Source organism: Saccostrea echinata, unplaced genomic scaffold (genome assembly GCF_033153115.1).
Source record: "Saccostrea echinata isolate AGI-Se365-2 ecotype Australia unplaced genomic scaffold, CSIRO_AGI_Sech_v1 ptg000117l, whole genome shotgun sequence".
In the NCBI taxonomy this organism is placed as follows: Eukaryota; Metazoa; Mollusca; class Bivalvia; order Ostreida; family Ostreidae; genus Saccostrea; species Saccostrea echinata.
The window spans coordinates 349,735-421,823 of NW_026889866.1; the positions used below are offsets into that span (position 1 = coordinate 349,735).

Below are 72,089 nucleotides of genomic sequence, written 5' to 3' on the forward strand. Positions count from 1 at the left end.
CCATTAGTATATAACTCCATTAGTATTTAAAAGAAAAAAAATAGAATATGTCGGTATTTTTGTGTATATTTCATTTATTTTCTCCATTTGTTGATTTATTTTTTTTTTTTTTGGGGGGGGGGGGGGGGAGTTAGATTACTTTTTTAAAATAAATTCTACATTATTCTCTGCACCCGGTTATCTGATGGCAATTTTTTCGGAATGTTCCAGTTTGTCCCGGGCAAACGCGTCCGGTTTTGGACTGTCCCGGGTATCAAAACTCGGCGATTATTTTAATTATCGACATTAATTTTTGCAATTGTCGTAATATTTAAGTTCTTAAAGTTAATAAACAATGATAAAACACAAAGACATCCCATTTTTGAGTGTAATTAGCTTTAAAGCACCAAAATGAATAAACCGGGCTTACTACCCATTTTAGTCACCGAGAAAATGACAATCGTTAATAATAATTGAACAATATAATATTTGGTGTTAAAACTCTCAGCGAAGACACATTTTGTTGTATTAAATTACATCTGTAAGTTTCGTGCTGAAGAATTCAGTATTTTTTCAGTAATTAGCGAAAACCCGGTTTTCAGTTTCAAAATTCCCGGCCCGGCCCGGATTTTACTACCCATTTTAGTCACACTCCAATTTTTCTTAAATTAAAAAAAAAAAAACTTACACAGGTAGTTCCAGTATTTATGCCATAGGAGTAAACATCACTTTGTACCGTGGCTGCAACGTTATTGTTGACAACTTACACGAACGATCACGTTACACGAACGATTCCGCACGATTAACGCACGATAAAATCTGTTACACGAACGATCCTTCACGCACACGATTCTACACGTTACACGATCTTACACGATTGCTAACGCAAACGCACGATTCTTCACGCAAAATAGTTCAAATCCTTTAGGAATGGATATTTTCAAAACGAAATAAGGCTTAATACTTATTTTAGATTTCAAATAATTATTGATATTATGTCATCGTCTTTGAAAAATTAAAAAAAAAAACAAACAGAAATGGATATTTCTGGAACTAAATACATGTAAGACTTATTAATTATTTTAAATTACAAATAATTATTTACGTAATTTTCCGACTTAAGAAAACTGAATTTTTTTTCCGTTCTATCAGAAGATGTACAGGTAGATGGACCGTGAGTTTTGATTGAATTGGATTTCATAATATGCAGAAAGGGATAAGTCTGAAAAAAATGGCATGAAAATGATCAGAATTAGATTATAAGTTATATCCATGTTTCCATTTGTGAATCTCTAAAATCAGCAATTATTTTACAAATCATTTATTTGCAGAAATTATAAAACTAATTAAAAGTAAGCTCCAGCGATAAACACTGATAAACGAAACCCCGACAATCGTGTCGTGTACATGTACATTCGCCGACTAATATTTATGTAAGCATCGAGAATTGTTTATTTATTTATTTGTAAAAATATCTATTTTTGATCTATTGATTTTAAAAATATTTTGACCATAATTAGCAGTAAACATAATTAACATCAGAGAAAAAATCCTTAAACATCTAAGTACGTTTATCGCAAAAAATCACGCTATTTGACGAGAACACAATAGTGTACGACTTACTATATTGCTTATTTCCAAGCGATAATTAGTTCGTTCTGCTTTCAATTATGTAAATCGCGCTTCATTTATTTTATTTGGATTGAAAAAAAGAAAAAAAAAACAGACAAGCGAAATGCTTGTATAACAAATAACATTCCGATAAAAACTTACAAAACGAAATTTATGCGTTTCTTAACGCACGATCACGCACGACAAAAACCGCAAACGATTGAGTCTGATACACGCACGATCTCGCACGTTACACGAACGATTCTACACGATTGGTTTGTCAACAATAACGTTGCAGCCACTGTACTCAGCATATACAGTTCACTCAAATTAAAATTAGGACCTGTCAAGGCATAACTTGTTTGCCTCAATTCATTGTATCTTCTCATAACCAGACTGCATCTTCTTTATAAGCATAAGTGCTTTGAAAATTATCTTTCTATCTTCACGACTCAGATAATTGTAGGGTTCACTATAGAAAAATAACGGACGTTCATCTTCCTCTACCTTCAGAGAGCCAGGTCTATTTGCTGGTGATTCTTTAATTTTCTTCATGGTTGTTTTTGGAACCTCAAGGTATGTAAATCTTACCTGAAAACACATCATATACATTAAAGTATAATTACATGAAGTCCATTGGACACATCTGCTCACCTGAGCAACAATGCCCAAGTATGACCCTAACATTATTTATAGGTAGTTTTAATACAAAATCATATACTGTAGACCAAGTAATACAACAAATATGTTGATATCACAAACATTAACTTGATGATGCAACCTCTATAAATAAAAAAAAATAAATTGAAAAAAAATTCAATTCTTAGACTAGTTCAATGTTATTGACTTTTTTCTGATTTTTAAATCAAATTTTGTCAGTGACATTTCTTAAGATTGGCTAAATATATATGAAACTCAATGACATGGTAGCTAGGTCATTACATGTAGATGTGCAGTCACAACCTTTTATTGTGTAGTTAATACTTTCAGTCCTCAAAGGAGGTGAATTTTTAAAGTTGAAATTTTCAACTTCTTTTTAATTTAATTTAATATTAGTAGTGTAAATAGAGACTCTTATTAGAATATTAGAATTCTAATTATATAATTTTTTTAATTGATTAATCCAAACTCTAGGACTAGATATTTGTAATTTTTTATATCAATTTGAAGTGATGGTTCCGCTAGCATACTGGTGAGCATGTTGGATTTTAAAGCGGGCAAACCTGGTTATATCCCTAGAATGCCATGGCAACAAGGTTTCTTGTCCTATGTACAACTTTGATCCCCTGTTGTGGCCCCACAGTACTCTTGCGGATCACGATTTGAACAAAGTGGAATCTAAACTATATGGCTTTTCTCTTTTTGAGAGGAAAATTTTTAATTAAAAGATATTTTCTATAGATGTATATGTATAACTTTGACCCCCAGTTGTAACTCCATCCTACAACTGCCTTATTGGGAGTCTTGTTTTGAACAAATTTGAATCTACACTATGTAATGAAGCTTTCACATATTAGTTTCATCTTTTCTGGCCCAGTGGTTCTTGAGAAGAAGGTTTTAAAAGATGCCACTAAATTATTCACTTATTCTTAATAATCTCTCCTTGAAAGAGGATGTGGCCCTTCATGTGAACAAACTTACAACCTCCATCACCCAAAGATGCTTTTTTTCAAGTTTAGTTGAAATTAGCCCCATGGTTCTGGAGAAGTCTAAAATTAGAAAGTTAAGAGACCATACAAGAGACAACACATGGCAGACAGACAACGGACACTTTTTGATCAGTAAACCTCACACGAGTCTTCAGCTGAAGTGAGCTAAAATCAAAGGAAAACAGAACTGGACTATTTAATTATATCAAATTTCTAATCTCTTTCTCCGTTGTATAATGACTGTCACAATGATATCTGACAATCAATGGTATAAAATCTTTTACATACCCATGTTTTATCAATGGTAATGCCAAGTACTCCATCATATCTAAATGACTTATCCAGATACACCAAAAGATCTCCAATGTGTTGTGCCCATAAGTTATGATCACCAATGTTACATCTTGAAGATGCTGTACTTTGTGAGGAGGTAGTGTCACTTTCCCTTGACTATCAAATTTCAAAAATTTATTACTATATAAATATTGCATGTAGGTGAGTGTAACATTGAAAATTTTCACCCCAAGAAAACCATTGTCAACCGAGGCGCAGCTGAGGTTGACAATGGTTTTCGAGGGGTGAAAATTTTCAATGTTACACTCACCTACATGCAATATTTATTATATACTGAATGTTTTATACAAATACATATAACAGTGAACCTTGTGCGCATAAATTTTGCGCAGTCACTATTTTTTGGAATATCACTCATAGTCAAGCAATGTTGACTGTTGCTATGCTGGAGGGCGTGGCTTCATCATTCAGCGGGTAATAGTGTTTTTTAACAAATGTTTCTCGACGAATCAGACTCAACTAATTTACTTGAAAGTATAATATCAATAAATCTTTCATTTTCCCTTTCTTTCAGTGACAAGGGGAAGATGGAGGGGCAGAATTCCTTGTTGTTTTGCACATGTCACAAAATCAATATGTCTTCTCCAATCTTCAACCAAAGAAAATGTGCACTAATATCAAAGTTTAAACATCAAATGACGCACTGTGTAATTATTCATAGCTTGACAATGTATATCTTTAGACACTTTTAACTGTCAGAGGTACATATACATCATACTTTTACCTTCAAACCAGTACAGTTACTGTAATAAAAAAACGGGTGCATAATTATGTTGTTTCTTTAAAGTTAATGAAAATAAAGGGGACAACACATTTTATTTGGAAATACCTAAATCCTGCCTGTAGTTTTACCTCATTGACAATTTTACAAATAACTCAACATTGTGGAAAAAATTAAATCATTTATATAATAAAAATAATATATCTCCATTTTTGTTGTTTTTTTTTCTTTAATTCCATCTTTCACTGTAATTGACATGGATGGAAATGCATTTAATAATTTTGTTTTGATGTATGTCAAAACATCCAAAAGTGAAAATGTAGCAATAATTTGAACCAAGAATGAAATGAAAGATTAAATGCATTAATTTTCCAGACAAAGCTTACAGCCAGACAGACAGATGGAGAGCCATTTAGAGTGTACCACAAGGCAGGTTTTTACAAGAGAATAGTAAATCTAAAATTTTTATTAGAAATAGGTTATTAACTGAATATTAGAAAATAGCCCCAGGTCTTTATGTAATAAAATGGTAAAAGGAATTGTCAAATCCACACTCTGCAAAAGTTATGTCCCTTTGCAGGGTCAACCAAAAGTTTAATTGCGAAAGAAACTATGTTTCCCTTTTTTATGCTACCAATCTTTTGAGCATGCTCTAATAAATCCACTGTAACTTTATTTTTTTTATCTTTAAATATATGGGTAGTCACGTCCTGGTGCAATCATATTACAAGATATAAAGAATTTTACCAGCCAAATGGCAAAGTTAAAACCCCAAAAACACAAATGCTAATGTGAGGATAATATGGGTTTTCCCCCATAGATGGCAGCAAAGGGGCATAACTTTTAAAAAATGGGGATTCAACTATATTACTTGATATTGTCAGTATCTTTGTTTAATAAATATTCTGAAGAACCAAACTTTTCTTTTTAATTTTATACACATAATTGGAATCTCTCTGAATTTTGGGTCATGAACTTACAAGTAATTGCAACATTATAGTAAATTCTGAGGCATGTTTAACAATGCAACTCATGAGTGTGTGGGTTTTATGTAGTGAGTGAGGGCTGATATGGCTTTGTAAGAGTCCCCCTTTTTTTTCTTTACAATTAAGAAATGAATAAAAATATACACCCATGCACGCATTAATAATGATGCCCTTCAACAAAAATGTTAATTATTCTGAAGACAGACATACACGTACCATTGCTGTAACTGCTACATCAGGTTTCATCTTTTTCTTTGGGGGACACGAAGCATTGTCTTTCTCTGATATGGTCTGCGAATGAATGAAGCATAAAATGACTCTGAGATTCTGCAGAACTATGACCTGTAGGGGAACAAAGACATTAACAGGGTGTTCTTGTTTTAATTTATAAGACGTATTCTGTCTTGTTATCTTAGGGTAATGTAGTCTGGTGGTTAAATGAAATTGTTACACAAAATTGTCACCCTTGATCAGTCCAGTCCATTATAAAAAACTGTAATATTACAGTTTTCTATAAAATAAAATGTTACATTACAATTTTTCATAATATATGTATAACTATATAATGGAAAATGTCTATATTATGAAAAAATACACATGATACAGATAATGCTTGACAAAAATTAAATTCAGTCTTACTAATTGCTTTATTACATGTATGAAATGTTTTGGCTCCAAATTTCTGCTTTATATGACTTCAAGGTGCAGGGTCTGAAATTATCCCACGTACAGTATTGCTTATTTTTTCACTTTCATTGACACAATGCATATTATGATTATGAATGTCTATATACATCTCCAATGAGAAATTTTTGTGGGATTGCAGTACTTTTCCTGTATAGTTTAAAGATTACTTATTGGCCTGATACTGGTCTTATGTCTCTGTCATACCTAATATTGCTTTTTAGGTTTGCTCCAACCATCATGTTACCTTCAAAATGTAACTTCTGCACTGTCTAATGATAAACAAGCTGATAATCTTGCATAGTGCTATATCTGAAGGTTTAAAAAGACACATAATGCTCCTTTGGTATCCACTCTACTTTTTCATATACAGTGTAGTAAGATATAGTACTGACCCTGCTGTGAGCTAGGTGCAAATTTGATCAAGCAACCCATCTATTTTTACAGTATGAGGGAGATAACTCTTATTTACACTATGTCATGTATATTATGGAAAATTCTAATATTACATTTTTTTCATGATGGATTGGACTGTTGATGAGCATATAATTTTTCCCTGCGTTGAAAAGTCTCTGACAATATCACTTTACCTATAAAAATATAAATTCAGAAACCACAATACTATATGGTGGGATTTTTAAAGCGGTGATGATTTCAAGTAATTGGTAGTAGCATGTTAAAATTCTAATCAATTTAGCAAAATATATAACTTTGATTAGTCTTTTGTTATCAGGCTCTGGGCCATAAAACTTAGATAAGCTTACTTTTTGATCTTGGTCTCACTTTTACAATAGGAATATACTGTGAGACTGAGATCAAATGTGAGCACATGCAGGGGCGTAGCTTGACTTTAAATTCTAGTGAGGCAAAACCATACATGTAGCAGCAAGATCTAGGTCTGGGGCCGCTTTAAGCCCCCAGCAGGTTCCGGGTGGTGTCATGGGAGGGGGGGGGGGGTTCACTCCGACAGAAGATGGAGTTGGGGGTTTTAAAATGCAATGAAATTTCATTTGCTGTACTGGTTTCTTTATTCAAGACTTCGGCACGATACTACTTATTGTAAAAGAATGTAAAAGAGTTAATAAATATGTTTCCTAAAACTTCTGAAACATGTGAAAGCGCATCTTATTTTATTTTGCTTTTATTTCTTTAAAACTTCAATTCAACATTATAGAACTGCTTAAAATGTTAAAAGAAATGCCATTAATTTTACGTATTATCTGCAATGTATTGTTGATTATGTGAAGGGGTGGTGGTGGTGAAAAATATAGTGAGGCAGTTGCCTCATTGCCACAATGGAAGCTACGCCCATGGAATGTAAGTTTTATGACCATGGCGCTAGATTAAGTATCCTGTTGCTGTTGAAACAGTTTCACTCACACTAAAAAAAAAACAAGAGGCCCAGGGGCCACATCGCTCACCTGAGCACTCTGGCTAGGAAAAACCAGAAATCAGTTCAGTCTTGAAAAGTTTTGATATAAAAGTGGTTCGAGGGGGGGGGGGTGTAATTTGAACTTGAATCTATACTTCAAAGGGATGCTTTTGAATTAATATGACAAATAATGGCTATGTTGTTCTTAGGAAGACAATTTTTATTGATATATCATTTGTACTCCTTTGTATAACTATGATCCCCTGTTATGGCCCCTCTATTCTCTTGGGGGGTCATGATTTGAACAAAATTTGAATCTACATTACCTGAGGATGCTTGCATTTAAATATGACTAATTATTGCTTTGCTGTTCTTCAGAAGAAGATTTAAAAAGGCTTGCTTTTTCCTATGTATTCCTATGTAAAACTTTGATCGCCCATTGTGGCCCCACCCTACCCCTGGGAGGTCATGATTTAAACAAACTTGAATCTACACTACCTGATGATGCACCCATAAAAAAAAAACAATCATGGCTTTGCTGTTCTTGAAAAAGATTTTACAAATTTGTCTATGTATTTTACGTAAAACTTTTATCACCCATTGTGGCCCCAGCTTACCCCCGGGGGTCATGATTGAAACAAACTTGAACCTGCACTACTTGAGGATGCTTCCAAGTAAATATGACCAATCATGGCTTTGTTGTTCTTGTGGAGAAATTTTTACAGATTTTTCCTATGTAATCTTATTTAAAACTTGGATCGCCCATTGTGGCTCCATCCTACCCCCGGGGGTCATGATTTGAACAAAACTGAACCTACACTACCTGAGGATGCTTCCATATAAGTTTCATATTTTCAAGCACAGTGGTTCTTGAGAAGAAGATTTTTAAATGATGCCATTAATTTTTCATGAATTAATGATTATCTCCCCTTGGAAGAAGGTGTGGCCCTTCATTTGAACAAATTGGAATCCCCTTCACCCAAGGATACTCTGTGCCAAGTTTGGTTGAAATTGGTCCAAACAGGGTATTATTTTAACTCGGAATAATTATTTCATTTGGAATATAAAGAATTGAAAAAAATAAGCAACTAAGTCTCCTTACATGTACTTGTAGCTCAGAAGAAAAAAAATGTTGCCTTTATTCTCTGCATTTTGTGTCTAATACAGTATTGGGGTAAAGATTTTGCTTATCTCTCTATAAATAATTTATTTTATTTCTTGTAATATTGTTTTTTTCTTTTTAATTTATTTGTTTGTTTGTTTATTGTTGTGTTTGTTTATTTATTTGTGTAAACAAGGTTGCTTGTATTGGCAGGGGTTAGATGAAAATTTTATGGGGTTAGTTGGCGCATGCCTAAAGGGGTTAGTCGCCGCTCAGCGGCGACTAACCCCTTTGAGCATGCGCCAGTTGAGTTAGTTAAAAATCCTGTAGTAAATCCATATACAATGTGTATTCAGTCTGTACTGTTAATCAGTCCACGCGATGTACAAATTAAACGGTAATTAACACGGTAGAAGTATTTGTACTGTCACACTGCGCTAAAATCTCAAGTATCTTTCATTCTACAAGTATCCATGAATGAAGACTACACATGCCGATATCCTAAAGAAATAACTCGCAGAGAACGAAAATACATACCAATGCATATTCATTACGATAACCGAAAACACTAACAAGTATTTTTACAGTCGTAACAACGATTAAATCCAACAAATAACCAGAGAAATGCGACGATGTCAACACTGCCAATACACTGCAGACAACTCCTGTTCGACGTCACTTTTCGAAGTGCGACGTCACACGTACACTGTTTTCCCGAACTTTCTGTGTCAAAATCACAGGCACTTGTTTCGTATACGGGGCACCCCTACTTATTTTTACCACAAGGTACCTAACTCAATTTCAGGCACCCCCGCTTCAAACTCGTATTTTGTTTATATATTAATCATTAACCTACTTTAAAATGACATCGTTCGCTTCGAAAGACTTTTTTCTTGTCAAATTAATCGTTTCGGACGTCTCTGATCGAGCCTCTTTATTGTAAACCACTTATTTCTTCCTCGAAAATTATCTCGATACAAAATAAGACTACGAATCGGATACATTAACTTCCGGTTGGGTTATAAATGAAGGATAAAACCAGAGACCTCGGAAAGGAATTCTCGTAAGTCTCTGGATTTATCCTACATTTATAACCCAACCGGAAGTTAATGTATCCGATCCGTAGTCTTATTTTGTATCGAGATAATTTTTGAGGAAGAAATAAGTGGTTTACAAAAAAGAGGCTCGACCAGAGACGTCCGAAACGATTAATTTGACAAGAAAAAAGTCTTTCGAAGCGAACGATGTCATTTTAAAGTAGGTTAATGATTAATATATAAACAAAATACGAGTTTGAAGCGGGGGTGCCTGAAATTGAGTTAGGTACCTTGTGGTAAAAATAAGTAGGGGTGCCCCGTATACGAAACAAGTGCCTGTGGTCAAAATGGCGAATAGGCATTGTATGTAATATAAGGTATTCTGTCATCGTAGTACAACACACAAACTTTATTCCTTTAGATTAAAGTTTTCCTTCACTTAGGTAATCAAATATCAGAAGAGGAGACGAAAGTGGGGAGTATTTAGTACAGAAAACAGGTTACAAAAATTTGAAGATCCATGATCCGCCCACTAGTTTCACCCCAGCTAAGAGGTGCATATTTAGTGTGCACATCTTGAGTTTTCAAGTCGATGTGACGTCACAGTCAAGAGCAGCTATATAGTATGACAAGAGCATGATAATGCAGGGAACAGATTCTGTTAAAAAATTAAATTATTTGTATCTTTCGATTGATTTTAAATAAAAAGATCAACATTTAAAAAAAATGATTTATAGTGAAAGCTTAAAGAACGTTAATCGTCAATTATCAATACATTTTGATCCTACGGGGGGGGGGGGGGGGGTTTGGAACCAAATAAGGGGACGACCATTTGATTCTGAGGGGAGGGGGGTAATAAATAATCTGTCCTTTAAAATGTTGGTCTTGGAAATAAATAATCCGTTCTTGACTGGCAAGAAAATAAAGAATTTGTCTTTGACTGATGCTATGAAAATAGTCCTTCACCGACATAAAAAATAAATTGGACTCGGAAAAATTTCCACCCACCCCTTTTCAGAATCAAATGGTCGTCTCCCAATCTGTCTTGCATACACTGGGACAAATAAGGAGGAATGTAACCCAACCCCCAATCCCAATTTTCTCAGATTATTTTTTTTTGTTTGTCAGATTTTTCAAGGAGAAGTAAAAAGTAAATTAAGCTTGATTATCTCTCTCAACTTTGATTTGAATCGACAAAATATTGCCAGCCCCTAAATTATATCCATTATAGCCATATCCTAAATCATTTTGTAATTAAGTAAAACCCGTGAAATAACAGATCGATATATTAAAAAAAAAATCAACCAGATGATTCACGTTGACCATTACTTAGAGAGTCTATATCGATATCCAAATCCGATACCCCCACCCCGATTTTAATAATCACATACAGCACAGTTGAAATATTTAATTTCTTTTAATTTTCTTCTTGAATCTTAAAACTTCAGACAAACCGTGTAGACCAAGGAAACAATTTATAAACGAAATACTAAACAGCTTCACAGAAACCCGATTCTTAAATCAGGGGGCTTCTTAAATCAGGGGGCAATGGTTAGATTTTATTCCCACCCCATTTCCGGCAGGAAAAAAATGGCAGGTTTAATCACAATGTAATAACAAAAAATGGGGTAGAGGTCGGCTTTTCAATAAAAAAAATTCCAGACAAGGCTCTCTGAAAAAAAAGTCACTACATCGAAGGGTTTTAATCTATATGCACTTTCTAAATGTACCTTATATTCAATATCTCTTTCTCCCCTAATGGAGGTTTTTCCTCCGGTGATGATGGTCACAGGATACACGTATTTGGTATTTGGCAGTACTGGAAGTTTCCGAATCACACTCAGCCAATCGCGAAAGAAGTAGACCTTGCAATCATATTTTATGCCAATTATAAATAAAATAAACACACACACACACACACACAATATTTTAGTTTTTCTTTTATTAACAACGATAAATTCCTCCTTCCTGAACAAAGTGTGACATGTAAAACTTTGAATTATGTTTTAAATCCTCTTTTACTTTTTTTTTTTTTTTTTTTTTTTTTGATAAATCCATGCACTAAAATGGAGATGAAGATTATTGCAAGATGTATAGCGATAACCTAATATTATTGTTTGCCGTACACACCTCGTAAAACACAAATGTTGAGATGATGCAAGTTTATGTTTGTGATCAATACATATTCATCTAAACTATACACTTCAAAGTTCATTCAGATACTGTACATGTATTAATTTTTTTCGTAGACAGCAAGAATGAAGGGCAGACAGGACAAAAAACATGCGCCCGATCTTCGATCTTTGAATTTAGACATAAAATTTACTATTAAATTCTGTTTCATTGATAATGTTTTCGCACATTTACGCAAATATCCTTTCTATATTATTGTGCAGTGAAGTATATTTATTTAGATGAGTATTTTTCGTAATTTTATATTTTTCGCATATACGTATGTACATATTTTCTTTCTAAATGTTCTATTGCTTAACTCGAGTTATCTTTACATTTAAATTAAAAAAAAAAATAATGTAACTACAACTCACGCATGCTGTAGAAGACATCAATACATATCTGATTTCATTGTCAAACCCAGAAAGAAGATTATGGTCTCCTTATGTTCATACAACGGAGATCTAGATTGCCATGCTTTTACTTTACAGGGGGAAAAATCACTAAATTAAAAAAATTAAAGTGAACCATTTATGAGGAGCCGACAAAACTATTGCGGGGGGGGGGGGGGGTTATCACTTTCCTTAGTCAATTTCTCCAGATACCTAAATTTCTTTACCAATTCACAACGGATCTGTGTTTCCTGGTGTAATTGATATTGGTTATATTACTGCATGGTGAAATTAATGGAAGAGCCTTATGTGACGACCATTTACACGGATATCTGCTCGACATTTTCTCAAATGAAAAATAATCGATGTTACCCGACGTCTGGACTGTCGACGAAAGTCAGCAGGTACAACGCATTTATCAGGCATGTAGTATCGGGGGGGGGGGGGGGGGGGCTGCCCCCACTTTTTTGCCAGTTATAACCTTTAACTGTTGACAATATTCATTGGTGGTGAATAAAATTTGGCTAGGTAAGTTGTAAAAATCCCCCCACCCTCCAACTTTCAAAAACGATACTAAGTGCCTGTTTATACAAAATGGAGTCGCTGCCACTTGATGTTATTTTTCTTTTAATGAAAAAATATACCCCCTACCTAATTATTAGGTAGGGGGTATATTTTTTTATTGAAAGAAAAATAAATAACGTCAGGTGCCTGTGGTTGCATCCTATTTCTTAAAGATTAGGTAGGGGGTCTATATAATATTTTTTAAATTTTTTATACTAAAAGAAAAATAAGTAACGTCAGGTGCCTGTGGTCGCTTCCTATTTATTAAAGTATTGGATAGACAGAATTGATTGTCCCTTCTGTAGTATGTTTTAGATACATGTACAGGTAAGATCTTAAAATTCAAAGAAGTTAAGCTCCAGACTATAAATAATTATATATGGATAAGTCTCTATATTTTCATGGACGCCTACTCAACACATTCGAGGTAGTACATGTACATGTATTTCCGCTTCTCGGAAAGGCCCGAGAAGTTGCGATTGTTGATCTGAAAGAGACAAACCAAAGCGCATTATGTACAAGCACAATAAAAAAAGGTCCAGAAAACAGAGATTTGTTAGGAATTTTCAAAGTCCCAGGGCTGGGGCATGTATATACTAGTATATACGTCCCTGCTAAGGGCCATAAGCCCATAATTTTCGTAAAGATGAGCCAGTCAACACGAAACTCATACTTGATCTGTAAGACATCAATATCAAAAGAGTTAAGACATACTAAAAATCAGCTCATTATGTACCAGTAGTATCTTCAAGTATAGACATAAAAATCTGGAAAAATGACGGACGGACAGGGGGTAACACTACACTAGACAAAATCGCTAACGCACAAATAAAATTAAAATACTAATTTTCTAAAATTGTTTATGATGTTTTTGAGAAACAAATATGTTATCAAAATAAAAAATGAGACATTTAATGTCCTAACTTATCAATAACTACGATGTTAACTGAAGCGTGACCATTTGTAGAAATAATGAAAATCGTGCTCATACTTTTTGGAGAAAGAAATTTTTATTTTTTTTCTTTGTGTTTGTATTCTTTATGTTTGTACTAACTAAAAACCCAGAAAAAATTACAACTATGCCACGTTTGACTCTGGAAAAGCGTGTCTAAGCAGTTAGCTAGTATGGCGTGTGTAGGGGGTAGCTTTGGAGAAATTTGTATATAAAAAAAATAAAACAATTCATACATCATTCTTTCTTCTAGTGAAGATTAGTTACAATTAGATTAACAAATAAAAAAAATGTTTACTTTAGATAGCCATGGCATTTAATAAGCACCACAAGACAATTTCAAGATTCTTCCACAAAACTGGGGCAACCGGAAGTTAGGTAGACTGGGTATGGACACCAAGGCACTGGATGAATACTAGGCAATATGATAGTCAATCGCTGTATATTATTTGATTTTTCACTCGGAGATTGCTTTTGTTGCAACCTCACGGACCACAATTTGTGATTACCAACTTCATATAGTTGAAAGAAACGATGCGCAGTGCATGTCGGGAAAATGGTTTTCGGGCAAGAAGGTCACAAAAGTTTTTTGTCATGACACTGAGACATTTGTCAATTCCACTGTATTGGGAAATATGGTATATTAGATATACAATACCGATTAAGTAAATGTTCAATTCACAAACAAGAATAACAAGTGGTGCGTTAGCAATTTTGTCTAGTGTATATGTTCCGGACATTGAAAATGCAGAAAATTCAAAGTAAACGTGGAAACAACGGAAAAGTGGCTATCACTACTAGGCATTTTTTGTAGCTTGCCGAAATGCAAAAACAGTGACTCTAGCTTGTCGTTTTTGATCTGCAGATTACACTCGGATGGATCACTGAAAATAAAGACTACTCCCTTGGATGCAAAAAAGTCATGTCATACCGGATTGTTTCAAGTTGAATTGTACTGTATGAAATCTGAAGGAAAAATGATTGAGAAATGATAGAATTGAAATGTTTTAATGATTTTGTTTTCTTACAAAACAAGTGAAGATTAAAGTGAAGTGGATGCGCTCATGTGGAACAGACAGTCATATTGAGACATTACCAACTTTTTATTAAAATACATGTGCGTGATTCTGTAAATGTTAAACTGAAAAAAGATGCACGTGTTTCAAACTTCCTTCATGTCTTTCTTAGCATAAACATTATAGAGCTTCAGTCTTATCATGCAGTCGTTTTGGTTTTCAGTGTACAATGTAGATGGAATTACATGTATTAATATTGAGATCGTCACCTTAGATTTCTGTAAACATGATCTACATTGTACATAATTAAATAATTTATCAGGAAGAAATGCATTTTAAAGTCTAGTTAACTTCTTTTTGCAGATACACAGAGACTGAGACTATATATACGTATCTATGACTTGCATGTTTTTTGTTTTTTTGTTTTTTTGTTTTTTTTTTTTTTGGATTTTATTAAATTAAGAGATTGAGAAGAAATATTTCAACTGATCGTTTGGTTTTGCATACATATATATGTTTCTTCAACTCATCAGGGTCAAATGTTCTTCCTGACAGGTTGTTGAAGTCTTCATCCGGGAAAAAAATTGCTGTCACAATAATTCATTTAGTACATTGTTTTGAAAATAAGAAATGGGTGTCCTTAATATGTTAACTCCATCGGATACAATCGTGTGCTGCTGCTGCTGTCTGCTATAGATAAGAAAAATCCTCATTCAATGCGTGTGTTCTGCAAGGATTAACACCGAGGTCTACAAGTATACGGTTATGAAGGTAATATAAGCGAAGACAATTTTTCTTTATTTTTTGTACTGTTTCACAGGAAGGTTGGAATTTATTCAAAAACTTCTACACGAGAAGAAGAAAACACTTGCTGTGGCCTTCAACTCGACATTTCGATATATCGACAACGTATTATCAATTAACAACAATAACTTTCATTCATATGTTGACTCGATATATCCCAGTGAAGATACCACAGAGTCTGACACATCTGTTTCATATTTAGATATTTTACTAGAAAAAGACGTTAATGGTAACCTAACAACAAAGCTTTATGATAAACGTGATGACTTCAACTTTTCAATCCTCACCTTCCTTACTTATGTAGCAAATATACCCTTATCACCTGCATCTCTCGATACACAAGAGTATGTTCTACCTATGAACAATTTCTAAAACGAGGCAAGCTATTGACAAACAAGTTGATGAAACAAGGATATCAACAGTCTCGTTTGATGTCATCTTTTCGCAAGTTTTACGGTCGACACAATGATCTTGTCAGCACGTACAACTTATCATTGAGTCAAATGCTGACTGATGTTTTTCATACTAATTGTTAGGCCATTATTTATACACTGAACTGTCTATGGGTTTTTCTTTTTTTTTTCCGATCATTCAAGGAGCACACGGCGGGTGTGACCGATTGGCAGGGGATGCTCACTCCTCCACTGGCACCTGATCCCACCTCTAAATTTTGAGGTCCGTGTTTGCTCTGCTCCAAATTTGTATACTTTCATTGGACCTTCCAGATTGAATACTGTTCGTTATCTTCATCTTTTCATACAGATGACAATTAAGAGAAAAACAAATTCCTGAAATACAAGTATACATGTATTCTAATTTTGATAAAACATAACTTTTTGGAATGAATTAAGATAAAGAGCTACAAAATATTTTCCTCGTCTCTATTTATAAACAGGCATGTAGTATTCGGGGGGGGGGGGGGTCTGCCCTCCTTTTCCAAACATACCCCCCCCCCAAAAAAAAAACACCACACACATACGTTCAAAAACGATACTACGTGCCTGATATATATACACAAAGATGTTCACTGCAGGACTTGAACTTATCATGAAAAACAAGAACACTCGCGGCTAGCTTGTTAATCAATAAAAATAATTTTTGGTGATCGAGTTTTAGATGAAATATTTTTCAAGCTACAAAAATAATGTATTCAGATGTCCGCACTTTACAAAATGCAGTGTAAATTTTTGTCAATAGTGCCGCATTTTTTTAAAAGATTATAGTCACAAATGAAGAATCAGTGTATTAAATCCAAGATGCTCTCCTTAATTATTACCACTTCGGATTACATTGTGCATTATACCAAAGGTTTTTTTTTTATTTTATTTTATCCAAAATCTAACATCTAGCGGCTTGACAAGCTTTCCGTTAAATACAGTTACATGTAATATCTATCACCTGGCTGCTAAGTTAGGCTTACAATCAACTCTCTACCATCGACTTACCAGTGATAGAAATAAACAACAGTTCTGCAAAAGGAGACCTGCTACGATCTTGAACACAACCATCAAATAACCCACTTTCACGTAAAAGTAACGGCACATACAGAGAGAGATTTCATATTTACGAAATTTTGATTAATCTACATGTATAAAATAGTATCAAATACAGATATTAAAAATTTTTACTAATCCTTTGTATAGGCATTTTATGTTAAAAATCTTTTGCAACTTGCAAGGGCAGATCCAGGAATTTTTTCCCAAGGGGAAGGGGGGGGGGCTATCACACAAACTAACACCTATCTTACTTGTAAGGGAAGCTCACTCTAACTGCATAAAACCACCCCATTCGGCAAACCTCGGGTGATTCCGTCACCTTCATCACAGAGGTACGAATCGGCCGAGGTGTGCCGAGTGAAAACTACCCAACAAGTAGAACTCTTTAGTATGCAGTGTTTAGAGCTTCTTTAAGAATTCTTGAAATTAAATAGTTGCAATTATAAAGTTAAAAATTAATAAGAGATATGTGTACCAGAACGATCTATAGAAGCCGATACAGAAGATCCCAAGTGGCACCCGCACCCCATCCCCGCAAGTCGGGAAAAGGTGGCTTCTTCTTTAAACTGTTCAAAGTTTTGTGCTTAACCGAGAAAAACACCATGTGTGTAGCATACACTGTAAACTATTATATTTTTTTTCTGCACGTTAATATTTCTTAAGTAGGATAACCCGTAAATGTTATGAAATCTTGAAGATCGTTAGTACTAAATAATAAATACTCAACATAATTTGTGGTTCATTAAACTTCCCATTCAAACAATACATAAGAACTACTGAAAATTTTCAGTTGATAAATAAAAATAAAATCTTTATGTTAAAAATTTTCAATTTCAATGGTTAGTAATAAAATGATAGAACTTTGAATCACGTTGTCGTTTTCCGTAGCATGCTAAAAACGGAAAAGAACATGCATGATCCGAACAATTTGAGTTTAAAGATATACCTTCTTGTATTATCTATCGTGCCTGAAAAAGAAATGTATGGTTAAAGCTGAAAATTAACTGTAGCCCATGTACCGGTATATGCCTATATATTAATATTGCCCACCTGCCACCAAGTTTAAAAAAAAAGTGTTGAACATCTCATAAATCGTTCAATTATAAAATTATTCTATAAGCTAAATGCACAACAACCCAAATCTTCTACTGGATTTGACAATGAAATTATATATAATTGGCTTGAAGACATCTTATGTTTGCAAGAAATGTTATAATTGCTCCAATTTAAACCAAAAAAAAAAAAAAAAAATCAAGCGTAGCAATGGATTGACAGTTAAAACACTTTGAACATGGGGGGGGGGGGGGTTCTTCCATAAGTATTAGCGAATTTTTTTAATTTCATATTTTATACATGTAATTCAATGAGAGTCATTAAATTTTACACAATTACAGGATATAAATTGTGCATGAATGGTGATTAAATGTAAAAAAAAAATTATATTTTTTTAAAATGACCACGAAACACAGAATTTGGTAGAGGATTACAAAAATCGGTCGCATATATACCAAATACAGTATATTTTTTGTTCTGTCTGTGTTTCATTCTATTACATTTAGTTGTCTGTCTGCGAAAACTCTAATATTTCACCTAGGCCTAACTTAAATTTGAACCGTAGTAGGTAAAATTATCAATCACCTTCAATGTATAAATTACTTACGCTTTTTGAAGTGTATTTAGAACAAAGACTCTGTTTTTTTTTCTGCTTAACCGTAATCTAAACATATACAGTAATATACTTGTATGTACATCCATAAATTAATCTGGGCTATCACTAATTTACAGGCCCGTAGGAAGCAATCTTGGGGGGGGGGGGGGGGTACTACCAAAATTCCTTGACAAGCACAATTTTTTTTTTAAATCCATCAGACGCCTTTTTTTTTTTATATAGAGGCACAAGCATCAAATAGCTATTTTTCTATAGTATAAAACATACTGGCAAAATTATTGGGCGTTGGGGTGGCACGGCTCCTGCCATATTTTTTTTATTACACTGAATCGAGCCTTCCAATGTTCTGCAAGAATTGGTAATTGTTTCTTAGCGGCATTAGCCAGTAGTCACTACACTCTTTTTTTGGATAATTCCTTCAGGGCCGGTCTGATTTTAATAAATAAATAATAAAATCAAAATAGTTCATATGTGCTTTATGATATTATTGCTTCCGTGTAATAAAAACCATCACTGAATTGAAAATGATTGAAAAGGGGGGGGGGGGGGGTAAAAGGCTTTGAAATGGAAAGACTATGTAAATAATGTCCAATATGATATAATTTTTTTTTTTTTTTGTGATTATTGAGATATTCCATGTCTTTTTTTTTCAGGGATGATTTTTAAAAATAATTTGCGACTAAGTAGACGACCATTAGATTCTGACGGAGCAGGGGGGGGGGGGGGTATTCATTTCGAACATGTCCAGGGACAGATAATCAATTTTAAGTTAAGAAAAGAAAATTAACCTCTCAAACAAAACTTTATTTCATGTATGTTTGGGAGGAGGCAAAAAACGGTCAGATTATTTATTTCTCCCTTATTTTTAACATTTATTCCCAGAATCTGCCACCACCCCCCCCCCCCTTTCAAAATCAACTGATCTCGTCTCTTAAGGTTAAAATGTAATTATTGTCGATTTATCTTTTCTTTAAATTAATTTCAAAATGGTATTTATCTTCTTTCTAAAAATACAAGCAATGTTCAGCACAGATGTAAGCCTACATATATTTATGGCATTCGGCAAACCTCGGCTGATTCCGTCACCTTCATCAAACAAGTTAGATGAGGTACGAATCGGCCGAGGTGTGCCGAGTGATATTTATGGTTGTGAGTGTGACGTCACATCGACTTTGAAACTCGAGATGTGCACACTAAATATGCACCTCTTAGCTGAGGTGAAACAAGTGGGCGGATCATGGATCTTCAAATTTTTGTAACCTGTTTTCTGTACTAAATACTCCCCACTTTCGTCTCCTCTTCTGATATTTGATTACCTAAGTGAAGGAAAACTTTAATCTAAAGGAATAAAGTTTGTGTGTTGTACTACGATGACAGAATACCTTATATTACATACAATGCCTATTCGCCATTTTGACGCAGAAAGTTCGGGAAAACAGTGTACGTGTGACGTCGCACTTCGAAAAGTGACGTCGAACAGGAGTCGTCTGCAGTGTACACATTGGCAGTGTTGATATCGTCGCATTTCTCTGGTTATTTGTTGGATTTAATCGTTGTTACGACTGTAAAAATACTTGTTAGTGTTTTCGGTTATCGTAATGAATATGCATTGGTATGTATTTTCGTTCTCTGCGAGTTATTTCTTTAGGAGATCGGCATGTATGTGTAGGCCTAGTCTTCATTCATGGATACTTGTAGAACGGAATACTTGGGATTTTTAAGCGTAGCGTGACAGTACAAATACTTCTACCGTGTTAATTACCGTTTAATTTGTACATCGCGTGGACTGATTAACAATACAGACCGAATACACATTGTATAAGGATTAACTATAGGATTTTTACCTATCTCAACTGGCGCATGCTCAAAGGGGTTAGTCGCCGCTGAGCGGCGACTAACCCCTTTAGGCATGCGCCAACTAACCCCATAAAATTTTCATCTAACCCCTGCCATTACAAGCAACCTTGTTTACACAAATAAATAAACAAACACAACAATAAACAAACAAACAAATAAAAAGAAAAAATAATTACAAGAAATAAAATAAATTATTTATAGAGAGATAAACAAAATCTTTATTCAATACTGTATTAGACACAAAATGCAGAGAATTAAGGCAACATTTTTTTTTCTTTTGAGCTACAAGTACATGTAAGGAGACTTAGTTGCTTATTTTTTTTCAATTCTTTATATTCCGAATGAAATAATTATTCCGAGTTAAAATAATACCCTGTTTCCAGTAGTTCTGGAGAAGAAGATGAAATTGTGAAAAGTTTAAAACGACAACGCCGACGACAACAGACAACGGACAAATTTTGATCAGAAAAGCTCACTTGAGCCTTCGACTCAGGTGAGCTAAAAATGAACATACCTCACAGACACATATAATAGGACTTTCAGATCTGGTGTCTAATCGAGAACAGATAATGTCAGCTTTGGATGAAATGGTGTGACCTATTATTAGTGCCTTCTCTGTCCCAATAAATGGTTGGCTTCTAGGAAAAAAAATATATGATTCAACAGATTTACTGATGAAATCAGTCCTCCAAAGGAACTTTTTCTCACCATTTTGAAACTTCCAAGCAGGGGCATTGTTGAGCACATCAGTAAGAAAGATAAGTTCATAAGAATGTCAATATTGAAGAAAAGTAACATATCTTCAGTAGTAAAATAAATTTTCTCAGAGTGAAAGATTGGATTGTTCTTAGCCATAGATCACATTTCTGAGTAAGGGTTAAATATCTGGTGAATTTCCCAATTTTTGACCTGAAAATTGGGGAAAATTCATCAGTTAATTGGTAATTGTATAACTCTTGTGCTTAATTAATTCACTGGTTTATGGCTGTAGCATTTAAAAATTCTAGTACAACTAGAGATCATACTCAATTCCATCAAAAACAAGTTCAACTAGATGCTGTCATGAGACAGTAATACCCGCACTAAGGTGTTTGCCTCTAAATGCCCACTCCTTCATATTGGGCTTACCAAGGAAAAAATCCAAATAATTCTATAATTAAACAGTACATGTATTCGTCAAATCGAGCATAAAATGCTCAGGTGACCATGTGACCCATGAACCTCTTATACGCATTTCATATAGTTACTTAATTCATTACCAGTCTGAAATAACAGAATTTAATTAATGATGTAAATTAGGTTTTGATAAAGGGGGGGGGGGTATAAATTTTTGGCCCATAATTGGAACTTTTTAAATTTATTTTCTCAACAACAAATAATATTATTTTAGTACAAAGCATTTTTGATGAATTTATCAAAATGTGCAAACTTTTTTTAGTATTTGATTAGGCAAAAACCTCCTTGAAAAGCCATACCCAATCAATTTTGTCACCCATCCCCCACCCCCCAACACACACACACAATTTGCCTGTTTATGGAAATAGGCCTAGATGGCAAAGTTATGTTAAAACATCGTTTGTTATGATAATTTAAAATTTGTTCTAGTACTGTACATGTATGTGAACACCTTTTTGAAAATTTCTACATCACATTGGGCTTGCGTCACCCTACCAGTACTAGTACTAGTTTTACCATTATCATTTTTAGATTGCACATGCCATGTGACATGGTGCAGTGTTACATGTATATCAGTGGAAATTAATTCATTTCGTGTTTTAATTGGATTATATTTCATGAAGTTGACAGGACCTATGACAGTCGGTAAGTACAAGTTTAAGTATAGATTGGGGTAAAATAAACCGAAATGCAAATGGTTAGGTTAAAGTTTAAAAAGGATCAAAGATCATCGGCAATCTCCTATGCAGAGTTGTCGTTCGTTTCTCTCTCAGACACTGAATGTATGAGCCGATGGTAGAGAGTGGATCATCGGATGCCACATTCTGAAGAGTTATCTCCCGTTGTCGACATTACATTCAGTTACAGGCACAGATCCGGGAATTTTTTTCCGGGGGGGGGGGGGGGCACACCTCGGTCCAAAAAAAATTCCAGCCCAGAATTTCCTGAGGAGCAGAAAAAAAACAAACAAACAAACAAACAAAATAAAAACAATGATGGTGGGGTCCATGTTTTTAAAGGGGGAGGACATCCAAAGTCATTTTTTATTTGCTTCTGTAAATCAGTATATAGTCCTATTTAAATAACTCTGCAAATTCCAGGGGGGGGGGGGGGGGGGTCCAATCTCCCTAGACGCTCCCTGTCCCTGAAATGACAAATGATCATGTGACTCCTAAATAGTAGAAAACTTTTCCATTTGACTTTACATAATTATGTTTCTTGTGTTATTATGTTATGTCATCTAATGGTTTAAGGTTATGAACCCGTGGAGGTCATCCCCACTCTCTTAATGAACTGGAAATGTTCATAATATGACTACATCAAATTAAATAGAAGTGCATCGATGATAAGATTACTTGACATTTCATTCATGAATTTGGGTCAACCCATGTACCCTCCTAGAATTAGGAATGAAAATCATTCAAAGAGATGGACCATTAAACTATTTGTAAATATATTCACATTTTTTTTTATGTCAAACCAAAGTATTAGACTAGTTTGCATACATGAACAAACAGGGGTCGGGGAAGGGGCAAGGGGAAGGAGTTATCTCTTTACGTCTTAATTGTTGAAAATTCCTAAAATGAATGTTAACCTCAAATCCGACTTGTACGTCTTCATTATTTTTAAGTGGTGGTGTCTCCATATGAGTGAAAAATTCCCAAGAGGGACATTTAACAACAAACAAACATTAATGACTTAAAAAACACAATATACACGTACATGTATATTAGTCAACGGATATACTTCTGGTCATATCTCTAGTTCTCCCTTGAATCAGAAATGATGATATAAATATTTTAAGAATGATTAAGAGTTGAAAAGGTTGTGCATTTTAAAATTCACTAAGCTCTGTGGTTGAATTAGCTATACCAGTTTAGCTTATTTTGCTACTCAAAGCACCTTGATTAACTATTTTTAATCATACTGTTTTCTGAAATGTGAATTTTTTTCAACATGGATACAAGTCATACCTTTTCAGCTTCTGAAAACAATGCATGAAAAAAAAAAACTGCTTTTCAAATACTGTAACTCTTTCCAAGTACTTGTGATCATCAGTTTTTAGCTCACTTGAGTTTTTCTGGTTTTCTAATCACATTTTGTTTGTCATCCATCTGTCCGCCTGTAAGCTTTTCACATTTTTGTCTTCTTCACTAGAACCGCTGGGCAATTTCAACCAACCCTGCCACAAAGCATCTTCGGGTAAAGGGGATTCAAGTTTGTTCAAGTGAAGGGTCACACCTTTTTTCAAGGGGGGATAATCAAGAATTAGTAAAAATTTGGTGGTATCATTTAAAAAAGTCTTATCAAGAACCACTGACTGGGCCCAAAAAGTTGAAACTTTCTTTACATAGACTTAGTGTAGCTTCAAATTTGTTAAAATTATGACCCACTGGGGTAGGGTGGGGCCACATATGGGGATCCAATGATTTACATAGAAAAATGCAGGGGATTTTTTCCATCATAAATCTTCTTCTCATGAACAGCAAGGGCATTATTGTCGTCCGTTTTCACAAAAGGGACCTAAGGGACATTAAATCTCATTTGTCTGTCAGTCTGTCCGTTTGTCAGTCTGTCCGTCTGTCACAATAAATTTAACCTTGGTCATAACTTCTGAATAATAAGAGATAGTGCTTTCATATTTCACATGTACATTACCTACAAGAACTTTCTAAACATACCATGACTTTTGAACCTATGACCTTGACCTTGAAGGTTGACCTACTTTTAAAAAAAATTTAACATTATTTTAAATGATCATTTTGAAAGAGAAGAGATAGGGCGTTCATATTATACATGTATATTACCTGTGACAAGACCTTTCTAAATATATCATGACTTTTGACTCTGTGACATTGACCTTGAAGTTTAACCTACTTTTCAAAAATTGTATATTTCCTTATAACTTTTGATTGAGAAGAGATAGGACTTTTATATTTGAGATGTACATTACCTGTAACAAGATGTTTCCAAGCATGCTATGATTTTTTTACCCCTTGACCTTGATGTTTTACCTAATTTTCAAAAATTTTAACTTTGGTGATTACTTTTGAATGACATATGATAAGGTCTGCATATTTGAAACAATATGTCATAAATAATGGCATCCCATCCACTAGGACACGGAAAGCAGGGGACCACAATTCTTTGAATTTGCCTGTTAGTCATTTTGATATGGAAACATCCTCATATAGTGTAGATTCAAGTTTTTTATGCCCTGCCATGAATATGGCCGAGGCATATAGTGTTTGTCATGTCTGACTTCAATAAAACGTCATATGCTGATACATAATGATGTAAGCTTTTCAACTGCATCAAAATTTTTGACCTTGACTTTTCCTTTGACCTTGACCTTACTTTTCTTAAATTAGTGTCTAGATCAGTTTTGAATAAACAATTCAAGATATATTTATCAAACTTCATATGCTGATATATACTGCTGAGAGATATCAATTGCATCAACTTTTTTGACCTTGACTTTTCCTTTGACCTTGACCTCACTTTTTTAAATTAATGTTTATCTACGTTTTAAATAAACCATTTCTGATATTTTTATTGAACTTCTATGCTAATAGTAAATACATACTGATATAAGCTTTTCAACTGCATCAGCATTTTGACCTCAACCTTTCCTTTGACCTTGACCTCTCTTTTCTCAAATAAGTGTTAAGCTCAGTTTTAAATAAATCATTCAAGATATTTTTATCAAACCTAATATGCTGATTGCAGCCCGGAGGACCGGGCTGCTCTATACATATAAGTTTAAGTGTTGGTATATGGGGATTGAGGTGGGAGAAGTTATTCAGAATTAAAGGCTTTCTAAACATTAAAAAGATTTTTAATCAGAATGTTCTTTCCCTTTATAAATTACGAGATACACAATATATTTACTTCCATAAAGTGAATCTGTAAAAAAATATATATGTTTTTCATATTTAATATATAAAGTTGCTTATCATTTACTATCGAAAAAACGCCAGGTCCCTTTTTTTAGAACATCGAATTTTACTTATCGCATAAAAACGTAAAAATGTACTTTACACAGTTCGTGTTTTATATTCTTAAAGTGAAAGACATTTTTGAAAATAGGTGATGCATGTGTCTGGTTTCAAATTATATTTTATGCAGCCAACATTTACTTGAGGAATTGATAAAGTTTAAAAAGGTATCGTTTTTGTTCGATTTTCATCCGACTATAAGTTTTCAAAATATTCTCGACTATCGTCTCCATCATTTAGACGCATGCCTTTTTCACATATATGGAAGCGGTTTGATGATCAAGACTCATTTCCATTGTTTACTTTATTTATTTCCCGGGCGACAATTGATGGTTACATCAATGTTTTCTAGTATGTATTAGTGAAAGCTATTCAACTGCATCAAAAACTTTTCACCTTGCACTTTCCTGTGACCTTGACCTCCCTTCTCTTTAATTTGTATTTTGCTTAGTTTTAAAGAAACAATCTAAGATATTTTTATGTAAGCATGCACTTATACATAATTTTGTGAGAATTTATCATCTATATCCATTTTTTTTTAGATTTTAGTTTCAATTTTAAAGAAACTGTTCAAGATATTCTCATCAAACTTCATACACTCATACAAATTTTCATCTTGCATTAGTAATATACATTCGGCGGGGCATTTATGTCCTATGAACATATTTCTAGTTTTCAAATCATGACCTCCGAGGATAGGGTCAGGCCACAATAAGGGATCAAAGTTTTATAGAGATTTATAAGGAAAAAAATCTTCAAAATTCTTCTTTTTAAGAACAACAAAAGCATGATTAATTTGAAAACATTCCCAAGAAGTGTAGATTCAAGTTTGTACAAATCATGACCCCATAGGTTAGGGAGGGGCCATTTTTTTCCTGCCCCTATTTGCTATCCACATGGAAATGCAAATTTTAAAACCATTTTATACATCCACAGGACAAAATCAATCATCTTCCAAATTTGATCATGATTTAAGGCTAGTGCATAAAATATAAGGGAAGTTCTGGGAACCAGGATGTTTAAACATGTTAAATATTTATAAAAAAAAATTGACCCCCATTTGACCCCCAGGGGGAAAATAAGAATTCCGAAACCTTACTGCACATCTATAGGACACCATCAACCATCTCCCAAAAGATGATTAGGCTACTGTGTAAAATGTAAGAGGAGTTCTGGGAACCAGGGGCTTTTTGCATAAAAGACGTTATTTTTCGACCCCTATTTGATCCCATCATGAAAATAAATTCTGAAACCTTACTGCACATCAACATGACACCATCAACCATCTCCCAAAAGACGATTAGGCTATTGTGTAAAATGTAAGAGGAGTTCAGGGAACCAGGGGCTTTTTGCATAAGAAACGTCATTTTTCAACCCCCATTTGACCCCCAGGGTGAAAATGAAAATTCCAAAACCTTACTGCACATCTACATGACACCACCAACCATCTCCCAAAAGAGGATTAGGCTACTGTGTAAAATGTAAGAGGAGTTCTGGGAACCAGGAGCTTTTTGCATAAAAACGTCATTTTTTTGACCCTCATTTGACCCCCAGGGTGAAAATGAAAATTCCGAAACCTTACTGCACATCTACATGTCACCGCTAACCATCTCCCAAAAGATGATTAGGCTACTGTGTAAAATGTAAGAGGAGTTCAGGGAACCAGGAGCTTTTTGCATAAAAAACGTCATTTTTTGACCCCCATTTGACCCCCAGGGTGAAAATGAAAATTCCGAAACTTTACTGCACATCTACAGGACACCATCAAACATCTCCCAAAAGATGATTAGGCTACTGTGTAAAATGTAAGAGGAGTTTGAGAAATAAGAGTGTGACAGACGGACGGACGGACGGACAGACATGAGTAACAACAATATACCCGAACTTTCTTTAGAAAGTGCGGGTATAAAAATCATTGATAAGATCCCTTACAATAACTGAAGAACATATACTTACAAAGTATCAAAGCAAAATAGTTGAAGCAACTTTTCAAACAAGGCCTGGTATTTCCATTCTGACACTGCTTTCTGGGGCCTTTCTGCGATAATACTGTGTAGATAAAAGCTAATTTCATGTAGTTTTACAGTCAACCTGCAAAAAATAATTAGTATGTTCTTCATTTTAATGTTTGCTTTTAATAGGTCAGCCTTCCAGTGGTTTCAAGCTAATATGCATTCTAAAAGTTTGTATGATCAGTGACCGACCCTCTGAGATTTGTAATACGTTTAATTGTTGGGGCCAGCTACCCCAATCCCCACACTTTTTTTTATGAGGTTGCAGGTACACTCTTTCCCACCCCATTTTAAGTGTAAGGTATATACTCACCCCACCCCCACCCCACCCACCACCCCTCCCCCCCCCCCCCCCCCCAAAAAAAAAAAAGAAAATTGGAGTGACCCCTAAAACATAAAGTGTATTCTCTCTTCCATCCAAATGCAACTTTAAATCTTCACCCCCAGCTCTATTTTAGCAGGGTTTTAAATTAACAGTCGCCCTCTCGCAATTTGTGACTAATGTTCCATGTGGGCGACTTAAAATCGCCCATATGGCGATTAGAAAATTTACAATAATAAATATTTGTTTTTTCAATTTTGTCCGAATGTTTTGTATTTTTCTCTTGAAAAATTTAGTAATCAGTAAAGTGTTTATAATTACCCATAAGAAGTACTTATACATAAAGCGTTTAAGTGATTTTGTCAGGCACAATGTGGCATTGACGGGTCAATGAGCCCAAGAAACCAAAAAGTACTGTTGTTATTTGTGAATGAAAACATGCCATATGCTCTATATATGATATTGAATGATCATGTCAATCTTCATAAACAGAAGAGTTCCACTTCAAATTTAGATAAGTCGTGCATAATGTTTCAACAGATAGAAAAGAAATACCAAGCAAATGATAAAAAAAAAAAAAAATGGGGTTGTTGTTTTTATATTCAATAGAAGGTGTGATAATCTGTGGGCGAATAAATTTTGATGTGGGCCCCAGAATTGCAAGGTTCAGTAGCCCACATGGCTATCAAGGATTACAAGTTAGTTTAAAACCCTGTTTAGGTGTATAATGACTAATCACAATCGAAAAAAAATGAATGCAGTCAGTTGGTCAAGCTGTCAACAAAGCAAAGACTAGGTATAAAAAGAAATGAAGGAAAGCATTACTTAAAGCCTTATGCAGGCCCTCTGGTGCAAAGAGAATAAGGTTAGCTAAGGACAACACCCCTGCCTAATAAACAAAGACTAATGTACCAGTTAGACATACCCAAAGTTAGAAATTTGAATTACTCAAAACACCCTAAATGAATAAACTAGATGACTGTATATTCTAAGGGAGAAAAAGTACTTCTGTTCTGGAAGTTAATTAATGAAGTTCTTATAAATGCATACATGTACAAAGAAAAATTTATTCACTGTATAAATGTTTGCTTCTGAAAGTAATTATATATATATAAGTTTAAGCATTTGACAAAGCTCAATTAACAACTTAACATTTCCCTGCATAAACTTTTTTTTAAAAATCAAAATCAATAATTAAAAATGAAAAAGACATAAAATAATCATGCCCTGTTCACGCGGAAAGCTTATTAAACGTATTTAGTTACTGCAAATTAAAAATATGAACAGTATTCACAAAGAGAATTTAATGCAAATTAATTTAATTCAAATTAATATATTTACTGTGCATCACATTCGCAAATCTAATTAAAATTCAAATTTAATTTTGACACAATCATGCGTAATTGCAAAATTAAGTCACAAGCCAATTGTTGGTTGTCAAATATACATGTAGGTACACATGTACTTATAAATGCTATATTTGAGTAAAAAACACAGAGAAGGTATGTAAATCTCCAAAAATAAAAAAAAATGTACAGATACTATGACACTAAGTCAAATGGATCTGCTCTGCAGAAGGTGACATAATTTGCAAATAACATCATAATAGCCTTACTAAATAGCCTTACAGCAATTAAATTTTAAGGTGCATTATTTACTTCACATTCACAGGCACCTGACGAATGGATGGTGTAACATTCCCCCCTCATTTTCCACTACTGTTAAGTTTTAAAGACTGGCCCTACACGGTATATAAAAATATTAAAGGTAAGAAACATAAATCTTGTAAACACACAGGGTGCCCTGGTTCGAGGGAGATTTACATAACCAATGAAATTTATGTAAGATGTAGTTCAAGGAGATGTTGTCTTACGAGCCTCTTACATGTGCAGTCATACCTAGTCAAAATGATTTATTTGTCCTAAATTTGCATTTATTTACCGAATTTCCATTCAATGGGCCATCAAAACAGGTGGTCATCCAATCTCTCATCAAAGGGCATATTATGCTACAACATTTTACTAGTGGAGCGAAGCAGGTGAGGAATGATAGACTAGGTAATCATGTATTTTTGATAAGTTTTTGTGTCTAATAAAAATTCTCAGAAGGGGGGGGGGGGGGGGGGAGAGAGAATGGTTGTTACACCATCCATTTATCAGGTGCCTATCTTCATGTTGACTATCGTGTAAACGCAATTTAATAAGCAATAGTTTAATTTGCATTATTTTACTTCACATGGATTTAATGAAAATTAAATATTTAATGCACATTTGTGTCAATATAGCTGCAATAATGTAGCCCTCCCCTTTCTTGGGGGGGGGGGGGGCAAATTTTAAAAAATGGAGAGGGTTACATTGTTGCAGCTAATGTCAACAGGGCTTTAATACTGAAAGGAAAATCTACTAATACTATGGGGAAAGGCTACTATATCTGTATCACAGATATGTTTGTGACTTGGTAAACTGTCTTACCATTGCATATTTACTATCCCTTCTTTTTCGTTTAACCTCATCGTCATTATCTGATTTTCATCTGGACTCCATTTTTTCCTCAATTTCTCATATGTGCCCTTTCTCTCGGAAATGTCCTCTATCGACTCGTAATCAAATTCAAAATCACAGGCACTTACTAGATTATCTACATTTGTAACAGAATCGCTTGAGAGACGAAGTAAGCACCATCTATTTAATATAATTTTCAATACCTCCTCCTGGAAAAAGCGAACGCCAAGTTGATCAACGAGATGAGGGGTCCATTCACAATAATTTATATTTTCTGTCACATGGTCACCTGAATGTTCTGATATTGGTGAATTAGTTGCCATTATCAGATTATCATCCTCTCACCGACACAGTTGGTTTTATAATTTATTACATATATATGCATTGCATGCCGATGTGCGCATAATCGGCATATTTCTTATATTTCTTTCACTTTTTCCTGAAGAAGTTCCAAAAATTTATGTCATCTCGATCCCGATTAAATTTCGAAAGCCGTACTTCTCGGGCCTTTAATAAACGTGACAAGCGAGAAAATGTGTGTGTGTTTGATAGTGAGGGAGGGTGTGTGTGTGTGTGTGTCTATTTGTTTGTTTGTTTGGTTTTTTTTTTTCAAAGCGAGAAGTGGTAACTAAGCGCGAAACGTTACATTTTATTTCAAGAAATCTACAAAATTAATAATACAAATATGTGAAAAGGGTTTAAGGACCCTCTCTACACCAGTGCAAAATATTTTTGGGACATTGAGAAAAATATATTGAATAAAGGTGTTAATATTGAGCTTTTCTATTTAATTTTCACTATATGATACCTGACATTTACCCCCAGGAAAAATGCTCAAACACAACACAGTATCAGTGAATAGAAATCACTGTTATTTACCTCCATAGAGAAAATATATGTACATGTAAATAACATGTTCAATTAATTTATCTTGGCCTTTTAAAATGTTAAGAATACTTGAATTTATTACAAATTGAGTAATATACTGTAAATTTTTATTTTTAATAATTTAAATCTAAGGGCAGATCACTCTAACTGCAGAAAAATACCATAGAATCAGAACTCTTTAGTGTGCAGTGTAGAGAGGGTTCTTAAAACACGGACTCCCAAAAATATCAGAAGTGAGATCAGGGGGTCGACTCGTGCAGGTAACATAAATTAAGCATGTAAAGGGTATCAAAGTCTACACCTAGAACATAAGTATATTTTAACTATTATATACACATATTCCATGTATTTAGAACTATTAAATGTTACAAAACTCGACATTAAAACACTTCTCTGTATGTTCATATTATGCATTAAAAAAAATAATTCCCCCCTGTAAACTGTAACTGCAATGTTCCTGTTGCTTAATTCTATTCCAACCACATTACAAGTAAACACAGAGATTATAAACCCGATAATTTTTTTCGCCTTTATTTATTGCTGGGCTAAATTTGAAATGTCAAAAGATTCACAGACTCACAGAACTTTAGATAGTGTAAAATGAAACTGCATGACCAATTTCAGCAACTTTTTATAAATATGCTTACGGAAAGAAAGACATTTTCAATCGTAGAGATAAGAAGGAAACAAAATGTACGTTACACTATATTCTTCCGTTAAGATCTAGAATACTTTTATATACATTAAATATAGAAAATATGAGACGATTCTGAGTAAGCGACCCCTTGCACTCCGTAAACCGAAAAAGACGTTTTCCTTTACACAAATAAAAATTATTTTGTACATGAATAGTGGTCATTCGAAATGCACTTGACTGAAATGTACGATACAATGAAATTCAAACTAAATGAATCACCCTGGAATGTTCATACATTTTCATATTTTACATACTCGAACATGTACACAAAGGAAAGTTGCGAAAGTTGGAGGTCGATTAAGTATCAAAATTATGAAGAGAAACGTTTCTGCTTTCGAAAAATTTCAGATTAAGATCTTTTATATGCAATATAATTTTGATACCTATGTATATCTTTCTGAATACGAAACATGCATGTGTGATGCATTTCTTATGAGATATATGCAAGTTCAAGAAGTATTAAATTGTGTGTAACGTATGCGTATGGAGGACAATTAATTTTTGTCCCCCGCTTTCGCGAAAGCGAGGGGGACATTAAATCTGTCAGTCTGTCCGTCTGTCAGTCTGTAATAAAAACTTTAACCTTGGTCATAAACTTTTGAATGAGAAGAGACAGAGCTTTCATATTTAACATATACATTACATGTAATGTTCAAGGCCTTTCCAAACATAAGTTATGATTTTTTACCGTGGCCTTGAAGTTTGACCTACTTTTCAAAGAATTCAAAACATTACTTTAAATTGGTCTCAAATTTTGAAAGAGAAAAGATAGGGCTTTCATATTATACATGTATATTACCTGTGACAAAACCTTTATAAATATACCATGACTTTTGACCCTGCGACCTTGAAGTTTAACCTACTTTTCAAAAATGTTATTTTTCCTTATATCTTTTAATTGAGAAGAATTCGGACTTTCATATTTGACATGTGCATTACCTGTGACAAGATGTTTCCGAGCATACTATGGTTTTTGTCCCCTTCATCTTGACCTTCATGTTTGACGTAATTTTCAAAGATTTTAAATTTGGTGATTACTTTTAAATTACATAGTCATTGTGGCCCCACCCTACCCAACGTAAATTTTAACGAATTTGAATCTACACTACCTTTAGATGCTCCTATAATAATATGATTAATCATGGCTTTGCTGTTCTTGAGCAGCAGATATTTTCAAATGATTCCTATATATTCTTATGCAAAACTTTGACTCTCTGCTGTGCCCCAACCCCCCGGGGGGGGGGGGGGGGTCATGATTTGAACAAACTTGATTTTACAATACCTTAGGTTGCTTCTACATATATGGCTAATAATGGCTTAGTTGTTCTTGAGAAGAAGATTTCAAAGATATTTCCTATGTAACGTGTATGATCAGGTTCTTTCAAGGGATATATAGGTTTCCTTTTACTATGTCTGAGTTAATGACTGGACAACTATATCTGAGGGTATATCACATAGTACTTAATGTTTTTTTTCTTTCATCTAGAGATTGGGACTGGGTAAGGTTATACTTGCAGCGTGTTTCTCCCCCAGGTTCCCCTTGATAGATAAGAACAAATTGTCTCAATCTTCTTAAGATTTACTATACCCAGAACTTAAGTACTTAACAAAGATTGCGTCGCCCGCGTGGCGCAGTGGTAGAGCGTCTGCTCTAGAGTCGCGGAGTAAGGAGTTGATCCTTACGTCGCGGGTTCGAATCACACTGTGGGACGTGGAGACTTGTCCTTCGGATGAGACCGTATAAACCGAGGTCCCGTGTCTCAGTAGGTGCTAGCACAAAAAAGATCCCTCATTGCTCAATGGCCCTGAGTGTCGAGCATAGGTAAAAAATTTGCAGCTCTCCACCGGCAACTGGTGGCGTCTCCATATGAATGAAAAATTCTCGAGAGAGACGTTAAACAACAATCAAAGAAAGAAAGATTACATTGAGATCTATAGAGAAGTTTTTTAAGAAATAAAAATTCAAATAATAAGAATATCGATCAATAAATACTGTAGTGAAAAAACACACTAAAACACATTAGAAACAGAATGGCAATTGAAAATGATTTTTTTTACCGGGTAAGATTTTTAAAATTGATTTTTTTTATTAATTAAAAACAGAGGGAGATAACTCTTACCAAAATTCAAGGTCATAAATCAGGACACATCCTACCCTTACATGCAATGTAATAAATGGGAATTACGTCTAAATATACTGAGTATTCAACACCTATACACATCTGTTACTGTAAAATGAGAAGATATGGTGCACTACTAATTTTAGCGCCTTTGGCGCAAGCGCCCCTGAACGCTAAAATTTATTGTGCGCTAAAGGATTAAACATTTTTGTGTTCAAAACAATCGCTTGTTAAGTACATGTAAACCGGAAGGCACGATTACGTAATGTCGCAGAGTCGGTGTATTTTTGAATACACACTCGCACTGGTAAATTGTAGGATCTATCGAGAAAGTTCTGCCAAATTATGAATTTATTAAACTATTGTTAGTTGTTACCCGGTACTTATCATAAGCACCTTCAACGTTGGGCTTCTCACCGTGTCAATTACCGTATAACGGGTATTTTCTGCGGTTGTCCAATTTTTGCAGAATTTTGTGGATAGGACAAATCCGCAAAAATTACAATCGCAAAATATTTTTCAATATTTCTTCAGATATATATTTTATACACGCAATTATAATAAGTTGTGCGTATGTCACAGGATTCTCATTAACGCGAGAAGCTGCGTACTGGACGCAGCAAAATTATTTGGGACGCAAGGTTCTTAAAAACGATGCGTCCGCAGACTCATGAGTGGACACGTCCTCGTTAGCGAGAATATTCGGGTGTCATCGAAAGTCGAAGATTTAAAGATGTCACTCAGAATTTGTCCAAAACATATTGAATCAAAACGGTCCTGTAAATAATATCAATTTCATAATTTTATACAAAAGATCTTTTCTTGTACCTATTTCTTTATTTTATACGGATATGCATGTAGGCCTACATGTAAATGACTAAAAGAGATTTCGCAATTATTCGCCCAAACTCAAATAGCTGCAAACAACACATATTAGCTTTTCTTTCTTTCTTTAACACTTTTTTTCAATCTTGTGTTTTACCTTGAGACCATAATTACTGCTTGTATACACAATGTGGCTTGATTGTCTCGTGAATTTCACTCAATGCAGACGATTGACAGGATTAGTTACGCCTCATTGCACATGGCACCTGTGATTGTATACGGTCAACTTTAGGTTACCTGATTATGCAACTGTTTGTTTGAGCTTAAAATATAAACACCAGGTTAATTTTGATGGCAATTAACTATAAGTGTATTTTTAGAATATGGCTTGGATGCATTAATTATCTATATATTTAAATATTTTAATAGATCGCATAAAACGTTTGTTACAATGTAGAATAAAGATTTTTATTGTTGTTTGGGTGGACTGATACTGTAATAATTCATTTCAATTGGGACTCGACATAATTGTACAAAGACTAACTAAAATATAGTAGTTTAATTAAGCGAAATAGCTTAATACCAGTTCTCATGCACCTTTGATCAATATGCCTCAATGAATTTATAAAACGTAAACATGGCAGCTATCTGATAATTCTTAGAGTTTGGTGATCATACCCAGTATATATTTTTTTGCGGTATAATGCAACCGCAGAAATTGAAAACGCAGAAATTAATTTGCTATCTTTTAGGGGTTAAATCGCAAAAATTTCCAACCGCAGAAAATACCCGTTATACGGTATCTATGGCCTCGAGGTGAACAATGCGATCAAGCATGGAGATCAACCTTGCAGACAATACCTTAATATTTTTACCAGTTATCCAAGTAACTTTCCTTCGATTCATGCTTGGCTTTAGTATGAAAAAGTGCGTGGACACCCCACAATCATTTATTGAAGTACATTCACGTTTTCTTTTATCAAAAAAAAGTTTAAAGTTGACATTGTGCCACGTCCATGTGCTTGCAACACCAAGGAAAAGTGAATGAATGTTTACCTGTGTACGTGAGTTAGAAATCAATGCTATTGTTTTTGCGTGCTTGAGTGACCACAAAATCAAATACTGGCGTGTATCAAAAGGAAAAATATCAAATTTATATATTTTAATGACAAGCGTAAGCGCTAAAATTTATTTCAGCTAATGTATTCCCACTTGCATTTGCGCTACAATACGTATGCGCCAAATTTTCTCGTCCTTACAGTATGTATTCAATCTCATTGAACCTTTTGCTATTAGGATAGAACCTTCTTTATTACTGATTCATAGTCCAACTTCTTCAGCTACCCTCTGGATGCCTGACTTTCCCAAAACTTTGCCTTATACACACTTAGGCTAGTCCATTCCAAGGGTTGTCAGGTCATTTCACTATTTTAAGTCTTCAATGTGTTTTACTCCAATGCCCCTTAACCATTACACCTATATATTCATACGTAAACATTGACCCACTGTTGTGGCCCCGCCCTACCCCCAGGGGTCCTGATTTGAACAAACTTGAATCTACACTACCTGATGATACTTCTGTATTAATATGTATAATAATGGCTTAGCTGTTCTTGAGAAGAAGATTTTTAAAGGAATTTTCATATATATTCCTAAGGTAAATTTTGACCCCCCCCCCCGTTGTGGCCCTGCCCAGCCCCAGGGGTCATGATTGGAACTTTAATCTACACTACCTGAGGATACTTCTGTGTTAATATGTATACTAATGGCTTACCTGTACTTGCATGAGAAGAAGATTTTTAAAGATATTTCCTATATATTCCTAAGGTATAAACTTTGACCCCTATTGTGGCCCTGCCCAACCCCAAGGGATCATGATGATTGGAAGAAACTTGAATCTACACTACCTGAAAATTCTTCTGTAATAATATGACTAATCATGGCTTTGCTGTTCTTGAAAAGAAGATTTTTAAAGACATTTCTTATATGTTCCTATAGTAATCTTTGCCCCCCCCCCCCCCTGTTGCGGCCCGGCTCCTCCCCCAGGGGTCATGGTTGGAGCAAACTTAAATCTACACAACCTGAGGATACTTCTGTAATAATATGACTAACGATGGCTTTGCTGTTCTTGAGAAGAAGATTTTTAAAGATATTTCTCATATATTCCTATGTAAAACTTTGACCCCCTCTTGTGGCCCCGCCCTACCCCCGGGAGTTATGATATGAACAAATTTGAATCTAGAGTATGTAATGAAGCTTTCACGTAAGTTTCATCTCTTGAGAAGAAGATTTTTGAAAGATGCCACCAAATTTTCATTAATTCTTTATTATCTCACCTTGAAAGAGGGCGCAGCACTTCCTGTGACCAAACTTGAATCCCATTTACCCAAGGATTCTTTGTGGCAAGTTTGGTTGAAATTGGCCCAGTGGTTTTTGAGAAGAAGTCGAAAATGTGAAAAGTTTACAGATGACAGCGACAGACGGACGCCGGACACTCTTTGATCAGAAAAGCTCACTTGAGCCTTTAGCTCAGGTGAACTAATAATATACTATAAATGTTTGATAAAATATGAAATAAGGCTATCTAGCTTTCCCTTTTCTTTATATATTTTATTTGATATTCGTATTATTCATCAATTTATTAACACCAAATATAAACTCTTGAGCATCTTATTAGTAAAGAAAACATTTTTCTATGAAAAAGTGGGAAAAAATAATTAAGAGCTAACATCAGCCTTTCAGTGGTGAAACCGTAACTTGACAGGGGTGTCTTTAAGATCAATGACATAAAAAAAATGGTGTGGCATTTTAAATTTCATGTAGGTAGACGCTCGGTTAACGACAATGACATATAACGAGTAAACATTTTTTTTTTTTTTTTTTCAAGCAAAAGAGTAACAACAAAAAGGTAAAATGAAAACATCACAGTCTCGATGATAAACAAAAGTCATGCATTTACCAAGAACCACTGTTCCATTTTGTGACCTTGCAATATTTGTTTTCATATATTCAGAATAATTCTTAAAAGAATTATAATTTGAATACGAAATCTAATCTAATTGATAAAAAGCGATCGGTATCAATTTTTACTTTCTGAGTAGGATAAAACCAGAGACTTCCGAGTATTCCATTCCGACGTCCCTGTTTTTATCCTACTTAAACCCCAACCGGAAGCTTATTACGTATCGAGGTTATTTTCGAGAAATAAATGAGTGATTTACAATAAAGAGGCTTGACCAGAAACGTCTGACTCGAAGCGAACGATGTCATTTTTAAGGTACATGTACGTTAATGATTGATATGTTAACAAGCGGGGGTGCCTGAAATTGAGTTAGGTACCTTGTGGTAAAAATAAGTAGGGGGTGCCCCATATACGAAACAAGTGCATGTGTTGTATAAACCCCGTTGTGACACTCACTCATGTGAAACTACTGCAGTGCACACGTACTTGTCAATGTATCAACACGTACATGTATTTTTCAAACAAGTGTTTAGGTCTTGGTACCTTTTTCGTGGTTACCACGACCAGTGTCAAGAATTTAAGAACAAACTTTTCTTGTTATGCTTCTAATGGAATATCTTATATACGATATAGTATAAAATTAAAATTCTATTACGCAGAAGTTATAACTTTAATTGGACATTATTTTTTTTTTTTTGGAAGTTCGTTAATGAAAAATATGTCGTCGTGCAGCTTGAATGTCTTATTTATTCGAATACGTACTATGTAATAAAACAAATATGGACTCTTTTTGTGATGAATATGGTGTTACATTGCCTTTAGTTAGCATCTGTCAATTTTGATTTTTTTACTCGTAAATATCAAACCATATTCACTATCAAAAGTCCATAATTGTAAAGTGTAAACTTTATCTTTACCTTAAATTGTATGTATAAATTCAATCCATATTAACAGCTGATAAAAAGTTTTGTTTCTAGACATATTCTTCCCATGGCCTGTTTGATAACTTAGAATCAATATGACCGGTACATGTCTAAAAAGTTAAAAAAAAAATGTTTTAAAAAGATCAGTAATAAAAATTCTTATGTAATGTTTTATTAAATATCTTTGTTTTTGTAAAATGCCATCTTCAATCCTTTCATATAACTGCATTGTTATGACACCATTTAAATAAAGAATTTCTAGATCCCTTCAATTCTACAGGTGATCATTGTGACTCAAAATCATGTGATACCTTTTAAAGTGCAATCGTCGATCTCAACTGCATACATTTTTTCTGCGCAGTTAAATCGGAGGAAGTTATAAAGGAAAAATAGAGATAAAAAGCTCATTTGTAAGTTCTTTTGAGTCTCACTAGTAATCATTTTGTATTTCATATCTTAACATTGAATAATATATAGTGGTATTTATATCAATGCTTTTGAATTTTTAAGATACGTTGCATACAAATGTATGTTATTCATTAGACACTGCTTAACTATGTATATATAGAATGTAAGTTGAATGAAGACTTTTTTATATTTTTTTTCAGCTAGATATTTAAAGGGGAAATGATTTTTATTGGTTATTTGTATATTTTACATTATTTCTTCATTATAGTACAATAAAGCTACTATAGGACCTATAGTAGCTTTATTGTACTATAATGAAGAAATAATATAAATTATACAAATTATCAATACTTATGCAATAAAACACAATGGCAAATGTATGAGGAAAAACAACGTGTATATCCATCACTGTTGGCACGAGAATTGATTACAATTTATAGCATACTGATCCCGATGTATATTTATATTAGGATTTATCATTACTACTACACTCCTCCCCGTTTTATAAAATGCTTGTAAGGAACATGATTAAACATTTTTACAACCATATCAGTTACGACCGTTCTTCATGATAAAAGAGAGTGATCTCCTTGCGAGAACATTTAGGTGTGCTGCCACTATACTTCCAACATCACCAACAAACGGCGTGTGTTGATTCCTTCACCTCATGGTGACATGTAAGCAGAATTGTCTAATAAAAGTCTCTCAATAGGAATAAATTTGAGTCCTTGTATCTGTTCTAAAGTTCTAAAGGGCGGCAGTGTATCCAAAGTATACCTTGATGAACTGCTTCATCCATGTCTGCACAATCTCGGCATCCCCAGTTAAACAATGAATATGGATCCCCTGATTTGGCTGGCAAAGAGGGCTTGTGCATGAACGTCTATTCCGATACGATCGTCCATAGGGCCTCGAAGATGAAGAATTACAGGCTTGGAAGGTTTGAATAGTCCAAGTACTTTCCGGAAGTTTTTATCTTGTCGGCGTCAGAACTTTGGTGGAACAGTCCGGTCTAACCCAATTTCTCCAACTGCAGATACTTCTGGCAAATGAGCCACTCCCTGAAGGAATAGGAATCGATCAACTGTCCGTTCACTGATATGTTTGGGATGCAAGCCTAAAGTTAGCTTCCACTTACCCATAAAAAGTTTTTCTGAGTATGACTGAGGCTCGCTATAGACAACCACACCACTGACAAGTTGAACAGGCAGGTTTGGCTGAACTGTTGATTTACAGTTTATTAAAGTCCACCTTTACTGGAGGAATATGTACCGTATTTAGCAAGTAAACTAAGGTCATCCAAAAACAGAAGTACAGGTTAACAAAACAGCCCAATGCATCCATTAGTGTACGGTTGAATTTTTTTCTGAGTATGACTGAGGCTCGCTATAGACAACCACACGACTGACAAGTTGAACAGGCAGGTTTGGCTGAACTGTTGATTTACAGTTTATTAAAGTCCACCTTTATGGGAGGAATATGTACCGTATTTAGCAAGTGAACTAAGGTCATCCAAAAACAGAAGTACAGGTTAACAAAACAGCCCAATGCATCCATTAGGGTACGGTTGAACCTTTCTACTTGCCCTTTAGCTGACGGTCTATAAAGGGTTGTTCTTGTTTCATGGATTTGTGAGTGTTCACATAAATGTTTGAGAAGAGCACCCTCGAAATTGGTTCCTCTGTCTCTAAGAATTTGGACAGGAAAGCCGAACCTTAAAAAGAATTCATTTACGCCCTGAGCTGTGGCTTCTGCGGATTGATTTGGAAGAGGCACACATTCTACCCACTTTGTAAATTGATCTACCATCATCAAAATATATGCATTTCTCTTCCTCCTCAGTGGTAGGGGGCCTAAAAAATCTAAACGTACTCTTTCCATGGGGGATCCTGCAGGGAACATCTTCATTCCGCATCTGACCTTTCGGTTTGCTTTCTTATTGAGGTTACATACTGAGCAAGATGAATCAAATTTTCGAATGTCTTGAGTAATTCCATACCAAGTAAATTTCTGCTGAATTCGAGCTAAATTCCGATCATATCCCTGATATTCTGATTTGGGAATATTATAGCATAAACCCAAAATCTTGTCTCATATCCAAGAAGTAGTTTGCTGGATCTTTTGCTAGCTGTTTTTCTGTTCATCCATCTCGTAAAGTTCTTTGTTGATCCAGTAGTGTTTGGCATTAGAACTACTAAGATAAAGGACATTTTCTTGTGGTGTCTATTGTTTTAACAGCTAGTTGATAAGGAATTTGAAATCAACATCTGTATGCTGTTTTTCACTTTTTTTTTCAGGAATAATTTTCTACCCATGACCTATTTGATGAATTTCTAGTCTGAACAGATTGTACAGGGTGTCCTTCAAAAGCTAAAACATGATTTCTTTGTTGAGAAGTCTCAGATACCAGTAAAATCCACCTGTGACGTCACTCTTTTGTTTGAGCGCTCCATTCTTTTTCAGGAATGGAGAGCTGCAAGTTACATTGAAAACAGAATTTGTTATGTTCATATTCTCCTTCCCGTACCTCTACCGAGGACAAGTTTATTTTCACATAGAGAAAATAAACATGGCACTGTTGAGCATCGAACCCGGTACCTTCACTTTCGGAGTCAGGTATTCATTTCACTTCGCTATCGAAATTGTTGACCGACTGTGGATTTAAATAACTTCAGTGCACTTTTTTCGGCTTAATTTCTTTCTATATTACTATAAATAAATACTATTAATATGTAAAATGTATATTTACAGTGTATCTTAAAAATGTTCTTTATCATATATTAATAAACAATAATGACGAGCATTTAAGAAGGTGGAATTTACTCGAGTTAATATACTCGGAGCTCTCCATTCCTTAAAAGCAATGGGACTCGGCCCCTTCGGGGCCTCGGCTCCATTACTTTTAAGGAATGGAGCGCTACTCGTACATTAACCCTTACATAAAATATACTGCACTTCCTGATCTCTGGATACTTGATTGTATTTTATCAATGGAATGGTATCATCCACATCTCTGATAAACACACTTCAATTTTAATGAACTCTTCTACAATAATTGCATTCACCGCCTGGCAACTGTTCTAGTTGGACATCTTCTTGGTAATACGAACATGCCTCTGTATCAGGAATCCGAGAGAGAGCGTCCGCATTCTGATGTTTGTTCCCTGGTGGGTGATACATGTTCATGCGGAACTGGCTCAGCTCCTCTAATCATCTGGCTAATTATCCATTTAGGTTTCTAAAATTCATGAGCCACTGGAGACTACTTTGATCCGTCCTAATGTCAAAAGGTCTACCTAGCAAATAATGACGAAATTGACGTGTAAACTTGACTACGACTAATAATTCCTTTCTAGTTGTACAATATACAAAGTAATTATAATATACTATAAATGTTCGATAAAATATGAAAGGCTATCTAGCTTTCCCTTTTCTTTATATATTTTATTTGATATTCGTGTTATTAATAAATTTATCAACAGCAAATTTTAAACTCTTGAGCATCTTATTAGCAAAGAAAACATTTTTCTTTGAAAAAGTGGGAAAAAATAATTAAGAGCTAACATCAGCCTTTCAATGGTGAAACCATAACTTAACAGGGGTGTGTTTAAGATCAATGACGTAAAAAATATGGTGTGGCATTTTAAAGAAGAAGGTATGGTTTTAGCTTTATTGTGCCCAAAAAATTTAATGTTTTCAAAAAGTTTTGAAACTGGCTTAAATATTAGTTGAGTATGTGACTGTAATAAATCAGGAAAGAATATTGCATGATGGAGTACCATTCTGGATATATGACGTCATTAATTTGATGCATTTCTCTACTTTAAACAGAAAAAGGCTCAAAATGACCCATTTCAAGGGTTATTCTCCTTCAGAAAATAGTGTCCAGAGCCGTCGCCCACGTTAATTTTTAGATATGTTGTGTAAAATTCTTTGAAAAATCACATATTTCAAAATCTTTGTGGGCGATGCCTGTGGACAATATTATCTGAAAGAAAATTCCATTGAAAATTGATGTCTTCTGCAACTTTTTAAGAAAATACGGGAAAATGCACAAGTTTATGACGTCACAATTAGCATTTGGAAGGTAATGTGAGAAAAAAGATTTGTATGATCTTTCTGCATGGAATTTCAATAATTCAAAAAGCATGAGTTTTAAATTTTTACATCACTTTTATTTTTAAGAAAAACATAGGGCAAGATTTGTATTGAAACCGTACCTTGTTCTTTCATGTAGGTAGACGCTCGGTTAACGACAATGATATATAGTGAGCAAACATTTTTTTTCAAACAAAAGAGTAACAACAAAATGGTAAACTAAAAACATCACAGTCTCGATGATAAACAAGTCATGCATTTACCAAGAACCACTGTTCCATTTTGTGACCATGCAATATTTGTTTTCAAATAGTAAGAATAATTCTTAAAGGATTATAATTTGTATACGAAATCTGATTCAATTTAATTAAAAGCGATAGGTATAAATTTTTACTTCCCGAGTAGGATAAAACCAGAGACTTCCGAGTATTACAGCCCGACGTCCCTGTTTTTATCCTACTTAAACCCGGAAGCTTTGTATCCCACCTAAAGTCTCATTATGTATCGAGGTAATTTTCGAGGAATAAACGAGTGGTTTACAATATTGAGGCTCGACCAGAAACATCTGAGTCGAAGCCAACGATGCCATTTTAAAGTAGGATAATGATGGATATATTAACAAAATACGAGCGTGAAGGGGGAGGGGGGTGTGTGTCTGAAATTGAGTTAAATACGTACCTTGTGGTAAAAATAAGTAGGGGGTGCCCCGTGTACGAAACAAGTGCATATGTTGTATTTACCCCGTTGTGACACTCACTCATGTGAAACCACTGCAGTGCACACGTACTTGTCAATTTTTGTATTTTTCAAACAAGTGTTTAGGTCTTGGTACCTTTTTCGTGGTTACCACAACCAGTGTCAAGAATTTAAGAACAAACTTTCCTTGTTATGCCTCTAATGGAATACCTTATATACGATATAGTATAAAATTAAAATTCTATTACGCAGAAGTTATAACTTTAATTGGACATTATTTTTTTTTTCGAAGTTCGTTAATGAAAAATGTGTCGTCGTGCAGCTTCAATGTCTTATTTATTCGAATACGTACTATGTAATAAAACAAATATGGACTCTTTTTGTGCTAAATATGGTGTGACATTGCCTTAGCCTCTGTCAATATTGATTTTTTACTCGTAAATATCAAACCATATTCACTATCAAAAAGTCCATAATTGTAAAGTGTAAACTTCATCCAAGATTGACTTTATTTTTATTTAGTTAATTTAATTATTATTTTTTGCAACTTGAATAGTATTTGAAATATCGCGTGCACAAAATTTTGTCTAAATGACCGGTACATGTTTAAAAAGTAAAAAAAAAGTTTAAAATAACTGTAAAAAAAAAAATTCTTATATCACGTACGTTTAACTAGATATTTTTTCTTTGTAAAATGCCATCTTCGATCCTTTCATATAACTGCATTGTTATGACACCATTTAAATAAAGAATTCATAGATCCCTTTAATGCTACAGCTAATCATTGTGTCTCAAAATCATGTGTTACCTTTTAAAGTCTTTGTACAATGCAATCGTCGATCCATTCAACCGCATATCTTATATTTTAAAGTAGGATAATGATATATATTACAAAATTTAAATATAAAATCCACAGCTACTTTGCTTTCTTTTCTGCGCAGTTAAATCGGAGGAAGTTATCAAGAAAAAAGAGAGATAAAAAAGCTCATTTGTAAGTTCTTTTGAGTCTAACTAGTGATCATTTTGTATTTCATATTTTGATATTGAATTATATACATGTATAGTGGTATCGATATCAATGTTTTTGAATTTTTAAGATACGTTGAATACAAATGTATGTTATTTATTTGACACTGCTTCATTGTGGATATTAAGAATTTAAGTTAAATGAAAACTTTTTAATATTTTTAGCTAGATTTTTAAAGGGGGAAATGGACCTATAGTAGCTTTATTGTACTATAGTGAAAAAATAATAATAAAATATACAAATTACCAATACTTAGGCAATAAAACACAATGGCAAATGTATGAGGAAAAACAACATGTATATGTATCACTGTTGGCACGAGAATTGTTACAATTTATTACATACCGATCACGATGTACATTTATATTAAGATTTAATGTTTCTACTACACTCCTCCCTGCTTATAAAATGTTCGTGTGGTACATGATTAAACATTTTAACAACCATATCAGTTACGACCGTTCTTCATGATAAAAGAGAGTGATCTCCTTGCGGGAACTTCCAGATGTGCTGCCACTAAACTCCCAACATCACCAATAAACGTCGGTGTGTTGATTCCTTTACCTCGTGGTGACATGTAAGCATAATCTGTCTAATAAAAGTCTCTCAATAGGAATGGATTTGAGTCCTTGTATCCGTTCTTTGCTAAAGTTCTACACGGCTGCAGTGTATCCAAAGTATACCTTGATGAACTGCTTCATCCATGTCTGCACAATCTCGGCATCCCCAATTAAACAATGAATATGGATCACCTGATTTGGCTGGCAAAGAGATTTTATTATCTGCAGGGCTCGTGCATGAACGTCTATTCCAATACGATCGTCCATAGGGCCTCAAAGATGAAGAATAACAGGCTTGGAAGGTTTGAATAGTCCAAGTACTTTCCGGAAGTTTTTATCTTGTCGGCGTCAGAACTTTGGTGGAACAGTCCGGTCTAACCCAATCTCTCCAACTGCAGATACTTCTGGCAAATGAGCCACTCCCTGAAGGAATAGGAATCGATCAACTGTCAGTTCACTGATATGTTTGGGATGCACGCCTAAAGTTTAGCTTCCACTTACCCATAAAAAGTTTTTCTGAGTATGACTGAGGCTCGCTATAGACAACCACACCACTGACAAGTTGAACAGGCAGGTTTGGCTGAACTGTTGATTTACAGTTTATTAAAGTCCACCTTTACTGGAGGAATATGTACCGTATTTAGCAAGTGAACTACAGACCCTGAAACGTGCTACTACCACACACGCACGCTGCTCGAACGGTGCACGCTCGCTACACGGTTTGCACGAAACGCTGCACGGTTTACACGAAACGCTACACGGTTTTTTACGAAACGCTACACGGTTTACACGAAACGCTTTGCACGAAAGGCTGCACGGTTTACACGAAAGCCTGCACGAAACGCTTTGTACATGTTTCTCACACGCTTTGTACACGATTCTCGCACGCTTTGGCCTCGATCTGGATTTTCTATTCGGAATCTTTCGGACTTTATTTCAATTTTTACGGATTAATCAACGAGTAGTTAAGAATTACAATCATTTAGATTAAGTTAAGATTAAAACTCGCTATACCAGTACTATATTAACAGATAAAATACTCAATGTTCAGTTGTAATTAATTAATAGTTGTCAATGAGTATGTGACCCGCCCGGTGAAATGCTTATCACCGTCAAACTTTTTTTCACTAGACTCTAAATTACGCACTGAAAAAAACAATTATATTTGTAATTCATAATCTTTTACAGCATTTAATGTTTTTACAGTTATAGTTTGATATTAAAAAGTTGTTCCATTACTGTCTTTATTACTGACAAATAAACTCAGTTTCACAGTTATATTTGAAAAAAAAAAATATTGATTAAATTCCGTATGATTTCTGTAAACGGATTGATTTTCTTTTCCTTTTTTTTATTGATTTTATTGATTTATTGATTTATTGATTGATCTTTTTGATTGATTTATACATTTTTTTTTGATTTAGTAAGAAAATAATTTCATTTTATCAAATTAGGCTCTGTTTATAATTTGCAAATGTAATATGTACAGTGCATCAAACAGGGACATTGTACAGGAAAGTGGGGGGGGGGGGGGTAGATTGCCGTGATCTTACTGTTGTATCTTCAAATCTGTACATGGCTAAATATAACGGGCACTTGTTTCAGTAAGTAAACAATCGGGGAGAAAATTAATATAGAAACTAGTGCCCGTTCTAGGAAAAAAAAATATGTATGTCTCCAGCGGGACGCGATACATGTAATTCATTAATATGCACTTTATTCAGAATTTTAAATATATCGTTTCATTACAGAGATAAACTTTAATTTATCATTAAAATCTTATATGTTAGAGAAGCCGGGGGATATGTATCGGGACCCGATACATGTAATTCATTAATATGCACTTTATTCAGAATTTTAAATATATCGTTTCATTACAGAGATAAACTTTAATTTATCATTAAAATCTTATATGTTAGAGAAGCCGGGGGATATGTATCGGGACCCGATACATGTAATTCATAAATATGCACTTTATTCAGAATTTTAAATATATCGTTTCATTACAGAGATAAACTTTAATTTATCATTAAAATCTTATATGTTAGAGAAGCCGGGGGATATGTATTGTAATTCTTTCGTTCTATTCTCCGGTATTGTGTTTATCAAATATCAATTATACCCACCACCTTTTAAAATCCTTGATTTAAAACCCCGTCTAGAAAAAAAAAATCAATAATTATGTAATCAATAGTCGTGGCTCTTAACAATACATTCAGTATATATGTATACATGTCATATGTCCTAAAAACTAAACAAAATTATGCTCTAGAACTGCGTGGTTAATAAAAACCATTAATTATATTATTATATAGGATTCATTTCCTTATATTATTTTATTCACGAATACACTGGCAAAATAAGTCACTGTTTACAGACAATCGGATAAATTTAAGAAATAAAATCAACGGGTATTACCGTTTAATTAATCGATCGTTATTGTCGGGTGTCATCTTAGCTATGATTGACAAGAGATAAAAACAGAACAAGTTTTCAGTCTTGGCACGCGGAGTCCGTGATCGCTGTTGTAAATGGCCTTGATCACAGTCGTAACAGGAGTGTTGAAAGTGTGAAAAAGATTCCAATATATTTTTAAGGGTGTATCGAGTGCACCCCATCGAAAAAAGCAATAATTTTCTTACAAAAGAAAATTATCAATAAAACACTTGTAACAACAAAAACTCAGTTTTTGTTTTCATTTGATCACCCCCCCCCCCCCCCCGAAATATTTAACCTTGTAATTGCTGATGCATGTGAATTATAATTCATTTTTATGACTTTTATTAATCAACCGATTTTATGCATAAAAAGACAATAAATGACTCATCGTTTTCAAAATTATTTGTATCTCAATCTTGTAATATAAGAAAATTATGTTCGTTTATAAAGAAAATCAATTAAATGTGCTCTCCGGCCTAGAATTCCTATACCTCACATTTATAGCAACGCACTAAATTTTGCATTTTATTTTTCACGCCTGCCATACATGTTATCTATCTATTATTCTGTATTAATCACCGATATGTTCTTGTAATCTCTATATCCCATGTACAATGGTGAAGATATTCAAATAAATGAATGAAAAGGACAAGACCGGATTTCTAGTGAATTTTCTTTTAAAAAATTATTTAGTATTGCTCCCTTTACAAAATGTATTGAATCAATTACCTTAAAATTGATGTGCATATCATTGATTACCTTTAAAACATTTTCTGTCCATCTTTATTTAAAAAAATAAAGAAAGAAAATCAAACAAATATGTAATACATTACCGAATAATTTTATTTTGTTGTTTCCGTATTTTTTTTTTCACAAAATACCACAGGTATGATATATCCGAATAATATTAGTTACAAACAACACAGAATGACATGTTGATCCAATAATAGTCATATTTAAAATAAAAGGACTTCCGAATGAATCCTACACGTTTCTCACACGATTCTTGCGTGAAAGTCGCAAGATTCTCACACGGTTCTTACACGAAAGTCGCACGTTTCTCACACGCTTCTCGCACGCTCGCTGCACGGTTTACAAGAAACGCTACACGGTTTGCACGAAACGCTGCACGGTTTACACGAAACGCTACATGGTTTGCACGAAACGAAAAGCGCACGAAAGTCACACGCTTTTTTGAGTAGTAGCACATTTCAGGGTCTGTAAGATCATCCAAAAACAGAAGTACAGGTTAACAAAACAGCCCAATGCATCCATTAGGGTACGGTTGTATCTTTCTACTTGGCCTTTTGATGATGGTCTATAAGGGGTTGTTCTTGTTTTATGGATTTGTGAACGTTCACATAAATGTTTGAAAAGAGCACCCTCAAAATTGGTTCCTCTGTCTGTAAGAATTTGGACAGGAAAGCCGAACCTTAAAAAGAATTCTGAGCCCTGAGCTGTGGCTTCTGCGGATTGATTTGGAAGAGGCACACATTCTACTCACTTAAGTTTGTAAATTGATCTACCATCATCAAAATATATGCATTTCTCTTCCTCCTCAGTGGTAGGCGGCCTAAAAAATCTAAACGTACTCTTTCCATGGGGGATCCTGCAGGGAACATCTTCATTCCGCATCTGGCCTTTCGGTTTGCTTTCTTATTGAGGTTACATACTGAGCAAGATGAATCAAATTTTCGAATGTTTTGAGTAATTCCACACCAAGTAAATTTCTGCTGAATTCGAGCTAAATTCCGATCATATCCCTGATATTCTGATTTGGGTATATTATAGCATAAACCCAAAATCTTGTCTCATATCCAAGAAGTAATTTGCTGGATCTTTTGCTAGCTGTTTTTCTGTTCATCCATCTCGTAAAGTTCTTTGTTGATCCAGTAGTGTTTGGCATTAGAACTACTAAGATAAAGGACATTTTCTTGTGGTGTCTATTGTTTTAACAGCCAGTTGATAAGGAATTTGAAATCAACATCTGTATGCTGTTTTTCACTTTTTTTTTTTCAGGAATAATTTTCTACCCATGACCTATTTGATGAATTTCTAGTCTGATAAGATTGTACAGGGTGTCTTTCAAAGCTAAAACATGATTTCTTTGTTGAGAAGTCCCAGATACCAGTAAAATCCACCTGTGACGTCACTCTTTTGTTTGAGCGCTCCATTATTTTTCAGGAATGGAGAGCTGCAAATTACATTAAAAACAGAATTTGTTATGTTCATATTCTCCTTCCCGTACCTCTACCGAGGAAAGAACTTAGAGAATTTTAACAAGTTTATTTTCACATAAAGAAAATAAACGTGGCACTGTTGAGTATCGAACCCGGTACTTTCACTTTCGGAGTCAGGTATTCATCTCACTACGCTATCGAAATTGTTGACCGACTGTGGATTTAAATAACTTCAGTACACTTTTTTCGCCTTAATTTCTTTCTATATTACTATAAATAAATATTATTAATATGTAAAATGTATATTTACAGTGTATCTTATAAATGTTCTTTATCATATATTAATAAACAATAATGACGAGCATTTAAAAAGGTGGAATTTACGCGAGTTAATATACTCGGAGCTCTCCATTCCTTAAAAGCAATGGGACTCGGCTCCATTACTTTTAAGGAATGGAGCGCTACTCGTACATTAACCCTTACATAAAATATACTGCACTTCCTGATCTCTGGATACTTGATTGTATTTTATCAATGGAATGGTATCATCCACATCTCTGATCAACACAATTCAGTTTTGATGAACTCTTCTACAATAATTGCATTCACCGCCTGGCAACTGTTCTAGTTGGACATCTTCTTGGTAATACGAACATGCCTCTGTATCAGGAATCCGAGAGAGAGCGTCCGCATTCTGATGTTTGTTCCCTGGTGGGTGATACATGTTCATGCGGAACTGACTCAGCTCCTCTAATCATCTGGCTAATTATCCATTTAGGTTTCTAAAATTCATGAGCCACTGGAGACTACTGTGATCTGTCATAAGGTCAAAAGGTCTACCTAGCAAATAATGACGAAAATGACGTATAAACTTGACTACGGCTAATAATTCTTTTCTAGTCGTACAATATTTCTTTTGTTCAGGAGTAAGAGTGAAACTACAATATGAAATACAGCGTTCAACACCGTTTTGTACTTGAGACAGTTCAGCACCGACAGCAACGTCAGAGGTGTCAGTATTGAGAATGAACTTTCCCGCTTTTGTAGGAATGGTGAGAACTGGGGCACTCATTAATGCATTTTTCCACAGATTCAAAAGAAGGAGTTTTACCTGTTATCTTCGCAAAATCTTTTATAAAGCTCTTATGATAGTTTGCGAATCCACAACATCTTTCCACTTCTTTGGTACATATAGGAGCTTTCAATCATGGTATTGATGACACTTTGCCTAATTTTTATACGCGGGTATGTTAAGGCTACACCCAGAGAAATCCTACTTGTCTTTACAATATGACGTCATAGTAAGCTGTATGACGTGAACCTTAGAAATAATGATTTCTTAATATCTATATTTAAAGTTTAATTTCAGGTCAAAGAAACGGATGGAATCATTAAAAACATAATATAAACTAAATCTTGTCGTTTTTGGGTGGTAAGAGTAGCTCATTATTTAGCACGAGGGTTAAATACCAAACCCATGACGTCATAACTATTGATCAACTATTTGCCGAGTGAAATTAAACGTGACGAGAATTCATGTAAACAAATATATGAAATGGGAGTTTTAAAGCATATGCCGTGAATGTTAAGTGTGATTCATAAGGAATTAGAGATTAAGAATCAGGTACGCTGACATATTCTTATCATGTTTTCTTATAATGAACACAGGCAGTGCTTTGAAATCGATCAGCCTTTCCTCTGTCGATCTATAACAACAAAGATGCAAAAGTTCAACACTACGTCGCATACTTTGAAACATAATTTTTGTTTGTATCGAAAGCTTGTATTCTATAATACTTGGAAAGTGCTGCTAGAATCGTGTGGTTAACATGAATTGATAACAATTCCATGATCATATGTATAAAATGCAAAAATTTTGGTAAGGTTTCATGCGAAACTTTGGAATATTTTTTTCTGTGTCTGGAGAGTAGGATTCTAGCAGCACTTTTCATGGCCAAGTGATGTTTTTACATAATTATTTTCACTAAAAGAAAGGAATTATCTCCGGGGTAGTGTTGAACTTTTCACTTTTCCATTAAGGCAATTTTTCTATTTATAGACGTCACGTGATGACGTCGTAGTGGACTGCATCTTTTAGCCTAAGACTCAATGACGTCTTTACAATGGATAATAATAGTAAATGTTTTATCTATGGCTTTTCCGATTTATCAATGTTACATTTTACGAAAAAAGTCTAAATTCGCCGAAATGTGATCTGGGTACTGCCTTAACATACCTGCGTACCATTTCTTCTTACTGTTCTTCCCAAGTACTCTACTTCTGGTTTGAAGAGTTCACATGTTTTCCCTTTGAGTTTAATTCCATAATATCTGAAGTGCTGAATTTTTTTGGCAAGATTACAGACATGACTTTCAAAATCTTGACCTAGAACAAGGACATCATATAGAAAAGCTAAAACAACTGACCAATGAAAAACTAGGTTCATGACTCTTGAGAATGTTTCAGGGGCATTACATAGGCCATTCCTTTGTAATGAATGCAGTTTTGCATATATCTGAATCTTTTATTTTGACCTGCCAATATCCCCAAGTTGCATCAAGCTTTGAGAACCAAACATTACCTGACAATGAAACACTACACTCTTCCACCAATGGTAAGGGAAATATATCCCTTTTGATGATTTTGTTCGAAGCTTGATAGTCTACACAGCACCGTACATTTCTGTCCCTTTTGCAATTGAGTACAGGGGGTGAAGCCCATTCCGAGATTGATGATTCTGTCACATCTGCCTTGATTATCTTTCCAGATGTTTTCTCTTCTTCTCCTGCAAAACAAAGTTGTGTTCGTCTAAAGCGTTGTTTAATAGGCTGAGAATCACCTTTATCGATACAATGTCCAATAGCAGTAAAATTTCCTATGTCATATTCATGAGTTGAGAATACATCTGAGTAATTAATCAACACAGTTTTAGGCATCTTTTGCTCTGCAGATGTCAAATGTTGACTTGACCTTTGATACAGATCTTGTAGATGTGATGGAATGTCATGAGTATCTACAGACTGATATACCTTAGTTTTGTTAATGATCACTTCTGGAACAACTGAACCTACCACTTGGTTGTGTTTTAGTACTACACTGTACGTGATAATCATGACAATCAATAAATAACATGATAGGATTAGTATGACCATCTACCAAACAAAAGGTGAAAATAAATTGCCAACTTGTGGTTCAACTATACACTGAAGCACTGTCTTATCTGTTATACATGACAAATGCAATAAAATTTTTAAGGTTTTGTGTTCCAAATTGATGTTCACACCATGCTTGACTAAAAAGTCCAATCCAAGCAGTATGTCATCCTTGATAGGGGTAACAGTCGCTGCTTCTTTGAACTTCAAATCTACAATCTGCAAATCTACTTAATCTAACTGATCATCAGTCATTTTTAAATCACGAACTGCAGTGAACAATGTAAGACTTTTGATAGCACGTGGTTTGTTTCAAATGAGTTATGTAGCTGATAAGAAATCAGTAATTTCTGAAGAAGTATCTATAACAACTTGAATTTTCTTACCATGTATAATTACAGGAACTTGAATGGTTGAGCATGATTTTAACTGTCGAATGATTATTGCTGGTTGTTCTGCTTTATTGAGGCCTTCTGAATCAGGGACCGAGGTTAGGCCTGTTGACCAGATCCTTGGTTTTATAAGAATCTGCGAATGTCATTTCTTTTTTGCTGCTTTGTTGTTATTCGGAAATAACCTTGACCTTCACAATGAAAACAAGATCGATTTCTAAATCTTCGTTTAGGACTTGTCTGTCTGATTCTGTTGTCTGGAAAGCGTTTGTTTGTTGTCCTTATTTCCGACATCAAACTTTCCTTTTTTATCCAAGTTACTCAAACGTTGATCAAACTTAACTTGTTGTCCATTGTTCGAGGGATTTTTAAATTTGGTGTGTGCGACAGATTCCAACTGACTGTCCAGAAACAGAAAGAGACTCGTCCGCTTCACAATAAATTTCTCTGATATCCCTTCCGCTTTTCTCATAGATTGCTTTATAATTATGCTGAAACCCTTTAATATTATCAATTACATCCTCTATTGCTGACAAATGAAGGTTGGATGCATTCTGTGCTGCTTCGCGATCCGAACATCCTAGACAAATACATTTGAAAGCTAGAGAATACACAAAAACATCAGGAAGATTTTGGAAATCTTTTGTGGCTAGTTGTAGCACTCGATCAGCACAGTCTTCACTACTCTCATCAAGTTGTTGTTTCATTGTACTAATTTAACTTGAGTTGTTCCTGGAATTTCCTTCACACCAAATCGTTTATCCGCTTTCTGGACAAGATCATCAAATTCGATGAAATCATTTCTCTGTAAAATGTTTAAGAAAAACTCACTTGCTTTTCCTTCCAGACTTCAGCATAAATAGTCTTTAGATTTCTCTGCAGTCCAATTCTTGACTTGTGTATAACGCATGAACATCTGCTTAAATGCGTTCCAGTTTTCACTGCCATTCTATAGTAATGTTTTTGGCAATACATCAATTTCTCTGGTCGTCTGTTACGATTTGCATTGTTGTTTGCCAATCTGTTGGGCACTGGATATCCATTCTGATTTCCTTGGTTACCATTCTGATTACCTTGGTTACCATTCTGACGACCTTGGTTATCATTCTGATTACCTTGGTTACCTTGGTTTACATTTTGATTTCCCTGGTTACCATTCTGGTTTCCTTGGTTACCACTTGGATTTTGTAAATGACCATTCTTATAGCCATAATTGGTGTTCTGATTTCCAGGCAATCCCTGATTCCCTAGATACTTGAAAAAGTGGACAACCAGTGTTGACCTGTTTTGGTTTGGTGTCAAACATTTGAAAACCAGTATTGATCTGTTTTGGATTGGTGTCTATTGATGGTGGTATATTCATTGGGTATTTGAATTTTGCACCTCCAAAACCCGTGTTATGTTCTAAAGAGGAAGACAAACCACTTCAGTCTATCCCTTTATTAACATTTTGAATTTGTTCAATACCTGATGCATTTTTTTCATACGAGTTTTTCTGATATTGTGATTGTGGTTAGTCCATCTCACCTTTATGAACCTCTTACAGGATTTCCTCTGCCTGAACAGGAGATGTACTTATTTGGGGCTTGAAAAGTACACTCGCCAGGTGGAACATTTTCACTGTCTTTTGGATTTTCTGTTGTTTCTTGAATCTGTTCACCAAAACCTAAATCATAGCTCTGCTCGCCTTCTTCTCCAATACTGAATAATTCAGGATTTACTGAAAAAAATGTTTATTAATTAAACTCATTTGATACTTTAAGATATTTGATTTGATTGAAATTGTTCACAGTAACATTACCTACAGTAGCTCTGTGCTGCAAAATATTTTTTTTTCAACTGCATTTCCTACACCTACTATTTTCTACAATTCTTTTTCATAAGCAAAATTTATTTTGATTTTTTCTGTACCTACAGCCATATTTACTTATACTGTAGATAAAACCGTTCGGTACTTGAACGTGAAAATACTAACTTATGCACATACAATCTGTCTGTGCCTGCAGCCTAGCTAGTACTGTATGAAAAACTTTCTTCAGATAAATTTAACAATGAATGTCGCAGAGTGTTGCAGAAAAAAATAATTGCCTCACCACAATATCGTAAATTCAACGTTTTCGTCGAGTTCACGAACAAAAATTCAAATAAACACATTTGTTTCCAAAAAATAACGCACCGGTTCATGAATAGAGCCGCAGAACCAAATAAAAGTTGCTTTATTGCACTATAGAAATAATATAAAATATTCAAATTACCAATACTTAGGCAATAAAACACAATGGCAAATGTATGAGGAAAAACAACGTGTACATCTATCACTGTTGACTATTGATTACAATTAATAGCATACCGATCCCAATGTATATTTATATTAAGATTTAACTTTACTACTACAGATCTTAAACTCTTCAATGTGCAGAGCAAATTGTTGAGAGAGTTTTCAGTCCAATTTCTTTCATTGATCCCTACATTAGATTATCCAACATCTAGTCTTCACAAGGTTCCGATATTTCTTGCATGTATTATTTAATTATGATTTTCTAGTTCATCAAACAAAACTTTTTTTTTCAAATTGAAGCTTTACATAACGTACTTGACGCAGTTGTAGGAATACTTAACAAAAACAACTACAATGACACTCGATCACCCGCGAGGCACAGTGGCAAGAACGTCGATCTGCTCTAGAGTCGCGGAGTAAGGAGTTAATCCTTACGTGACGGGTTCGAATCTCACTGTGGGACGTGGGACCTGTCATTTGGATGAAACCGTATAAACCGAGCAGGCCCGTAGGAAGCAATTTCAGTTTGGGGGGGGGGGGGGGGGGCACAGCCATACATTTTTCAGTTTACAGTTGAGGGGGCACTACCAAAAATTTCCTGACAAGCAAAAAAAAAAAAAAAAAAAAAAAAAAAAAAATAAGAAAAAAAAGGTCATCAGACGTTTTTATTGAGGGGGCACCAGCATATACTACCTATGTTTACTATAGTAATCTATATATCGGCAAAATTATTGGGGGGGGGGCACCCCTCGTGCCACCCCCCCCCCCCGGTTCCTACGGCCATGCCGAGGGCCCCGAGTGTCGAGCATAGTCAAAATTTGCAGCTCTCTATTGGAAAGTGATGGCATCTCCACATGAGTGAAAAATTCTCAAGAAGGACGTTAAACAACACCACCAATAAAACAATGACATTCGAGTGACTGTGCTTTGAGATCAGGTAGACCTGTTGAGCCATAATAAACAGTATGATTAAGACGCCAGATCCGGGGGTAGCTGCAATTAGCTGTGAATTTTATGGCAGCCGACAAAAACAAGCGAGTTTTTTGGTCTGTAGAGACGACTAGAAAGGGTAAGGAGGTGGATAAAATATACAGGTTGGTTATAGAATATGTCTAATGAAAGGTCTTTGATTGGCCAATGCTGAAGAGTGGCGAAATACATCTACAAAGTGCGCAGAATATCTTGCGCCGTAAATTGCACAATATTTGCATTACGGGATCTGTAGCGTTATGGTCAATGACTAAAATATAAAACCATAACGCTACAGTTCTGCCGATATGGGGGGGGGGGGGGGTTGAAATGTCTACTCGGATATGAAGGTTGTGAAGCTTGTCTGTGAATGAGATTCGATATGGGGAAACGCAGTGCAAGAGAAACGATGCATGATAATGATTGAGATATCGACACCGAAGAGGAGGGCCTTGCAACTTTGACAACTATGTTGTTGTTGACGTGGAACACTGCCGCCCTGTGCAAGCTCAAAGGCCCCTCATTCCGAAGGTCACTTATGTTCTTTTTGTAGCAGATCTCAAAACTGACTTCAATTTTACATGGCTTAAATACCAATGCTGCAAGGACAATGTGCGGTAAAAGCAGCACATTTCTTGAAACAGCAAGCAACTTCTAAAGTGTCAGGCGTGAATTTAGATGATGAATATTGCTTTAGGGACTTGGATTTTTTTCAAGACATCAGTAGCTTGTGTACACTGGAGGGAGCCTCTTTACTTTCGTGGTTAAAGACATATTGTGCTCGAAAGTCCTTATAGGAATTTTTAAGAACGTGAATTGTTAATTAAATGTTGCATACATCCTCTACGGGTATACTTTCCTGTTCTCAGGTCTGCCCATACATGTAGTTGCGTTGCAAAAAGGATACGTAAAAAACTTAAATGTCATCACTCAGAAAAAAAAGGAATTAAAGCTACTGGTGTTACCCTAGAAACGAAATAAACTTATAAATCAAACACATATCAGGACCATGTTGGAGCATCATAAGTAGAAAATCTTATAGATGATTATCACCTAGGGACATCACAGCATTGGACCCCGTATTCAGTGTTGAAGCTTGTCCCATAACGATGGCAAAATAAATTCTTATATCACTTTTTGTGATGATTTGATTCCATTTTTAAATTTTTTTGTGTAACTTCAGTGTAAAACCATTTCAGGTCTTCATTTTTAAGTTTAAGTTTTGGTAAAATTGATTTTAAATGCAAAAGATATTTTAAACATATTAAAATTTCTAAGAGAATGGTTCTTCACCCTATTCGATCAATGAATGATGCACATTTGCTGGAAAAGCATCAGAAAAATATATACACCTGTTCATCTCATAAGAAAAAACAAATTTAGAACCAAATAATACAGAATACACCCTCCCCCATACCGTAATACCTTACTGTTACTGGTGAGGAATTTTATACCGCATTTTTTGTTATTTTTGGAGTACAGTATATTTACTGTACTTACTTTGGCAGTTGTATTTCTATAAATTTTTAGCTTATTATTTAGCTTATTAAGGATATTCTATCCTCAGCCAGGAAGAATAACTCTTTAATTTATTATTTTATTTAAAAAGTCACAAAATGAAGCTTGAAATTGATATCTTTTTGTTCATTTTATGCATCTCAATATGATTCAAGGTTCTTTGAAGTCTTAGAAACTGTCTTGTAAAAAGTTGACATTTGTACCCCATAAAAAAGCCCATAAAAAGAAAAAAAATAATAAATTCAGTTTTAGGGAAATCGAATATCGTTTAATCTAGCATTAGATACGAATGCTTATTAGTACATGTATGATATGAAATTAGACGTGATATGTGCTGTCTAGCAATGATAGTACAAGCTTATTACATTATGTATTACATAACAATTGAAGTAAGTAAGAGTACTAAAATACTGTATATGCATAAAAAGATGCAATTTTCTCCAAATGCCCGGATACCTACCACTACTAAGTCAGAAACGTACTGACATTCCCATTTTTTACTGATAAACTTAGACAATTACTGACCATGTGCTGTCTTTACTGCAAAACTTAGACAATTACTGACCTTTTTACTGCCGGTGCTGATAAACATAGAAAAGTGCTGACAATCTTAGTCGGTGCTGATAAACTTAGACAATTACTGACCCGTGTACTGTCCCTGCTGAAAAACTTAGACAAGTGCTGACTTTTACTGACAATTACTGTCCCTATTGTTCTCGCTCTCGGGGAGGCTGCAGATGTGTGAAATTGTTTGTGTGTATTATACTTTCAATTTAGAAACAGTCTTAATTTAATTTTAATAATATTTTGAAATAAAATGCGAGTTCCAAGACAGTTAAAATGTTTAAACTATCATTTTTTTTTATTGATATCTGTAAAATAATTCATAATGAATACGATGTATAATTAATTATGCGTGAATCAAGTTTAAATAATTATTGTGTGGAATAATTGTACTTTATCTTTATCCCTGTTAAATCTAAATAAATAAATAAATTAACAAATTGGTTTTCATCAATTCATACCATCACAGGCGGATGATAAATATGCCCTTTTTTAATGTATTTTAACGTACATCGATCGGAAATACATGTTTGTAATTTTTTTTTAATCAAGTAACAGGAAAGTATATTTTCAGACTTTCTTTGAACTTTTCGAAAAAAAGCAGTTCCCCTTCAAGGAAGGTAACAATTTCCGATAGAAATTGTTAAAAATTATGTCGATGATGGAAATTGCGGTGGCTAATGAACTAGAGTGCAGAAGGACTGATGGTATAAAAAACTTGAATAGATGTTCGATAAAATTTGAATTCTCAGTCGTAATCAATTAATTTTAATTATTATTATATATTTATGTAAGTCGTATTCAAATAATAGTGAACAATATAATTTATTCATTTAATGAGTTAAATACAGTCACTGTGATAGGCAGCACACATATTAATTATTTCTCTCTCCTCGTAATTTTAAGACGTTCAAGGAATCGTGTTAATGCAACGTTCCTTTTCTTTCTTTTCCAATGTTTTGAAACAAAGGCAAACTTTATTGTGTCGATCTCATATTTCAGAGGATTCTTAAACTGCTTTTGATTTACGCAATGAAACCATATTTTCCAAAATAATCTTATGAACTAATGAAAATCGTTGATTCGTCCGGCGCCTTTTCTTTTATTCGTTTACCTTACACATGCTAAAGCACTGAGGCGGAACCAAGATATCATACGTTCTTGTATATCTTAATAATATGAAATTTGCAGTGGTCAGTTTAAACTGGCCCTTATTGCCTATTGTTCTATGTCTGCGCTTGACTACTGGTGTTAGGAGTAAATATACAAACTGATTGACCACTCTGCATGCTTAGAGCAAAACTGAGTTAATGGTAGTTTCACAAATTCTCTATCAATTAAATTTAATATATCATAAATCTGGTTGATTGCCGAATTCAAAAAAATATATATATATATCGTTGAAATGAACACCGAAGTTCACTTATTACTGTTGTAGACTACTTATTCTTAACTTCAGCCGTCGAGGTTGTTTTCCTCAGTGTTTCATAGTTTCCTTTAAGTAATTCCACTGTGTTTCAAACATAACAATTTTATTCAAGCTATTGCAACATGACATGGATCAATCGCAACTTCTCGGGCCTTTTCGACTAGCGGAAAAACAACCTCGAATGCATTACGTAAACGCCATAATAACCCGCTTTTCATAAACTTTGAAATAAATGTGGGAAGACCTCTTAACTGTGGAGTATAGAGTTTAACTATATTGAATGTAAGAGAGGAGTCACGAGAATGATCCCTCACTGCTCAATGGCCATGAGTGCAGAGTGCAAGGTCGAAATGTGCACGAAAATGATCTCTCGCTTAATGACCATAAGTACAGTATACAGGTCAAAATTTACACGAGAAAAATCAATCACTGCCTAATTTTAGAAAACTAATTTGTTGGACATCTTGAAAACAGGATAATGGCAGAATATATTTACGACTGTATATTTACACAAAGAAACTTGTCCTTTAGCAAATTATGAAACTAATGGGGGGGGGGGCTATAATGTTTTGCGATTTTATTTTCACCAAAAGGTGCTTCATACCTACAGAGTATGATTACCGGTATTCTCTATCATTTTATTTTAATTGTAAGCATTTTAATTTGAAGGGGTATGTCTGTTCTTAATAAATGCAAATTTAGTTTCTGTGTACTCAAGCGACAATTCAAGCAAATGAAAGAGCTTGACTCGTGATTTGGTAGAATTCCGTTAGATACATGAAAATATTATTTGTCGGTGATTTCAGATGTAGAGACAATTTTTAATTAGAATAGTACGGGTGCACAAGGAAGGGCGTGTATAGTTTGATCTGCAAAGGAAAATAACAGAAATTGATATTTTTATTCACAGCAAGAAGTTATGGGTCTTGTTTGAGTTGGATACGTGTAAACTGATACTGAATTCATTACATCGGCGTAACTCTGACAGAAAAATTATTAATTATTAAGGTGTATGCGAATTAACACTGAAACTCTGAAGCCGAATGCGTTAAACACAGTAAACAAAATCATGAAATATATTAAAGTGCAGTGAATTATCGTAGAAATATTTACATGTGTAATAGAGAATCAGTATGAAATGTATTTCTAACTTAATACATAATCCTCTTTCATTAATAGTGACTTTTCTTTCCAGTTGCAAATGGAAAATACATGACTGTAATTTTAAATGCCGTCAGATGATTCAAAAAGCTCAGCGAAATATTCGTCAAAACATCAAAATGAGATTTAATCTTCAATATATTAAGCGTAGACGTATATTCTCCAAGTTACGTGAAATACCCAATATCTATATAGTATACAGGAAAAGGATTCATTTGCTACTTTGCAGGGTGAAAATCTATGTGGCCACTTAGTACAATATACAATCTTTATCGTTTTTATTAGTATTTTTTTTTCATTCGTTTCAGTTTTGAGAAATATTTTATATCGTTCTTTTTTCTTTTTTTTTTTTATAAGATTAAGACAACATTGTAGGCCCCAACATCTCCCGTGCCGAGTTGCCGTTCGTGTCACACACTCTCTCTCTCCAAAAAAAAAAAAAATCAATATTTATCCAGGCGAAGTGAATGAAGATAGATTTAGATACAGTATAAATCCGACTGAGAAAAATTTTTATATTCTTCTGATCTTGTTGTATGTAAATTGTTTTCGAATAATTTTTCTTAAATTGTTCATTACGGTATTGTTTATACGGTAACTTTGAGTTATGTTCAGTTTGTTGTTGTTTTCTTTTTAAGTTGATAAACAAACTTTACATGCATCTTCAAAATGTTTATCATCTATCATGGTAAATGCAAGCGACAACACATTCATTATAATTGTTCTCTCACTTTACCGTCCCTTGAAATGCACGTCGCACACTAACCCGACTTAACAGAAAATATTAGAAAGAAACCCCTGAAAACCATAAATTACAACACTTTAGTAGTTATTTAATTATTATTTTTTGTTTGTTAGAATTGCAGATAAATCATAAAAGTTTGTGTTTTTCCAGAACTTTGCTTTTTACATGTTATTTTTAATTGATACTTGATAATTCATTTTAGTTTATCTCAAATAAATCTAGTAGTATTTCTTATTTAGAATAGCAATAGCTAAATAGAGGGTGAGAGATGTGTGTTAAATTGCTCAAAATTGTGTTGAAGAACAGAGAAGTCTACCCGTCGCCGTAATGTTGCGTAACTAACTTACTGTGATATCCGGCGAGTGCCCTTTTGTACAGTGCTGCAGTGACACCTATTGTCTTATTTTCTCGCTACCGTACACACTCGGATCGCCTCAGGCGATTTCTTCTACACAAAGGTGCTTCACAGAGTTTCCGATTGTGTGTTCAATAATTCTGTAATTCTGCTAGTTATCAACTATCAGACTTGAAACATTTTGAAAGAACAATAAGCACAGTTTTACTGTAAAATCAAACCAGTTTATATACTGAACAAAGTATCATTTTCAATCCAAATTGAGTTAAAATATACATGCATACGATTTTCTTTTGTGAAACCGCTGATTTTTTTTTTAAATAGATCATTTATTTATTTTCACTTAATTCCAAATGAGTTACCGTGCATTACAAATCATAACAGTAACAATTGACATATGAATTAAGAAAATACGATTTACAAATGCAACTGAATAGAAGGACATTGACCCTAAATAAATCTCTCAGGTGGGAATCCAGAAATGCAAGATATGGAAATCAACTATTATGTATTCTATTCAAAAGAATAAAATGAGCAATAACTTAATCAATGAATACCAAGAATCAATGAGTAAATACAGGCCATTAAGGAGGAAAAGTAAACTGTATAAACTTTAAAACATTCATTAAAATCATCCTTTTTCCGGGGGCGGGGGAGGGGGATGTGCCTAACTTTACAATATATATTTTCCTTCAAATGCTGGAATTAGCGTATGTTTGAGTGTATAGCAAAACAAATTGAGGGCGGGGGGGGTGGGGGGTGGGGGGTGGCAGCATCTACAAATGTACGTCAAATTTAAAGTAATGAAAATTACACCAAAACGTCTATTCTCAGAGAAGGGGGCACCCCTGGCCCACCGCATACTGCGGGTCTGAAATATTGTATTCAAAATTAAATGCATATAACACATCTAACAAGACAGTTTTATTTTTTCATACATAATTAAACAAAAAGAGGGAGTACATGTAACATGAAATAATATTTTTTTTTTAATAATCAGTAGGTAATTTAAAAGATCCCTGTAAAAAAAAAAACATGATATTTCGCTAATAAACGCCACTTAAAATAATTAAAATTTTATAAATTGCTTATCTGCCGAAAGTTTTTGGAGTTTTATGTTTTCCGTATGAAATACTTTTACATTAATAATTCTACTATACATTGATCATAGGAGCTTTATCAAAATATCATTAGGGCATAGTTAAAAAAAAAAATTAATTTTTAAAAAATCAAATAAACCCTCTTTTAAATTAAAAAAAAAATCAATTTCACACATCTGCAGTCTCCCCGAGAGTGAGAACAATAGGGACAGTAATTGTCAGTAAAAGTCAGCACTTGTCTAAGTTTTTCAGCAGGGACAGTAAACGGGTCAGTAATTATCTAAGTTTATCAGCACGGACTAAGATTGTCAGCACTTCTCTAAGTTTATCAGCACCGGCAGTAAAAAGGTCAGTAATTGTCTAAGTTTTGCAGTAATGACAGCACATGGTCAGTAATTGTCTAAGTTTATCAGTAAAAAATGGGAATGTCAGTACGTTTCAGACGTAGTAGTGTACATTTTTATACCAAAATATATTTGTTGATTACTTTTCAATTAGAAAATGCATAGCTGGTGTTTTTATTCGCATTTCCTAAAATTGTATTTGAGATTTTATATTTTCACCTATATAATATGATTAACTATAATGATGAACTTTGAAAAAATATCATGGGTAAATTCACGTTACTCTGTGAAATCAGAGACTTTTTGTGGTTATTTTCAATTACTTAAAAGCTGATTTTCAGACCTGAGCATCGGACTACCTTAATTTATAAATCAATTTATTTATATTTTTATATAATTTTATTTTTTTTAAAAACTTTTTTATTGAATTATTTATTCATTTATTTATTCATATTTCTATTATTAATTAAATTATTCAATTCTTTCCTTCATTATTGCCACGTTTATGGAAATGAAAATTATGTTTATACTAAAAAATCGACATTTTGAAAGGTAATTTTCGAGAAAAGACAATGACACATTGTCATACATAACGTGTGAATTTTTTTTTTAGAATAAAGGCAGTTCAGAGATTTTGATGTTTGAATGCACAGTATATGTATTTTCATTTTATACTTATTTTCAGATCAAATGAAGCGATGAAACTTAAACTTCTTTTAATTCTCTATTGGCCGTTTGCTACTTTGGTAAGGATGATTTTATTTTAATAATATTAAAAATAAATTTGTAAAGTTTAGTTAATTTCATAGCAAAAGATAGCTAATAAAACATGGTAGGTAAGTCTAAAACAGCTTTGGGTTTCTTCTACGGATTTGTAGTAAAGATATCAGGCCTTAGAAACAATTGATTGGATAATTTTGAGCTCTCTGATCGGCTGAGATCCAACATTGCAGAATCAAGGGACCCATGGGCCACATTGCTCACATGAGTAACATTAGCCCTGCAGTTCATCACCAGATCCCCCCCCCCCTCCTTGTAATACCTATTGTGACAATTTAGAATTTACACTACCCGAGGATGCTTCCATATAAGTTTCAGCTTTTCCGGCCCAGTGGTTCTTGAGAAGAAGATTTTTAAAGATTTCTTTTCTATGAATTTCAATATAAACTGGGATTCCCTTTTGTGGTTCCACCCTACCCCTGGAGGTCATGATTTGAACAATTTAGAAACTACACTATACCAGGATGCTTTAGCATAAGTTTCAGCTTTTCTGGCCCAGTGGTTCTAGAGGAGATTTTTAAAGATTTTTTTCCTATATATATTAATGTAAACCTTGGATTCTCTATTGTGGCCCTACCCTACCTAAGGGAGTCATGATTTGGACAATTTAGAATCTAAACTACCCCAGGATTCTTCCACGTAAGTTTCAGCTTTTCTGGCCCAGGAGTTCTAGAGAAGAAGATTCTTTTAATAACACCATCTCCCATTGTAAGTGGGCTTGGTCATTCATTTTAACAGTTTAAACTCCCATTCACCCAAAGATGCTTTGTGCCAACCTTGGTTAAAATTGGTCCAATGGTCGACCTTGAGATGAAGTTGAAAATGTGAAAAGTTTAAAGACGGACGGACGACGGACAACGGGTGATCAGAAGAGCTCATTTGAACTTTCAGCTCAGGTGAGCTAAAAATACCAAGTTAGGTTTATTTGCATCCTACCTTCCAGGTGAACATAAGAATTTATTCTTCTACATTGGATTAAATAGAACTTTTAAATTGATACTTTGTGAATTGAACTTTTGCTATATTAGTACTAGTCAGGCTTAGGGTAATATATATGTAATGGTAATGCATTGCAATGAATTACTTGAAATCAAAGTAATGCTGGTATTGTGTAATGGTAAAATATCTGCATTACATGCAATGGTAATGAAATGCATTACTTGCTCAAATCTAGAGTAATGCTGGCATTAACACAGCATTACAATGCATTATTTTGTGTATACCCATTTTTTTAAAATTACAAAGAGACTAAGAATTTTTTTAATTAGATAAATTGAATGTTAAAATAAGTAGTAAAATGAATTAAACAATTTGAATAAACTTTCTAGATAAATATACTTTAACTTTTATAATAGCCCGTTTATATTCAATTACTACACTTTTATAAAGTTTCCTTAATCATTTTAGATGGAAAGCTTTAATTTCAAAGAAAATTTAATGGAGTTTATAACTCCTTTTAAAGAAACAATTTCAGAATGAGGTACATTAATTAAGGGGTAGAGTATCATGCTAATTGTTACCTTATGAATTGAGTGTCAACAAAACACTCTGCCTTCAGGATTATGCAACAATCCTATGTATTGTTTTGAGAAGTGTTCTAAAACCAGTCCTTTTCTCAATTTCAATTCTTTATTCTCTCTAAACCAGATCATTGGTACGAGAGATACATATATACAAACAAAAATAACAGTCAAGGGTAAAAAATAGACAAGTATATAAAGAAAAAAGAAAAGAATGAAATAAACAAATAATCAGTTAACACATGGAGGATTCAAGAAGGGCAGACAGTTTTGAAAATTTTTCTTAATGAATTTTGTCAATGATTTATTATTTCTACATTATTTGTGTTCATGAGTTTCCTAACTGTTCATAGCTTCATAACTTTCTCCTGACTGTGTTTATGAAACATTAAATGAGCTGCTCTAGCTGGAGTGTCTCCAAAGTTTTTTGTTGTCTGACATCAGTAGTTACACACAGATATTGCATTTTGTTCATTACTTTATCTTATTGGCAATATCGAAAATTTCTTTTATGAATAATAAAAAAGATGTTTATGTTATTCATAGTGTAATAAATACAGGTACTCTATATCCAAATTTAAATTAACATAGATCACATTTGCTTTTGAAGGGATTGGGTGTTTATGAATGTAGTTGCACAATTTTTGTATTTCTAAGTTTTTTAAAAAACACAAAAAATAATGGAAATGGTAATGCATTGCTTTCCTAAAGTAATAGTAATGTAATGCAATACTTTAAGAAATTAGAGTAATGATAATGGTAATTTAATGCCCAAATTCTAGAAGTAATGGTAATGTTATGCATTACTTTACAAAGTAATTCGCCCCAAACCTGGTACTAGTATATATATATATATATATATATATATATATATATATATATATATATATATATATATATATATATATATATATATATATATATATATATATATATATATATATATATATATAGATAGATAGATAGATATAGATATATAAAATAATTATCATACAATTTTATAGATAGATAGAAAGGACTAAAAAACCAACAACATTATCATTAGTGTCGGATCTACTAAATAGATAAATTGTCAAGGATGAAAATTTATATAAAGCACTAAAAATGACCAACGACATGAACATTAGAAATTTTTGGGAAACCCTGTCGGGAAACCCTGTCCGTTCCTCGGGACTTACAAAAGGTAAAGTCATGAAAGAACAAAACAAATAAAAACAAAAACGTTTAGCAATGCAACTACGCTAATAACCCCGATATATTTACACTTTTACATTTTGATTTTTAATGTAAAAGACTAATAAATATGAAATTAATCCGGACCACCGCGAGGCACGTCCGGTCAGTCTGGGGCACTGTGGCAATGTAGCACTTCCCATACAGTGTTACCATATAAATACTCACATGAAGATTACGACTGAGCCAATGTAAAAAAAAGGTTAGATTCAAAAATATGATTGTAAATTGCCATATTTATGATCAGTTCATAACTCTAGCCAGTTCATACAAATAATATGCTACATAAGACGCCATTTGATTGTCATTATGAGCAATTAACAACAAACAATAAGGGTAAATCTGACCCAACAATAAACAAATATGCTACATAGGACGCCAATTAATTGTCATTATGAGCAATTAACAAAAAACAATATGGGTAACTCTGACCTAATAGGTACAAATCTACTGTGTACCAAAACAACAAACAATATGGGTAACTTCGACCCAAAAGGTACAATCTACTGTGTACCAACCCAACAAACAATATGGGTAACTCTGACCCAAAAGGTACAATCTACTGTGTACCAACCCAACAAACAATATGGGTAACTCCGACCCAAAAGGTACAATCTACTGTGTACCAACCCAAAAAACAGTATGGGTAACTCCGACCCTAAAGGTACAATCTACTGTGTACCAACCCAACAAAAATTATGGGTAACTCCGACCCAAAAGGTACAATCTACTGTGTACCAACTCAACAAAAATTATGGGTAACTCCGACCCAAAAGGTACAATCTACTGTGTACCAACCCAAAAAACAGTATGGGTAACTCCGACCCTAAAGGTACAATCTACTGTGTACCAACCCAACAAACAATATGGGTAACTCCGACCCAAAAGGTACAATCTACTGTGTACCAGCCCAAAAAACAGTATGGGTAACTCCGACCCTAAAGGTACAATCTACTGTGTACCAACCCAACAAACAATATGGGTAACTCCGACCCAAAAGGTACAATCTACTGTGTACTAACCCAACAAACAAATATGGGTAACTCCGACCCAACAAGTACAAATCTACTGTGTACCAAAACAACAACAATAGGGGTAACTCTGACCCAACAGGTACAAATCTACTGTGTACCAAAACAACAAACAATATGGGTAACTCCGACCCAACAGGTACAAATCTAATGTGAACCAAAACAATTATCAATATGGGTAACTCCGACTCAACGGGTACATATCTACCATGTACCAATGCAATAAACATATCAACTTTGTACCAAAACAATGAACAACTTGAGTAACACCGACCCAATAAGTACATCTACATATACTTTGTACCAAATAAATAAATTTAAACAATGTAGAAAACTTCAAACAAATGTTACATGTATACAAACTCTGTACCAAACTGTGCAAACAATAATGGGCAATCCAAACAAAAATACCACCAAGTATCTGTACCTATGAACCATGCATAAGCTTGAACCAAAACCCTTCAACTCATGAGAACAAGATATTGTTATTAACATGATTAAAGTACACATTGGTCAACTAACCTACATTACCTAATATCATATGCCTTTGGGGGAAGGGAAGGAGGCAAATGTCTAAATATTGCTGCTTGTTATACATGTTAAATGCAAAACTTGAAGCATGAAAATTATTATAGGTAATTCTCCTTTAATATTCAACAGAACTGAATAACTTTTGCATAATAATGCTATCTTAAAAGCTTACACAATGGCTATATGATTTGAGTGAAGCAGTGCCTTTGTTTGAAATAAATGAAATTGATAACTTATAGACATAAATACCATTAGGAAACCCAAAAAGGTTCATATGTAATATAATGCACCTATATTTCAACCTGTTTAAGAGTGAACATAATACTGGCATTAGTCAATTGAATGTGAACAGGACACTGGTGACGGCAAACTTCCTTATGCCTGTGGTAAAGCAACACATGTGTACGCCATCTGGACCTAAAGCGCCCAAGTCGTTGAGGTTCAGGATCACCCGCTGTGGCCCCAGATGTGAAATAGTCATGCTTGTTGTCGAACCTTGCAGGATGCTAAAGGCAAAGCAAGTTAACACAATTTCTTGCCGATCAAACTCTGTGTCCACTGATCATGCTGGTCGATAAAGAGATATAGGCCTAAATGTCTCCAAAAATTTCGTTCAATCAGTAAAAAATACTCTGAGTGAAATTCTTTCCAAATCTCGATCTGGAGGGAAACTACATTTGGCGACGCAATGAAATAAAGCTCCGTGGAATATTAGCACTCTTCTAATGAATCTCTGTTCATAAGATCGCGTGGAGTGCACATAAACACAAAATGAATAAAGTTCATATCGCCAGAAAAATACTGATACATCAGATGCATCATATAGTAGGGCCTGATATCTATGTAAATAACCCGCGGACATGTACCACCGAACCATAAGCCAAAAAAAAAAACAATAATAAATAAAATCCACACAGCACAAACTGCTCTTCACAACACGTTGTTGTTTCCTGTTCTTTTGAAAGAAATCCAAGGCACGTCTAGCTTAGTTAAACAATCATAGAAGTTGTAACATCTTCAAAATAGACGTGCCTCGTATAAGCGGTGGTCAGCATGCGGGTATCAAAATACAACTGAATGTCTCACTGTTCTGACCCCGTGACCTTACACCATCATTGGCTAAAAGCTATTGATTCATCAGCCAGGGCGTGGATCTAAGAATTTTCACAATTTACAAACATAAAATCCTACTAAAAAGCTCTAAATAAATTACCGCATTAAATACATAAATACAATTATTATTCTAATAATTGTTGTTTCTTGAGGCATTTTACTTTCTTCTTAATAGACGGCCGAAGACACTGGCTGCACACAATCTCTACCTACAATTGCGTATGTGAAAAATTGCCCAAGAAGCAAAGAAGAATGGATAGCAAGAGCGAAAACGAAAAGATGTGATGCTATTTTTCAGAATTGCACGGATTCAAATGACTTTCTTTACCATTGTCTTTTGAATGAATGGGGAAATGCCACCGTGGAAGTTTGTGCTCCTGTGCGTTATGTTATAGGTAATCATTCAGAATTTCGATTTTCATTTACTTTAAAGTATGAAAATGCAGATACATTCAGCTTAGCAATAAAAAGTAACTCAACTGAATCAATTTCAGTATCTATTCAGTAAAAAAATCTTGTGGATATAATTGTTTGAATATCTTCTGTTGCATGTTTGTTTCATAATGTTTAGTTTTTATATGGTACGTGTTCCCTTGCTGTTTCGACATGCATGTACTTAAGAGGGGTTATCAAAACGGTCGTGCACTAGCGCCATAAAATTAAAATTGCTTTAGGTACATCAATGAATTTTAACACATTTGACATCATCTTTTCTATCTATAGAATAAACTATAAATCATAAGTTTTATTTTCACAAAAAAAAAATAAGTTAATGTTTTTGTAGGCACTTGTATATCCAGCCGATTTCACCTCAAATATGTTTTTTCTACCTGAGTGTAATTGAAAAAAAAACCCCTTTTGATATATAAAAAAAAAATCCCGTTTATTCAAGCATGTGGTAAAACACAATTGTTCCGTAAAATTTGCAAGTTTTGTCCTATTCTGTAAGTTCTATGAAATTTTTATCGTGAAGTTTATATGGAGTGTCCAAACAATTGAGGGCTTGATAATGACGTCGAAAAGGGAGAGGGTTTCTTTTTCCAACATTACATAAATTTTCGCACCTGGAAAAACTGGCATAGGCCTATGGAGTGTTTAAACGGGGTATAGAGAAATAAATGCATCCGGAGTTCTCGTTTTGAATACCCAAAGAAATTTGGAGAGATGAAAGATGCACAGTTTATGTCGATTTGTAGTCAGGACGTCAAAAGTCAGTCACGTCGAAAAGTGACGTTGACCATGTGTGGTAGATTTTAATTTCATATTTTAATAAAGGGAGAGTTTATGCATATTCTTACCAAGAAATTTTATGAAGTTCAAATTACTTTTTACAATATCTGAATAAAAATGCAATGCCCATAGACTTTAGTGTAAAATATATGGTTCAATAAATAGAACAGTAATGAGACTTTTGTTAATTCCTTTGGTGGAGTATTTTTATTTGAAAAACCTTCAAAATGCTATCATGATTAAAAATATTGAAACAATCATTTCTTAGGTACAAAGTATGGTCGTTATACATTGAATACCTTAAGTTAGGATCTTTCCCTATGTATAGATCCATTTTCAATATTATATGCATTGAAAGCAGCTGTTCATGACATCGTAATGTCATATTAATACGA

General features: G+C 34.2%; 2 protein-coding genes across 2 annotated transcripts; both read right to left on the reverse strand.

Annotated features, from left to right (window-relative positions):
• Positions 1 to 1,909: 1,909 nt before the first annotated feature.
• Positions 1,910 to 5,575, reverse strand: LOC133177323 (uncharacterized). The gene is made up of 3 exons (XM_061312377.1): positions 5,511 to 5,575; positions 3,528 to 3,689; positions 1,910 to 2,181 (listed from the first exon to the last, which is right to left on the reverse strand). Exons 1-3 carry the CDS (start codon positions 5,544 to 5,546, stop codon positions 1,963 to 1,965), a joined length of 417 nt encoding a protein of 138 aa, XP_061168361.1. The 5' UTR covers positions 5,547 to 5,575; the 3' UTR covers positions 1,910 to 1,962.
• Positions 5,576 to 6,493: 918 nt separating this feature from the next.
• On the reverse strand, positions 6,494 to 30,700 carry LOC133177324 (uncharacterized). Its single transcript, XM_061312378.1, has 4 exons — positions 30,397 to 30,700; positions 27,548 to 27,682; positions 20,932 to 21,055; positions 6,494 to 6,574 (listed from the first exon to the last, which is right to left on the reverse strand). Exons 1-4 carry the CDS (start codon positions 30,441 to 30,443, stop codon positions 6,566 to 6,568), a joined length of 315 nt encoding a protein of 104 aa, XP_061168362.1. The 5' UTR covers positions 30,444 to 30,700; the 3' UTR covers positions 6,494 to 6,565.
• Between the last annotated feature and the right edge of the window lie 41,389 nt (positions 30,701 to 72,089).

What these genes read in the sequence shown, in the direction of transcription:
- LOC133177323 (XM_061312377.1), bottom strand. Translation starts at nt 5,546, where the DNA reads ATGAAACCTGATGTAGCAGTTACAGCAATGGTACGT. An exon ending in CAGTTACAGCAATGGTACGT is followed by an intron (nt 3,690 to 5,510) that starts GTATGTCTGTCT and finishes GAAATTTGATAG; the next exon opens with TCAAGGGAAAGTGACACTAC. An exon ending in TTACCATTGATAAAACATGG is followed by an intron (nt 2,182 to 3,527) that starts GTATGTAAAAGA and finishes ATGTGTTTTCAG; the next exon opens with GTAAGATTTACATACCTTGA.
- LOC133177324 (XM_061312378.1), bottom strand. Translation starts at nt 30,443, where the DNA reads ATGACGATGAGGTTAAACGAAAAAGAAGGGATAGTAAATATGCAATG. An exon ending in GGGATAGTAAATATGCAATG is followed by an intron (nt 27,683 to 30,396) that starts GTAAGACAGTTT and finishes TATTTTTTGCAG; the next exon opens with GTTGACTGTAAAACTACATG. An exon ending in CTATTTTGCTTTGATACTTT is followed by an intron (nt 21,056 to 27,547) that starts GTAAGTATATGT and finishes TTTTTTTCCTAG; the next exon opens with AAGCCAACCATTTATTGGGA.